The sequence below is a fragment of the Notothenia rossii genome (genome assembly GCF_949606895.1).
Source record: "Notothenia rossii genome assembly, chromosome: 7".
Classification (NCBI taxonomy): Eukaryota; Metazoa; Chordata; class Actinopteri; order Perciformes; family Nototheniidae; genus Notothenia; species Notothenia rossii.
Genome location: NC_136905.1, coordinates 59574851 through 59646939, shown reverse-complemented (window position 1 = coordinate 59646939; position 72089 = coordinate 59574851). Strand labels below are relative to the sequence as shown.

Sequence of the window (72089 nt, the reverse complement as noted above, 5' to 3'; positions counted from 1 at the left end):
AGTGTAAAACACATTCCCATTTATTAATGAGTTACTAACATTTCTATTACGGCTTAGCAGTACAGATAAATGTGGGCTCACTATTTGGCAAGCAACCGGTCACAGTTGCCCTGTTTATCTCAAATCTTATAAAAGCTTATTAATGATTTATAAAGTTTTCAAAACTTAATTAATAAATGAATGACAAACTATTCGTAAACCCTTTATAAGGGTAGTCTTATTGTAAAGTGGTACCAATTTTTCTCATGGCAGTTTGACTCTAGAGTCAAACCAGGGGGCTTTGCTTTTAATCTGTGTCTTTCCATTTGGTGTAGTATTTTATCCAATATTACATTTGGTTTATATATTAGTCACTTTCTTATGAAATGCCAGGTTTTAGGCCTTGGTTTGAACATTCAATTCTGAAAATAAAAAATCAACCATTTAATGATGATTAATGATTCCTTTTTCTTTAATCCTGACGTGACTAGTGTAGATAGTAATTAAGTAAGTCAATCTGTATAGGAACTGCTACCTCCGCGACCCGACCACGGATAAGCGGGAGAAGATGGATGGAATCTGTATAGGAAGACGAGTTAAGGGATGGAGGAGAAAAGGTTATATTATAATTACAGAGCCTGTCAATTTATGAATTGAGGAAATCAAAGTTAGTCTGTTAACCAAAGTGCAGCCATCTAATAATGTACTATCTGTTATTAAAGATCAGAGGAAAAGAACAGAATGAGAGGGGTACATCCGGAATAAAGAAGCAAAGACATTTTAGAGCGGTGAGAAAGAAAGGAAGAAAGAGAAGACACGTTTAGGTCAGGATTGATATCCGAAAGTGGTTGTCCAACAAGAAGGCTGGTAGTTCTGGCAGCAGCAAAGATATTGTGGAGGCCGAGCTTCCACAGAGGGATTTAGTTCAGAGCGAGTTAACTCCACCAGCCAGAGAAGATGTCCCGGCGGCGGCCAGAGCATCTTGTTCCAAAATAAGCACTAGAATGGCTCAACAGCCGCCTCCAGCTCCACCTTTTAATGCCACTGCGCCTGACGATCTTGGGACAGAGGGGCCAGCCCAGGTTATCCTGCAGTCCTACCCTGTCCGAATAATTAATGGCCAAAAAGGCACCTTTACCAAGAATTGGTTTAATGGAAGAAAGTGGCTGGAATATTCAGTTGTGGCTGATGCTGCATTTTGCTTTCCATGTAGAAAGTTTAACATAGGGTGTGGTGCTAATGCAGACAAAGCTTTCACACAAACCGGCTTCTGTAATTGGAAATGTGCAACTGATAGCACCAAAGATTTTTCAAGACATGCATCCAGCAAGGAACATTTGAAATGCAACGCTCTCTGGATCGAATATGGTGCTCGTAGTGCTACAGGATCTGAGGTCTCCATGCTTGTTAATGAGGGGCAACTGGCAAGAAATCGCCAATATTTAAGTGCGATCGTGGACATCATTGAGTTCCTTGTGTCACACCAGCAACCGCTCAGGGGGACGTTGGATGCTGTGGAGTCAAGAGAAGATGTGGAAAGTGGACTATTTTTGTCTATGATGGAATATACACTGAGGAAAGACCCGGCCTTAGCAAAGGCATTCAGCACTATTCCGAAAAATGCCACATACACATCACATGACATTCAAAACGAAATAATAGGGCTCATGAGTGAAATAGTGACCAGTGAAATAGTTGAAGAAATAGGAGACAGCTGGTACACTTTAAAGGTCTACAGGACCAAGGATCCAACAGGTTGTGAAAATGTGTCAATCGTGGTCCGTTATCTAAATAAGAACAATGATATTCGTGAGAGACTGCTGGTAATGGCCACTACGAAGCATTGTGATGCCCTAAGTCTGACAGACCTTGTAATTTCTGAGCTAAGAAAGGCAGGCTTAATAACAGACAAAATCCTCAGCCAGTGCTATGATGGTGCAAGTGTGATGTGAGGGAAAAGAGGAGGCGTACAGAAAATACTGCAGCAGAAAGTTGAGAGAGAGGTCCCATATGTGCATTGCTTCAATCACCAATTACATCTGGTGGTTATTCATGCCATGTCCTCAGAGAACACTCTGCAAGTCTTTTTTGATGAGTGTGACATGCTTTATGGGTGTCTGAAAAAACCAACCGTGTCCGCAGTGTACATAGGTCAACGCCTGAAAAGGTTATTGGACCAAAGGTGGACCGGTCACCTAGGTACCGTGTCAGTCATAGTCAACAGTTATGACGCTGTCGAGCAGTTCCTTGCAGAGATTGACAGCAGTGGCCTTCCCACCCAACTAAGAGTAGAGGCAGCAGGTCTCCTAAAAGCATTTCAAGAGCCCCACCTCAAATTTACTGCGGTTATGGTCCACAAAATCCTCGCCCTTCTGGACCCTCCTAACAAAGTCTTGCAGGATAAAAAGACAGACTTCTACACTGGAGTGAAGGTTGTTAAAAGTGTGTTGGATTGTGTGGAGCATCTCAGGAGTGACTCGGAGTTCCAAGCCAATTGGGCACAGTGTTCCACTGGCAGCTCAGCTGATGCATCAGAACCAGCAGCTCCTCCACTAATGAAGAGAGTCCGCCAAGTCCCTACACACATGAAGCAGTACGTGGTGGAGAGTACTATAGGTCAGCAGGACATAGGAAGTGAGACAGAGTGCAAGCGGCTCTTCTTCAGCACATTGGACAGTGTCATTGGGGAAATGAACAGGAGATTTTCTGAACGAAACAGCAGCTGGTCGAGGCGCTTTGTGCCCTTGACCCAGAAAATCCTCACTTTTTGGATGTGCAGAAGGTGACACCGCTGCTTGAGCTCACGAAAACCACTTTGGTGGAATCTGAGTTTGCTGTAGCTCAAAACTTTTTGCAGTCTGAAATGGCCCGCTCTACTGGGGATGTGTGGACCCCCACTTCCATCCTGCAGCGCTTCTCCAGGCCTCTTGCCGCTATGCCAACCGTGCTTACCGCACAGAAACATGGAGTGACTTTTGGGGCATCCTCGGCTACGTTTGAGAGCACCTTCTCAACGCTAACGAATGTCTTCAGTCAGCACAGACGAAGCATGCTGCACCCAAGAAAAGCCTGCATGATACAATTGGCGTGTGAGGCGGATCTCACAAAACAGTTTCGGGAAAAAGACTGGAAGGAGCGCTTATTCAGAAAGTTCAATAAGCAAACAAGGAGGCTGCAACTTTACTGAAATAAGGTAAGATACAATTCTGCAGATTTATCTTGTTAAAAAAATGTGTCAATTAATTACATTGCCAGTATTTTTCGTTGTTATCTGACGACCCCTACTTTACCTGTTGTGTGTGTATGTCCCTTTAACGTTCAGCACTGATTGAGGGCACCTGGCTGTCGGCACGGTCATGAGGAGTGAAAGGCCCGAGCCAGAGACTTGCTTGCTCTCTCTGTTGGAGGATCTGTTTTGGAGAGCAGCTACCTCACTTATGATTTTGTTTCCCTTCACCTTAGTTTGGCATTCAACACTTTGCACGACAACACCATGTTCACACACCCACACATACACTACTGATCTTACTGATTAACACATCCCATTGTGGTAGCTCTGTTTAGTTTAATGATAATAATAAATATATTTCCTTACATCGCGTCCGTTCCACGTTTTTGTTATGGCCAAGAGCCAGGCCGTGACAGTTGTGAAAAAAAAGTTGCCCCCTCTGATTTTTTAACAGCCCCCTCAGTCATTTCATCCTGGAGCCTTCCCTGCGCTGAAACCTTACAAGGACGAGTCTAATCACTACTAGACGACAACGCTACTCGGTAAGCTAACGTTTGCTAACTAGCAATGTGTTTAGGCTCACGCTCACTATACGACCAAAGTGTTTCAAGTATTTAATTAATTGTATCTACCACTATACTTATTAAAATATGTACGCTTTTGTTTGTGTATTTCAGAAGTTACGTCGACGCCTTAGACCATGTGTTTGGATGCTTGACCGAGCTACCGAGTGGTGGGGTGTGATAGTTCCATCTTTCACACCCACTCAGTGGGTGGAGAACTTCAGGATGTCTGAGGAAACCTACATCTACCTGTGCAACAAACTGCGGCCAGCGATGGAGAGACAGGACACAACATTCCGCGTGTATATACCTCTAAAGAAGAGAGTGGCCATCACTCTGTGGAAGCTTGCTACCGGCAACAGAAGTACAGAAGCATTGGATATATTTTCGGAGTGAGCAACACAACTGTGTGCTGATGTGTGCAAGACTTATGTACTGCTGCAGAGACATTGTTAGTACCGGAACTAATTCGTTCACCAGACCGGGATAAGTTTGCAGAAATGGCTGACTATACTCAGAGCAGGTGGGGGCTCCCACAGTGTGAAGGTGCTATTGATAGATCACACATACCCATCTTGGCACCAGAGGAATACCACAGCGACTATTTCAACCGTAAAGGCTGGCACTCTATCATCCTTCAAGGAGTAGATGGAAAGGGACATTTCTGGAATGTGTTTGCAGGAATGCCTGGGAGCTTGCATGACGCTCGGGTTTTGAGACTGTCCACATTGTGGGAGTTGGCCAGTCGTGGCAACTACTTTCCAGGTTGCACCAGGAACATTGGTGGGGTGAATGCTGGCTATTACATCCTGGGAGACAATGCCTATCCCTTGCAAAACTGGCTCTTAAAACCCTCCCCTGACACTGGACGGCTGACAGCAGAACATGTGCAATACAACAAGAGAATTTGCAGATCACGGGTAGTGGTTGAAAACGCTTTTGGTAGACTGAAGGGAAGGTGGCGTTGCCTCATGAAAAGAAATGGCTGTGATGTGAAACTTGTGAAATCTATGGTGCTGACATGCTGTGCTCTACATAACCTCTGCGAGAGTCATGGAGAGGCCTATGATGATGGGTGGGATGCACCACCAGCAGCAGCCGAGCCGTAGCAGTGGCACATGGTGCAGAGGAGGAGGGCACTGACGTACGAGAGGGTTTGATGCGCTACCTGAATAGCTAAATATTGATTGTATTGAACATAAATACATATTTTTTTTCACATACATTTGTTTGTCAAATGATTTAAACAAAACAATTTTTTATCAGAATTTACTATTTAGAAAATATTTGAATTTCAAGCACCAGTAAGTACTGCCCCATAATAAGAACATTTGAGAAAATATCAGATCATGAAAATAACATATTTCTAATAAATTAAGAAAATATTAAGAGCAAACTATAAACATAAATACAGAAGTGTAAAACACAGCAAAACTATATTCATAAATGCAAGTGGAAAATAAGTGTGGAAAATTGTAAACATGGATGGCGGCTAAAGTATCCACAGCATAAAATAATATATTAGAATATAACCTCAATCTTTCTTCTAGATATGTTAAAAGCTTGCTTGAATGGGTTAGGGGGAGCTTGTCCCTGCACAAGGGCCCGCCTAGTTGATCAGCACAAGCAATCATCTTCTCTGTATTTGTTATGATGGTTTATGTCTGAAAGTCACAGCCAAAAGGTTCAAGGTTTTTTATTTTGTCATACGAACATAGCTACAGTCTAGTTATGACGATGAAAATCTTAGGTCACTGGCTTCTCCAACAGTGCAACACAATAACACAGATACACAGAAATATAGTGCAAGTAAATAGTAAATAGTAAGCGTTGTGCACCACTCTCTTTGTATAGGTTTTTTATGTTGTTCTCTCTTCTCTTTAAAATATATAAGGAATGTGTTGTTTGAGTCTAGTACAACGAGGGTATTAAGATTGAGACATTTTTACTAAATGTATTATTTATCATGTATTATTCTTAATAGCATTACAAAATACATTTGTAATGTAATAATATTTTAGAGGAGGACCTCAAGCTAGCAAACTCAATTTCTTGCTTTAAATCTCTTAGTATTAACTTTTATCTTATGGGCTTTTTCCTAACTGATGGTGTTTGTTATTGCTTTATAAATGCATGTATGTTTATACCTTCTCAAAATCAAGATCATGTGAATCTGAATTTGATTCAGATGATGGTGTTTATTATATTTCTCACTGCAGAGGGACACCTAGATGATGCCATCTTTCTGTATGATCGCTGTTGGGTGCAATTATTTATCAACAAGAGATAAGATAAGTCAAAGAAGTACTTTATTGATCCCAATTTGGGAAGTGTTTTGTTGCAGCAGCATAAAAAAGGCAAGGCATTGTACAATACAAATAAAAACACAAAATGTTTGTATTGCAGCAGCATAAAAAGTCATGGCATTGTAAAAATAAAATAAACATTTTAAAGATAAGAAATAAAAAAGAAAGTACAACTGTTGCATTTACAAATGAACAATAACAAGACATAAACAATATAATAAAAACATATTCTCAGCCAGAGGTTATTTGTTTGTTTTATCAAAGAGGCTCGTCTTCCTGAGGAGACGGGCCACGCCGGCTGCCCATTCACCTAGCACCTGGTCAAGACTGCGCAGGAAGGCTAAATTAAATGTCTGTGCTTGAGCGGCCTCCTCCCTTCTCATGGTCGCATCGATCTCCCTCATCCGGGCAGCAGCCGCTAAGCTCAGGTCAAAGTGCCTATCCATCTGGGCTAGGTGCCGTTCGTGCTGGGCCATTTGCCGTTCCTGCTGGGCCAGTTTATGTTCATGGTGCCGTTCCTGCTGGGCCAGATCCTGTCCTCCTCGTTTTCTCTTGCCTGGGTGACAATAAGATGATTATAGCAATAACAATTTACAATAAGAATGGAAAACACAGGACAGGTACAGGTCACACAAGGATATACGAATACAATGTATAAACAGAACAACAGTAAGGGTGAACTAAAGGAAGTTCTGGCCCTAGATGTTTACAATGGTTGTGAAAGTGAATTACATTATGTCCAGCCGGTTGATAATGAATATAAATATATGTATATGATAGGATTTCACACACAATTGTACTAGCTGCTTACTAGCTAGTTACTTTACTTGTAACAGATCATTTCCACACAGTGGTATAGCTTATTTTACTTACTGACGATGGATGATCTAAAGTTTAAAAAAAGCCACAATTCCAGTCATTTTGCCATGCTTACTTCGTACCTAGAACCACATGCTGCTGTGTCGCGCTGGCATTCAACGTTGGGGTCTGTGGTCGAGTTGGTGTTGGTTCTTCTGTTGGTGGTCGAGTTGGTCGAGCTTGGGTCTGTTCTTCAGTTGATATTGAGGACGGAACACTGCCATCCCCCGTTGTTCGGGACTGTTCCTCCTCCCAATGTAATCATCTAGAGCAGCAACATGACTTGTTAATTCCACAAACTACTGCAGCACAATACTAAATAACAACTCTAGAAAAGGAGAACTGAACGTAAACAATGGCACATATGGTGTTAGCAAACAATAGCTCTAGCTAATGCTATCTGCCTTAGCTAGCTATGTAGCTTTTCGGGGCTCCATAAAAGCATGGGTTGTCGAACATAAATGTAAGGATAAAATAGACTTCTTTGTTAGAAGTGAGCTTTAGAATAGATAGGGACACAACGCTTTCAAGCAAATAACAGAACGTTAGCAAAAACTTACCATGCAGGGACTCAAGTAACGCAGTTGCAGAGTCCAGGCCTCCCTCCCTCCCAACGTTAGCAGGTCTATGCCGTAAATAGCGTCCAACAGGTCGAACAACTTCCAGTTTTTCCTACCTGCACCACTCGTGCCGTTGTTATCCTTGACTAGGCGATGTCACTCTTAGTTTTTCCCTACACTGCAGGAAAGTCCTCGAAAATCCGCGTTTGGACAATAGTGCAGCGACCTCCTGAAACACTTTTAAATCGCGAGTTGTTCCGTTGAGCTCCCGCTGGATTTTTTCGTCCGCAATCCGATGGAGGAACGTCGCCACTTTATCGACTGACCACGGCGTGCTTTTTATTGCCATTTTTGTAGCTCCTTTGTTTACAAAAATGCTGTTTATAAAAATGCTGCAAGCCTCGCTAGATATATGCGACGCTAGGGATTATCTCGCGCGCAACAATTGTGACGATTCTCTCTGACCAATCAGCAGTCGAGAGTGTTGACGTCACTAGTTTAGCATACTCAGCCCTGTTTGTTGGCCCGGAAAGAACCTCGATTTTATGGGGCCAGAAAATCTGGAAATAGTACCCGCCAGCCGGTACTACGCTAAGTGGAAACGCAACCAAAAACGGGCCCCGCACGGCTCGGCACGCCTAAAGCTAAAGTGTAGCGGAAATAAGAGTCATTCCTCTCCACAATTAAACACTTCACCATAATGTTGTCTGTATAGATTCCCCACTCGCCGCCCCAGTTGTAACTCCAGTAGAGGACGCAACCAGCGCGTGCGCATGTGAGTGTGATAAACCGCAGGAAGTGCTATCAAAGCGCTATGTGCAGGGGCATTATGATCGACGTGTTGTTGTTAGGAGACACACCGCACCTAGCATAAAAAATCTGATTAATGCTTTTTTCACAGATACTGGTGGATCTCTCCTGACAGCCGGTCAGTATCTCATGCAGCTCGCTGAACAGCGGGCGGAGCTTCAGGTGGTCATGCAGAGATGCGTGTCTAGGTCAGACTCAGCAGCTGATCTGATCTCTCTCTCTCTCGTACGGTTATACTTCACTCGCGTTTATGTCCAAATTGATCAGTTCCATCTCTCCTGATCGGCCTTTATAGAGAGCACCGATCAAACTATTAACCTGTTAATCCCTGAGTCTGTTTTTCAGGTCTCAGGTTCGAAAATGACATTCCCAGAACAAATGACCATATCTTCCCTTCTAAAAGGGTTAAATTAATAATCTTTTTTCTCAAAGTAATAATAAACCTGTGAGTTGGATGTAGAGAAGTCAGAATCAATATAGATGTTCTTTATTTTAAAGAAAATTCAGATTGAACATGGTAAAAAACTGTAAATTATAGTGTCCGTCCAAAAATTCTTTTTTACTTATAGTGAAAACTACCCTTGGATGAGGGTAAGGTAGACTAAAAGCTTTAATTCTTTTTTACTTATAGTGAAAACTACCCTTGGATGAGGGTAAGGTAGACTAAAAGCTTTAGGAATCCAAAGTACAACATATAATAAGTACCCTGTATCAAGATTGATGCAAAACAAGTTACATGTGACAATTTTAGAGGGGTTTAGCAAAAAAAACTCCACCTCTGAGGTGATTTGGGTGGAAATGGGGGTTTTACCGTTCTCTGGAACCCATTGGTCGATTTTGGGGATTGACATCTCTTTCTGACCATAAGAGCCAATAGAATTGAAGGGGAATTTCCCCACACACACGCTCTGACATCTGGAAACGGAAAAGCAGGTTTATTGCTTATTTATTATCAGAAATCACTTCAAAGGGACAAATACACATTGGATTAACCTATGGATTAACTTCATCAGCGTTTTTATCGTTTTAATGCAATTGAAGACCACTTTTGACCAGACAACGACACAGGTAAGCCATGTTAGCGTTTTTAGCTACCTAGTGCCACATGTTTTGATGTCTGTTTTTGTTTATAAAGTCGTGAGTTGTTATCATATAGTGATAATGTATGTACCCTTCGATTCTGTGTCATCTCACAATGCGAATCGATGTGTTGGATGTGCAGAAAGGATAAATAATAAGGTTTTATGAGTGAGTTTCGGTGCAGTAATCTGTTAGCATTTTTCGCTCGTTGCTAATTCAGCGGCTCAGCGTTAGCATTGTGTGTTTTTTTTTTTTTAATAAATAAAAATGATCAGTTAGATGAGTTTCTTCCCATTACATGGATATAAAACATTCATAGTTTATTAAATGTTAAGATGCCCTCAGACACTGTTTCCTGCAAGATGTTGAGGGAGGGCCCCAGTACCGGGGTCTCTCGGGCTTAACAGGTTAAGAGTGAATATCGGCCGATAATGATGAGCGGCAATCGATCAGAGCATCCCTAATTATTACCGGACATTTTGACCGACAGGTTTTGAATTTACAATTTTTTAATACATTTTACCAGCTAAAAAACGGTAATTACCGGCTAACGGAAACCCTGGTGCACACCTCCTCCCCGCAAGGGGACCTGCCGTTGGAGCTCGAGGCTCTGGTCACAGAACCATTTGAGCCTCTGGAGCTCTCCTCCCTGAAAGCAATGTCATGGAAGACAGCGTTGCTACCTTGACTTAGGCCAAAAGAGTGTCCGAGCTGAGCTCTCTGTCGGTGCACCCAAGTTGTCTTTTGATCCTGGGTGACCGTATCGGGGCGACACTCCTCCTTTGCTCCCAAGAGCCTAAGGAGTTCGTTCAGGTCAAGGGCTATTCAGTTAGGTGGCTTTAATCTTCCACCCCATATTGAGGCCAGGGAGGCTAAATTGCACCTCCTCTGCCTGGTGCGTGCGCTAGCATGTTATGTGGAGCACACGGCTGCCATTAGGCGCACTGAAAAGCTATTTGTGTGCTTTGGAAATGGTGTGCCACATGCCTATGGACAGGCAGGGAGAACCCTCCCCACACTCTACACGGGCTGTGGCTGTGTCAACAGCCTTATTCAGCGGCGTGAGTGTAGAAGATATATGCACGGCGGCATCTTGGTCCAAGCCAGGCCCCTTGATAAAGTTGTATCTCTTGGACATGTCTGGCTCCTTCTCGTCGTCTGTGCTTGCCAGGGCAACACATGACTGGTGAGAGGGGGGAGGGCTGTGGGTCAGTAGGTATTTTTTTCCATGCACACTCTACACAAGTTAAGCGTGTGTGAGTGTGTCTTATCCAAGCTGAGGCCCCGAATCCACGGTTACAACTGGATGGGAGGAAGTGAGGGTGCGGTGGATGTTAGCCAAAAGCCGGTCAGGGGCAGCGTGATGGGTCGATGTTGTTGGAAGACAGGGCGTTTATACATCGGGGCTCCACCCACTGTACCCATAGAGTCCAGTAAAGGGCGGAGCCTATGTGATATATAACGGGGGTTATGTATTGTAACCCTAGTTAAATAAGCACAGGCGGAGCCCTCTACCTGGGGGCCCTGTCTTTCCTATGCCACTCGCTAAAGAGGATGTAGGATGACGGTCGAGAGGCGTAGCCGCCTTCTATACTGTGGGCCTGCGCGTGCATTCAGGTAGACTCGCCCCAATTGGCCGGCTACTTTTATGCAACTCAGTCGGTGAATGCACGCATAGCCAGTACTTGAATTGGGCCGGTACTCACCGGTACGCAGTACCGGCACTTCTGATTTTTACCCATGTGGTACCGGCACTTCTTACTGAGTACCGGTAAGGTGCCGGTACTCAGTAAAATGCCGGTACTCAGCCGCCGGCAATATACGTATATATTGTAAACGCAACGCAGCGCAAATGTGGGTCTGACTCTGCCTCACAGAGGGTGACTGGCTGTCTACATGACGTGGCCTGCCGACATTGCCACTTTCATACAGATCATACTAATGCCCTCGATTGGTCTCTGTGTGTAATTCAAGCTCGGGAGGGTGTGTGTTGGTGTATGTGTGGCGCGAGCGAGCGAGAAAGCGCGCGCACCGGTTACGTGTATTGTTGTTAGCATCTGGTGCTAGCTAGCTGCGCTAACGGATATAAGGAGCTTTTTCAACAACAAGGTGGAGGGAGAGTCCTTTGCTGTCAGACTGAGAGGCTGATAACTACAGCTCTGGTGAGGTAAATTACTCTCTGAGTCTTTAGATAGTTAACTTAGTTTAAGTTATCTCAGTGGGTCTCAAACGGTTCGGTCACCATTTATGTAAACACATATTTACATTTGAGGGGGTAGTGATTAGTAAAATATGCATGAATAATACAAACAAAATGTTAACTAGGTGAAAAAAGGTAAGATAAACTTGTTGAGAGCTAAAACTAGTCTTTGCTGTTGCCTCAAAGAGGAGCAGGGGGGAGAGGAGGGAGACAGAAGAGGCTGATGCAGGAGCCCAGACACACTCACAACTATAAATGAATCAAAAACAAATAAATAAACAAGTTGCAATGTTTTTTCATATTGGATATTGTATGTTATTGGTTATGGCCATGTACTCATGATTTTATGATTATTTAAATGTATACATTTTTGTTTCATATGGGTGTAGTGTCTTTATTTCCCCCTCAAAATGCACCAGATTGATGCATTTAAGTCCAACATTTAAAAAATAATCTTACCGGGGGAGCATGCCCCCGGACCCCCCTATAGGATTTGAGGCCCCACTGTTCCCAAATAGATTTGCAATTTTTTTTAAATAGTAACCCATCTCCATATGTTTCTTTTTGGGTAGTAGATTTAAACTAGAGGGCTATCACTTTGTGCAGCAACGCTATTGACAAATAAATCCAGCAAAATGGCACAAAAAACTGGTAGTGGCCTCAGGGACGAGGAGTCATTTAACCAGCCAGTAGGAGTCAAGCTTTACTTTCTTTTATATCCATAAAGAAAAAGTAAATTTGTTTACAGTTATTTCATTGTGGATGTTGAGAGGTATCCATATATCTCTTCATTTTCCTCTCAAATTGCACCTGATTGATGCATCTAACTTCAATATTTAAAAAAATATGTTCCCGGGGGAGCATGCCCCCGGACCCCCCTAGACTAGAGGGTGTCAGGTCCACTCCCCACTTATAAAAATAGCACTTTACCACTGCACCCCCTCTAATCTCAGATGCACCCTGAGTCATTTTGTTTAAGTACAGTGAGCCTTTCTAAAATATACAGTAAAGAGACAAACCCACCAGCATTATAGGATATACTATGACTTTGTGCGAAATACTTGTTGCTGATTTAGAGTACTGGCACCTCTTTTATTCCAATTCAAACACTGCACATAGCATGATAGAGAGTAGTACCCATAGAGTCCAGTAGAGGGCTCCACCTGTGCTTATATAACTAGGGTTACAATACGTAACCCCCCGTTACCTGTTATTAAGGATTTTAAGGAATTCCTCTGAAGTGGCAAGAGTAAGGCAAGGCAAGGCAAGGCAAGTTTATTTATATAGCACCTTTTAACACAAGGCAATTCAAAGTGTTTTACAAAAAATGAAAGACATTAAGAAAATGGCATTTAAAATCAGTCAAATCAAGTAATCGAGTAATCATTTTCCATACCTAAATGTGGTGTCTGCGGGTTATCAGGGGATCTGAGGCTATCCTGGCCAGCATGACCTTGTCAGACTAGCATCAAAGGGCCATTCAGGTCAACAATTTTTTTATTTGAAATTAAGATTGAAATCCTCACTAAAAACACACTTTTCCTTTCTGGCCTTCTAGTCAGAGCGGAGTGTGACACCTGACTATTCCCTGTGTTTTTGCTTTTTATATTTCTGTAATTATTGTCTTTTATTGTGATTCTAGTAATGTGTTTTTATTACATGTACAGCACTTTGGCTCAACCAAAAATCGCTTTTAAATGTGCTATATAAATAAAACTTGATTTGATTTGATAAGATCATGACACCAATGGGTTAAGCAGCGAATCTCGTGTTTCAGGAATTGTCTCTCTGGTTATGCAAGATGTTATTGTTGCTTTAAGAAAATCATGGGACAATGTTTAATTGTCTTGCCCTAGAGAAAAATAAATGATATTTGCTATGAATGTTAGCTGTTCGTTCACTTATAGATAACATTGCTAGCTAACAAGCCCGAACGGCTTCTGCTCAGGCTATTCGGTCTCATTTGCATGCTAACGGTTGATTGGAATGAGGATTGGGAGACAAAGGTTCCTAGTTCCAATGACCGCAATATTTGTTTCCTAAGAAGATAACCTCCAGCTTTTACAATTTAGCCATTGAAAAAGTAATGCTCCAAGTGCGTGGAATGTAAGGTCGGACTATGATTGATTTATTTCTTGTTGCAACCAAAGCACATCTATGACTAAATAAGAAACTAAATACATCAGCTCTGTCCTTTACGCCTTGAATGGTACCCATTAACAAGCAAAAGTGGAGTTGGATATATCCTAAATGCAGAAGCACTACCCGCTTTAGACCATGAACTATAGATGTCCCTGAATAGTTCGAACATACTCAGCATTAAATGTTTACCTGCCCTTGTGAAAGTTCTGCTTTTGGGTCCAAAGATATAAGCATAAGTTGAGTTTTCTCCATGTGCTTGATGTGCTTTTTCCGGGGTGCTAGGGAAACGAAAAGACATCCGGCTTAAATAAAATGCATCTTTATTTCAGTCTCAAGACAACTTTAACATTTCACAGTAAGAAGTACATAAACTTGCACAAGAGCTCTTGCAAAACTAAAATGAATCTTGAGTGGCCCAGAAGTGTTGCAGAACAACATTTGAGCCTTCCTACTCTTTACTCTCTGCATGTGTTTGTGAATCCTGTTTGATGTATGTGTTGCAGAGAGAAAGAGATGGAGGGATAGGATAGCCAGAGGGATGCTGCTAGAGGGAGGTGCATGGTGAAAAAAAGACAAGATAAAGACGGAGTGAGCAAGGAAGAAAGGGAATCGTAGGATGGGATGTAAGGAGGTAATTAGGGTGGGAAGTAGGGGGCCAACAGGGAGCAACTTTACAATAGCCGTCGTATGCTTGTATACAACAGAAGGAATGTAGGGAGACTAAGGAAAGGCATCACTGGAACAAGTGTGCACAAAAGATAGATGAAACGGACAAAGGTGACGCAGGAACGAAAAATATGTAATGCAGGTATGAAATTGTGAGAGAAGCAGAGAAGAGAACAGAGAGAAGAGTGGGGAGAGGGAGAAAGGCATGATGGGAGCGCATGTTTAAAAGCCCCAGATACGATACGCTGACGACAAGGGAGTTGGCCTATTTTTAGCTTATAGAGGCAGTTTGTTCAGGCTCAAAGCAGGTACTTAAGAATTCAAATGGGCTAAATGCACTGCCAACTTTATTTTTCTAAATGTAAGGCACACCCAGTTAATAAAAACGACCAGTGTGTGTAGTGCAGTTTGCAGCATCAAAACACATAGACAAAAAAGGATTCTGGTGGAACAGGCCAACTCAAAACTAGAATACATATCTGATGCCAAAATCTTCTCTCTTCAAATTGACTAGCAAGCAATTCTGTTGTCTCTCTGTATATTATACACAGTCCCTAAGGGAGTACTACTTGTTTAGGCTATTCCGTTCTTCAAACTTGCGATGGTTGGTCTAGAAACCATCGTCCTCTGCAAAACAAGCAAAGCAAAGTAGTTTAAAGGTGTCCTATCATGCAAAATGCACTTTTGTGTGTCTTTTATACATAACTATGTGTCCCCGGTGTGCCAGGGAACTCACAAAGTGTCCGAAAATAAAACTCTCTCTCTTTCCTCCCTACCCACATCTCTAAAAACGGGGGTACAATGGAGCTGATCCAGATTTGCTACCGGTATTACGTAATATTGGAAATGTGGCCTGGCTTTACTTAATTCTCTGACAGGGCTGGAATAGAGGGATATGAGCGAGGTCTAAAATCATGATCTGTTTGGTATTTTGAGCAAAACACATCATAGATATGTTTTTTTATATTTTTTTATACATCTGATACCCATAATATATGACTAAAAATAGCATGATAGGAGATGTTTTAGATAACTAAAATTAGGACCAAAAATGTAAACTTTAGCCTGCGAATAAGAAGCAGTTACTTCTTAATGGTATAAAAGAGCAGCGACCCAGCCATGAGATCCATTAACGGCTGCCTGTTTTGTTGGAATCGATTTGAAACTAATACAAACTGAGAATACAGAAAATGTGAGTCCGCACGAGTCTGCTCTGCTGTGTTTTCCACAGTGAGTCAGGAATTGCGAATCTGAGTCTGCTGTTGACTCGTGCATGGCGACGAGTTTGCTGGATTTCTGAATCTGCTGCTATATGCAGTGCCGGTCCGACCCATTAAGCGTCATAAGCGGCCGCTTAGGGCCCCCCAGCCACTAAGGGCCAGTGGTGTAGTCTACGTGATACGCAGGTATACGCCGTATACCCACTAGAAAATGCCAGTGATTTCCGTATGCCCTCTTAAAAATGAGCGATGATACGTAACAACATCATTTTGCGACTTCGCTTTCACGCTTTCGCCCCCTTCTGTGTTAATACTTTTGGACGTCTGGGGCTTCCGTCGCCTTTGGCCTGTTGCTAAGCAACAGCAACACACTTTGTTCGGCTCTGACAAACCCCACGTTTCTCTAACGTTATCAGAATTTGATCCTTCCATCATTCAAGTTCGCGGAGCGCTAAACAGGAAGCAAACATGAAACGAAAACAGACGAAAATATTTTTATGTTTTCCGAAGTTTTCCCCTATTACCACTACAGAAGAAGAGCCAGGTCAGGCGGCTGTCCTAAAGGTGACAGAGAACGAGCCCGGCGTTACCGCAAATTTACCCGGTAAGTGGAATTAGCATGGTTATCATTAACGTAACAGTACCTGGAATGTAAGAACAGGCATCCTTGGTTAGAGTGGAGGGACAGAAAGTTAGGTAAATGTCAGCACACATGCAAAGGAAAGCTGATCTAAACAACAGAAATTCATAAAGTTAATGACTATGCAAATGAGAGTTAATTCATGGTCATGTTAAAAGTGCATTTAAAACATTTGCACCATTATATTACTATATGTTAGTTATCAGTAGTTGTCAAATAATTAGCTATTGAAAAAGTGGAAGATTTTTCTCCTTTTATCTGCTTTTCATGCATTTGTTAGCCATGATGTAAATATTGTAAGCAGTTTATTAAATACTTTTGAGTAAATCTTGGCTCTTTTCTGCAGATATTATTGGTAAAAACTTGTATTCTGCTAATTAGTCATGGTTTTGTTTATTTCCAGGTTGTGCTCTTTGCAGCGCTACAAAATCAACAGGTGTCCTCACAGAACAACGAGTGTCTATGTCTGAGGAGTGGGTGCACTTTAAGATCCAGTCCTCAGATTCAAGCAGATCAATATCTCTGGCCTCTTTGAGAAACAAGATTAGACGACATGAGAGGTCCAGAGCACACAAAATAGCCCAGGAGCTCACGGAGAAGGGTGGACAGGATTTAGTTGGAAATTTGGTGAGAGCTGTGTCAGAGACAGTGTTTGCAGTAGGCCATATTGAGATTTTGATAAAAATGTCGATTAATTGTTCAACCCTAGAAGATAAGTGGGCTTTTTCCATCATTGTTCATTCTTTTATTTTTTTATTGTTAATGTCTCTGGCAGTTAAAAGTCACATAAAAATGCTTATAATACATTGACATGTTGATAACACATAACCAGTCTCAAGACTAGTCTATGCATTACTAAGTGTGATGGTGTTCATGAGGTGTTGCTTCGAGACAGGATGAATACAATTATTACAGTATACCCACTACAAAAAAGTAGACTACACCACTGCTAAGGGCCCCCTAGCAATCTCAGTACACCGTCGCCGTGATAAGTATGTTTAATTCATTTTGTTAATATGCCTAGATTGCCTACTCTCAAAATCATGTATTATACGATTGAGTCAATCATATAATACATTAACCGTGCTTTACCTGAACCTCATCATGAGAGGACGGCAGGATTGTAATTTCCCGTGTTCAGTGAATGCAACAGAGGCAAGGCACCAGACCAACCAGAGAGTTGAATGGAAATAAACATCCGTCTAATTGGCTGACAGGTACCTATCCTGTGAGATGTGACAATGTTTAAAATAAACTGTCAGTCGGACTCAGAGTTTTTGAAGATGGACATAAGAACATTTGTTTTTAAAAAAGTCAACAATTCTCAAGTAGTGGCTCACACAACAACCCCAGAGCCACCACTTGAGCCAGGCAAACAAGGTATGTAAATGTCAGCAAAGCATAAATTACAGCTGCGTTGACGTTACTTTGAATCGCGGGGGTAAGCTAAACCGTTAGCAAGTAGCTATAGCTAGCCAGATATATTAAATAAACAGTTTGTCATACAATCTAAATGTTATGTTTTTTAGCGTTACCTGGTGATTTCAAAGAAAGCTCTCTGGAAAATGAAGCTAGAAGCTACCTTACAGTACACAGTTGATCTGGAGTCCTGTCAGTTAAAGTGTTTCATAGTTAGCTTAGCTAAGCATCAACCTAGCACTGAAATATATGGATGTTATGTGACAGTATTTCTGAGAAAAAGTCAGCTGAAATGGTGGCATAGTTGCCACCGCTTTACATGTCGACAGCATGTTTGAATGTATTTGCAGCAGTAAATGTGGCTGTTTGGCCACTGACGTTGCCATAACAACACCTGCATTTAAATGTGCAACCTCTTTTTGTGACAGATTTTTGCATGAAATTATAATTCTTCTGAATGATATTCCTATTGACAGTTTCTATGTGAACATTATGAGATGGACAGCCAGATATAATACATGAAAAACAGTTATGAAATACTATATGACAAAACAAGAATACAGTTTAAAAGGGGAGTGATTTGTAAAATATCCATAAAGAAAAATCTGTTTACAGTTCTGTTTCATATGGGTGTTGAGAGATGTATCCATAGATCTCTTAATTTTGCTCTCAAAGTGCACCAGATTGATGCTTTTACCTTCAATATTTAAAAAAAAATCTTCGGACCCCCCTAGAGGAGGTGAGGACTTCCCCAGAGGAGGTTAGGTCCACGGTGTTTACATGCTTATTTATACAGTATGTGTGCTTATACTAACATCATAAGACAAAAGTTGGTTCCGTGTTGTGTGAAGTGAGAACACGCTAGAGTGAGGGGGGCCCCCAAGCCAAAGCTCGCTTAGGGCCCCCAAAAGTCTAGGGCTCTGAGTCCGCACGAGTCTGTGTTTTGCACAGTGAGTCAGGATTTGCGTATCTGAGTCTGTGAAGTTCCGCTGACTAACTCGCAGGCTACTGGTCACTCTCGATCATTGACCTGGATCCACGGATCCCGCGATTTTGTCCACTACGTTTCTCTAAATTAAGTTTCAGTGTAGACTTCTAACAAAATTGTCATGTTGTGCAACAGTCTCCTGCGTGTAATAGCTGCATTTCCAATAAGGATCTTACTTGGCAAAACGTTTATTTTGAACATAGCACACAAAAAGAAACAAACAATGACAAATGATAGAACATTGCAAAACAGATAGAATATATAAAATGTCTTAATTATACAATTATTATTATTATGAAATTAAAACACAATTGTGCAAAATTAGCTTAAGTACAGGAACATATTAAAATAACTATATACATATAATGCAAAACACTTATTTTTTTAAATGCACACACAAAAAAATCAAGCATATTTTGCCAACAACAAGTGAAAGAACAATGCCAAATGTGCAAATCAGTTGGCATATAGGCTAAGAACATTATTTTTAAATTAACACAATTGTGTAAAATTAGCTTAGTACAGGAACATAATCAAATAACTATATTCATAATTTGCAAGTGCATCATTTAAGTGTGTCACTCATAAGTTGGCATTTAGAAAGACAGGCTCACGCACTTTGTTATTGGTTCAAGGGGTCAAGGGGGCTGGTCAACAAATCACCACTGCAACAACTTCACCCAGTATATCCACCCATGATACAATAACTATGAAAAATAAGAAATTAATTAAAATGAACATATACATATTTGGATCATGAAAACAGTGTGTATGTAGATCTAATAATATGCCCCCACCCCCCTATTTTCTCATGGACTGCATAATCATTGCAATATTGGTGTTTGTATGTGTTACATTTGTGTAAAGTGGTGTCTTTTGCTTTAATAAAACATTTTGATCACAAAAAAAGGGGTCATTTTGCGATTCTGAGTCTGCTGGATCTGCTGCTATACGGTTACGGCTCTGAATCCGCACGAGTCTGCTATGTTTTGCACAGTAAGCTAGGATTTGCGAATCTCTGAGTCTGCTGTTGAGTCGTTCATAATATAGCCGCGGGAGCCGGATGCTGGAGGAGGGGCTGCAACATGTTACTGTTAATCTCTCCCCACCTTTGGCCACACCCCCTAAGTTAAATGTCGTCCCGGGCGCGGCTACCCAGCTAGCGGGGAACGTTCTTACAACTTTGGCTAACATTACCAACAGGTTCTGATAAGGTTTTAAAGAAACGTTTTAATCTGATTTTCAAAGAACCTTTTTAGGATGTTTATTTTTTCAAATAATGTTCCTATAAGGTTTAAGGTTACTTCACTTTCACCTGAAGGATGCATACTTCCATCATCCCGGAACACAGGAAATAGCATTCGGATATTTCCTGGCTCCTCGCTTTTTTGTGTATAGAAGGCATGGAGCCACTACACAGAGGAGGGATGAGAGTGTGGTTTCCTCTGGACGACCTGCTATTTGCTGGCTCGCTCCAGGGAGAAAGTCGCTTTACAGACGTTACATCTCGTATCGCATCTGTCAAAGCCTGGGTTTCATAATGAATTTGAAGAAGAGCTGTCCTCTTCCCTCTCAGATATCCATTTACCTGGGAGTGGAATTAAACTCAGCCAGCAGAGCGCGGCTCTCGTGGCAGCGAGTGGAGGAACTGACAGCTCCCTCTCCGCCGTGTCACATCCCGCAGGCCCTCTAAGTGATACAGCTGCTCAGCATGACGTCAGATGGTCATGTGGGGATCCCCCTGGGACTCCCCCATAGGAGGAGTCTCCAGAGGTGGTTCATTCGCCCGCGCATCGACCCCGTGCGTCAGAGGTAAATGTGCTGGAGCTGTTCTCCAGTTTGGGAAGTATTCCAGCACTTCGCCCTGTTGCTGTACAATCAGACATGTGTTGATTTGCACAGACAACAGGCCACGGCAGCCTACCTCAATCGCCAGGGAGGAGTACGATCTGCGCAGCTTCTGAACGCAGCCAGGCAGCTGCTGTTCTGGGCGCACACACACGTTGCTCTCCATCAGAGAAATGTATATTCCCGGCTAATTGAACAGAGGGGCTCGCAGAATGCAGCAGCCGTTTTATGCGAGGAGTATGGAGACTCAGACCTGTGTCACGCACACTGGCGGGTCACTGGGATTTGGCTTTGGTGTTACGGGCACTAAAGCAAAGCCCCATTTGAACCTTTGGATCAGGTTCCCCTTAAACTGTTATTAGCCAAAGTAGGCTATTACTTTGGCTCTAATGGCAGCGAGAAGGGTGAGTGATTTATATGCTCTCTCTGTGGCTCCGTCGTGTCTCCGGATCCAAGAACATGGCAGTTCAGCTGTTTTACGCCCTAACCCGGCTTCATGCCTAAGGTCATCAAAACTCTTTTAGGTCAAGAGTGATCACCCTGGCTGGCTTATTCCCCCCTCCTCACAGGTCGGAGGAAGAAGCCACGTCTCATCTCCTCTGTCCTGTGCGTGCGCTGTCCTGCTATGTGGTGCGCATGACTTCCTTGCGCCGTTTTCAGCGCCTGTTTTTGCATTATAGAGAGCGCTCGTTAGGGCAGCCTCTATCTGCACAACGGCTGTCACACTGGCTGTGTGAAGCTTTGTCACATGCATATGTCTCCTCTGGGGTTGATCCCCCGGAGAACATCAGTGCGCACTCCACCAGAGGAATTTTCCTCCTCCACGGCTTTGCATGGAGGAACGTCAGTGGAAGACATTTGCACTGCTGCATATTGGTCTTCCCCCTGTTCATTTATTCAATTTTATTTGAGGGATGTCTCTCATTCCTCTCTGACACACCCTGTACTGAGTGTCCTGTCAGAGTGAGTGACGTCCGAGATCTCTCGGCACACGGAGAGCGGCCCTTTTTCCCTCTTATGAGAGGGATGTTTCCATTTTTTCCTCTGACACATTTTTGGTACGGAGTGTCTTGTCAGAGTGAGTGATATCAGGAATCCAGCTGTGCGCTCTCCTGCCTGTCTACACGCAGAGAGCTGCTGTTCCCCCTCTTTTTGTCACTGGGTAAAGTATGACCTTTGTCTCTACTTTTTCACAGCGGCAGGTATGTATTGTTCCCATCCTTCATCCACTCATGGAGAATATTCATGTTATGCTATATTCCAGGGACGGTGATGCGCCATTACGCATGGCGCAATAGGCATGGGTTGTTATTGAGCGGGTGTGTCTGTGCTTCTAGTACCGAGCAGACCCAGTGGGGCGCAGACTACATCATGCTTCGCCCTTAACCCAATAGCGATAGCCTTAGAGGGCGAAGCCATATACGAAATAGAACTGAAGTTACCTACTGTAACTCCAGCTTCTATGAGTATTGGCGTAGCCCTCTAAGTGCTGGGCCCCACTGGCTCCCCGCATAGCTGAAGAAAAGTTATTTTTTATGGGAGCAGATTGTCGGGCCTCCTTCCTATTTATACCGGAAGGGAGCCCGAGGGTGGTGCCCACCTTGCGGGCGGGCGTGGACTACAAGTGTTTTCAGTGTTGCGCGGGTGCGCAGGGGGGATTACCCAATAGCGATAGCCTTAGAGGGCTACGCCAATACTCATAGAAGCTGGAGTTACCTACTGTAAATTCAGTTAGTGTTTGTATGTGTTTGTTTCTACTGTGTGTGTCTCTCTCTCCCCCCACCTGCCTGCTGGTCTGCTCTACACGGCTGGGAGCAATCTCCAATCAACCACACCTCCAACCTGCTCATCAGCTACACTATGAAAGCCTGCAGCCTGCACTGCCGGATTCTTGCGGTGAACGGTTTGTTGCGTGCCGCTCTACCTTTTTGCCAGCATATTCTTTGACAACTTTGCCTGCTTTTGCCTCACACTCATTTTTGTGTCTCTCCCAGGAGAAATCCAAGGCCTTCCACACTCCCAAGACCAGCCAGGCCTCTCCACCCTGGAACAACTGTTTCCCACTGCTACCATAACCAACCTCCACTCCCAGCTCTCCTTTTCTAATAAACAAATGTTACTTTCACCAGCTGATTCCGAGTCATCCTTTTGCATGTGTTAATAATCAAATTCCAATAGTTAAGTAAACTATCAAAATCATCCTAATGACCACAGTGGTCAGTCCAGTTAACCAGGAATTTTGAGTTGAACAATTATAGGAATATTATGTCTTTATGATCTAATAATGTAACAATATTTTTGTAAATTGTTACCGCAGATCATTTGCATAATGTTTTAAACATAAAGCATGTTATCCTTCTCTAAAATAATCACATTCTGGCGACATAAAAAAAATCTAACTTGCAGCTGAAAACGTTTTAAGAACAGTAGGGCATAATGCTCTTACAATGTTATCAAAAACATTTAAAGTATTTTTTTAGAGACCGTTATCCTACCTTTCAGAAGAACATTCTGGGAAAAAAAATAAAAGCTTATGCTGAAAACGTTTTAAGAATAGTAGAGCATAATGTTGTAACAATGTTATCAAAAACCTTTTAGGAAGGTTATCACCAAACATTTTAAGAATGTTTTTAGAGAACGTTATCCTACCTTTCAGAAGAACACTCTGGGAACCAAACAAAAACATCCCGCTGAAAACGTTTTAAGAATAGTAGGGCATAATGTTCTAACAATGTTATCACCAAACATTTTAAGAATGTTTTCAAAGAACGTTATCTTACCTTTCAGAAGAACGTTCTGGGAACCAAAAGAAAACTTCCCGCTGAAAACATTCCTAGACCAATGAACGTAACATTCTCAGAATGTTTTTAGAACAAAATATTTCTAGCTGGGTATGGTCGTGCACATGACGAGTATGGATCTCTGGATCTGCTATGCTATTACGGTTAGGAGCCGTCCCCACGAGTCTGCAGGAAGTTTCACTGATCCGCGTCCCCTCCCCTGAGCCAAATGATAACTTCTGGAAGCTATCCTACTTGCTAAAGGCTAGGCACATGGACTAGGGTGCGTTGTAATGTGATTTTACATGTTATAAAGAGAGTAGGACTCGACCAAGCCCAGAGCTGAAGGCGGTGAGGGTCGGGATGCCAGACCTGAACCCTGAGCTGAGACAGAAGGTCCTTCCTGTCGGGGAGACGCCATGGTGGGCTGCAGCAGAGACTGCGCAGCAGTGGGAACCAAACTCTCCCCGGCCAGCGGGGGGCAACCAGAAGGAGCCTGTGCCCCTGAGTAAGGACCCTCTGAAGCATCTGTAATATCAGAGGCAGTGGCGGGAAGGCATACAGGAGACTGCCTGGCCAGTTGTGCGCCTGAGCATCCTGCCCCATCGGGCTGGTCACCTCTGTCCAGGAGAACCACAGGGGGCAGTGCCTTGACTCTTCCGAGGCAAAGAGGACCACCTTGGCCCTGCCGAAAATGCTCCAGATTGTCTCCACCACCTCTGGATGAAGCCTCCACTCCCCTGTTGGAGGTTTGTGCCGAGAGAGGAAATCTGCGACGTGATTCTGGTCTCCTGGTAGAAAGACTGCCCGCATACTGGCCAAGCGGGGAGACGCCCAAGACAAGAGGCTCTGTGATACCCGGGGCAGCTATGCGGACCTGGTGCCCCCCTGGTGGTTGATTTGGGCAACGGCGGACATGTTGTCCGAACGAACAAGCACATTCTGGTCCGCCTGTTGGGGTAAAAAGTGCATGAGTGCAAGATGTACAGCCTGAAGCTCTAGCACATTGATATGGTGTGCACCTTCCTGGGCAGACCACTGACCCTGAATAGTCCTGCCCTGCCACACTGCACCCCACCCTGAGAGACATCCATCTACAGTGACAGTCTCCCGGTGGAATGGGATGGCTTCCATGGGCATGCGCACCAGAAGATAGGCCCTGTCCCTCCAGCGGGACAGAGGGAGGAGGCACCGCTGAGACACCCTGACTCTCCTGTGCCTGTGCCACTTGGCGTCCAAGTGAAGGCTGTTCAGCCACATTTGCATGGGGTGAAGCGACAGCAGGCATAAGGGCGCAATGGCTGAGGCAGCCGTCAGTCTGCCGAAGAGCCGGAGTAACTGAATGTAAGGCACCATCTTGCCCAGCCTGAAGATGGGAAGAAGGTGGAAAATGCCGTCCACACAACGAGGTGTCAGGTGACCGAATCTAGGACCATCCCAGGTAAGTGACCTGTTCGGAAGGGTCCAGGCAACTCTTCCCGGCATTTACTGTTAGGCCCAACCGGGCTACGTGGGATAAAAGGTGGACTGTATCCTGGGCCACTTGAGGCCGGGACGGCGCGCAGACCAGCCAGTCGTCTAGATACGGTAGGACCTTCACGCCATGCGCCTGCAGGGGTGCGAGAGCTGCCACTACAATCCTGGTGAACACCCTTGGAGAGACGGAGAGATCAAAGGGAAGCACCCGGAACTGATAGTGTTGGCCCTGAAAGGCAAACCTCAAGAACTTCTGGTGGTGGGATGCAATTGGCACGTGGAAGCAGGCATCCCTCAAGTCCACGGTTGCGAACCACTCCCCCTGTGTGACAACACAAAGGGTGTCTGCTGTGGTCAGCATATGGAAGGGCAGCACCTTCAGGAATCTGTTGATTCCTCTGAGGTCCAAGACTGGACGAAATCCGCCGACTTTCTTGCTCACGAGAAAGTACGCCGAGTAGAACCCCCCGGACTGAAGCAGAGGGTCTACTGGCTCGATTGCGCCCTTGGCCAAGAGGACGGACAACTCTTGGGCCAGAGCTAAGGCCTTCCTATGCTAGGGGCCGGCATTGGAACTGCAATTCGTATCCCTTTTTAGGGTGGGAACCACCCAGGGGTCGGAAGTACAGACAGCCCAGAAGCTGAGCTGCTGCAGGGAAAATCAGCCGACGACCAGCCCCGGGAGTTCAGGCTCTAAAGCACAAGGCTGCCTAGAAGGCCGGCGACCGGGGGCAAGAAAGTCATAAGGAGGCGATTGATTTCGCCACTGGGAGCTCCGCAGACCACCACTGTAAGCCGGTGGCTGAGTGTGGCTGCTAGAGGGGCCCCTGGGCCTGCTGGGAGTGGGCACAGGCCTACGAAGACCTGAGAGCTGCTGCCTGGTCCGCCTAGCTTGGGCAGCACACTCCAGTGCCTCCAGGGCAGCTGACCCAAACAGCTCCCCTGGCTCGACTGGCACGCTCGACTGACTCTCCTACATGTCTCCGTTAGTGGTGACTGGGCCAGCCAAACCTGGCGACGAGTCTGTACCAATAAGGACATAACTCGTCCCAATTCCCTAGCCGATAGGGCAAAGGCCTGCAGTGATGCATCACTGAGGCCCAGCAAAGAAGGCTCAGCCGGAGTCTGCTGCAGGGAGGTGGAGACGGCTAGCATTAGATGGGAGAGGGAGTTCCCAATACGACCCATGCGTACCGCTGCGTTGTAGGCCTTACAGAGCAGTTCATCTGTGACCCTGCACTGAGGACGAGGGCACCTGGCATCAGGCCTTAGAGCCTCATCAGGAGCCAGAATCAGGGAGGCGATGGCAGGCTCAATGGGTGGCATGCCACCCAGCCCCACCCTCGCCAGATCCTGCATGGCAGCCAAGGTCCGGGCATCAGAGCTAGAGTGGTAGAGGGCCCTGGTGTCTCTCCAGCATGCATGGAGCTCCCTTAAGTACTCCTCTGAAGGAGGAACAGTGAGGGGGACAGGGGCAGGGCTACGCCTGAAGAAGGCGCTAGCCTGAGCCAAGTCGGCCTGCCGAACCGGAAGCTGCAAGTGTGCCAGGGCCACATGAATAATGGCCGCCATGGAGGCGTCCTCCACGCCATGCAGAGAACCCTGAGCAGAGAAGTGGGAAGCCTCCTCGTGAGTGAGCGGGGCCTCGTCCTCCACCTCTTCATCAAAGAGATATGGCATCCTCATGCATAGGTGCGGCAACCGAAGGAGGGATGGGCGGAAAGCTAGCAGCCCCTATACCAGCCCCTGGCTGAAGGGCCAAGAGGAGCGACTTCATCAGGTCCATGTCGGCAACTAACCGATCCACCTTAGAGGACAGCTTGTTTCTAGTCCTCCTATTGGGGTATGAACCCGTAGCCATCTGGAGGAAGATGTGACAAGGAGAGGTGTCCGGTGGTTATCCGTTAGCTGCACGCAGCCAGCTGTATGCAGAGAAATCTTTTAGATCAAACGTTCCAACCGAATGCTGTAGGCTACAAGAATGTAGCCACGGTACTCTCGCGCAGATCCTCTGACAACACCAGCAGATATAGCCGGTGTCACGTGGGACACAGGTGATTTTGATCTGATCTGCGGCCACTTCCGCCCCAGAAACTGTATTTAAGTCTCATCCTGGTCACTGACCTGCCAGTGTGCAACTCGATTTTGACAGAATAACAACTGGTGACTTCAAGAATTGTGTGAGTAACATTCTGTTTTTAGACTTCTCTGTTTCAGTGTGTACTCTGTATAAATGCTCTGTAGTTTATCTGACTGAAATTGTGATTTTAAATCTCAAAACCGCTACAGTATCTGTCAGGCAGAAACTTGGGACAACTAATTTGACTGAAACCTTAAAACTGGACTAACTGACTGCTAGGGTTAAACTTTGATTTAAACATTTGTAGAATACTAAGAGCTTTATTGAGTAGGTGTAACTGTATTAAGGGTTAAACTCATAACTTTATAACTTAGGGTTTAATGTAATTGGAAAACCAATGTGACACTGAAAATACAATAACAACTCAGGAGGGAGCCAGTCTAGATTTCCTTTTGAGGGCCACCAGCTGCAGAGAGTTAACTAATTAAAGGGGCGTGGCCCCACAGCTGTGAGAACTCAGCAATCAGGTGTCCATTTTAGGCAGCGTCAGCTTCACCGTCAGACAGACGAAGACTGACAAAGACATTAGAGTCGTGTTGGAGTCAAGAGGGAGGCAAAGAGGAGGCAAATCCTACTTTGATTGAGCTAAGTATCTCTAGTATTTTATTTGGTTTTTTAGCCCCTCATGCTATAATCATGTGTATTTCCACCAGGCGCCTTGGGGGACTTCTTGGAGGAATTAGATAATCTCCTTTCACACATCCCTGAAACTGGCCCTCCCACTGTACTTCTCGGAGACTTCAACCTCCAGACAGGGAAGATAGCTGAATTAACATCTCTTTTAACCGCCTTTGCTTTCTCACTGTCTCCATCCCCACCAACTCATAACGCTGGCAATGTCCTTGATCTCATATTCTCAAGGAACTGCACTACTTCTAACCTCACTGTAAACCCGCTTCAAACATCGATCACTTCTTCATTTCATTCTCTCTACCCCTTTCCAAACATAACAAACTAATCTCTTCTAACTCTGCACCTGTCCGCCGCAACCTCTGTTCCCTCTTCCCCTCTACCTTTGCCTCATCGGTGCTCTCAGCCCTCCCTTCCTCTGACTCGTTCCAAGTCCTGCCTCCAAACTCTGCTGCAAAACTATGCTGCAGAAACTCTCCTCTCTACTCTCTCATCCTCTCTGGACTCTCTCTGTCCTCTCACATCTTGGCAGGCTCGTCAGTCCCCTCCTGCTCCCTGGCTAAATGACGCACTGCGTGCTAAAAGAACCATCCTTCGGGCACTAGAGCGGAAATGGTGGAAATCCAAACACCATGACGACCTCCTAACCTATCAGGCTCTCCTCTCCTCTTTCTTTGCTTCGATCTCTCAGGCAAAAAGCATTTTCTTTCAAGATAAGATCCAATCTTCCTATTCCAATCCCAAAAAACTATTTTCCATCTTCTCCACCCTCTTGGACCCGTCCTACCACCTGTCCTCTGGACCCTATCCCTTCTAACCTCCTTCAAACTATCGCTCCTGATATTCTACCGTTCCTCACCCATTTCATCAACACTTCTCTAACTTCTGGTCACTTTCCAAACAGTCTCAATGAGGCAAGAGTAAACCCTCTCCTAAAGAAACCCACTCTCAACCTGTCTGATGTTATAAACTACAGGCCTGTCTCTCTCCTCCCGTTCCTGTCTAAAACACTTGAACGCGCTGTGTTTAAACAACTCTCCTGATATCTCCATCAGAACAACCTTCTGGATCCGCACCAGTCTGGTTTCAAGGCAGGTCACTCAACAGAAACTGCCCTCCTTGCTGTCTCTGAGGAACTGCACACGGCTAAAGCAGCCTCCCTCTCCTCTGACATCATCATTCTGGACCTGTCTGCTGCATTCAATACGGTGAATCATCAGATCCTCCTTCGCACTCTCCAAGAACTTGGAGTTTCAGGCTCTGCACTTTCCCTCCTCACCTCATACCTCAAAGACCGCACCTACAGGGTAACTTGGAGAGGGTCCGAGTCTGACCCTTGTCAATTAACTACAGGGGTCCCTCAGGGCTCTGTTCTTGGTCCCCTCCTCTTCTCCTTGTTCACAAACTCGCTCGGATCAGTCATTAGCCCGCATGGTTTTTCATACCACTGCTACGCTGACGACACCCAATTTAATTCTGTCCTTTCCCCGCTCAGAGACCCACGCATCTCTGCTTGTCTAGCTGACATCTCTCAGTGGATGTCTGCTCACCACCTCAAGCTCAATCTTGACAAGACTGAAATGCTTTTCCTTCCGGGAAAAGGTTGTCCCACTCTTGACCTAACAATCAACATTGGCCCCTCTGTTGTTTCCCCGACTCAGACTGCAAGGAATCTAGGTGTGACCCTAGATAACAAACTGTCCTTCACTGCAAACATCGGTGCTACAACCCGCTGCTGCAGATACACGCTTTACAACATCAGGAGGATACGTCCCCAGCTGACCCACAAAGCGACGCAGGTTCTGGTCCAGGCTTTCGTCATTTCACGCCTAGACTACTGCAACTCCCTCCTGGCTGGTCTACCTGCATGTGCCATCCGACCTTTGCAGCTCATCCAGAATGCAGCGGCTCGTTTGGTCTTCAACCTTCCTAAATTCTCCAACACCACGCCGCTCCTCCGCTCCCTTCACTGGCTTCCGGTAACTGCTAGAATCCATTTCAAGACACTGGTACTTGCGTACCGTGCTGCGAATGGATCTGGCCCTTCCTACATCCAGGACATCGTTAAACCGTACACCCCAGCCCGTGCACTCCGCTCTGCATCTGCCAAACAGTTCACTGCACCCGCACTGCGAGGGGGACCCAAGTTCCCATCAGCAAAAACACGTGGGTTTGCTATCCTGGCTCCAAAATGGTGGAATGAGCTCCCCATTGACATCAGGACAGCAGAAAGCCTACACATCCTCCGGCGCAGACTGAAAACTCATCTCTTTCGACTCCACTTTGAGCGAGCTATTAACAAAGCACTTGTAAAGGACTGGCTTATCTAAAGCCAGTTGAGTAGCACTTGAAATGTTTTAGCTCAATGAAACCTGATGTACTTATATGCAGGGGTGCACATAACTTTTTTACCCTGGTTCTCAAAGGAGCACCTGGAGATGTTGCTTGGTGCTCATCATTAAAATGAAATAAACCATAACTTTTGAGGGGGTCTTGACTTTATTTGACACACGGCACCAGTGGCGGCTGGTGGAAAATATTTTTGGTGGGGCTATGGAAATGGTGACAAAACCATGTGTGTGTGTGTGTCAGTCATACTTGCCAACCCTCCCGATTTTCGCGGGAGACTCCCGCATTTCTCCCGATTTCTGACAAAGCCAGATTTACTCACGACTGTTTCCACTCGGACTTTAATACAGCTACACCATTGTTTGGTTTCCATGGTAGCGCGTCTCTTTAGCAGCGCGCGCAACTCAAAGTCTGAGAGGGTGAGGAAGATGAAAACTGAACAAGAATCGACAACTCGACCCTCTGATCACTCCTTTCCTGTAAAATACAGGTCCGGCCCATATGCTCCATGGTGCCGCTTAACTACAATAAGCATGCAAATGTTAATCTATAGCTCCGGCGATCCACTAGTACCGGAGTCTACACCTGCAGACGCAGCCATCCCCTACTGTAGCGTCACCTTGGATATGAGTCTAAACAACTCACAGACAGACAGGCCAGGGCGCTGAAAGGGCGCCCTTTGAGCATCAGATCTGACGACGCTGATTGGCTAAAATTATGTTTCGGTGGCATAGTTTACAGATAGCAACAGTCAGCTTGTTGGTTGCAGCTGCTCTGGCTGAGGGCTCCTTTCTACCGCCCGGACGAGAGAGGGTAATGATACACGCTGCGGCCAGGCAGGAAACATGTGACTTATCAGTAACTTTAGACATCGTAAAACAATTTTAAACGAGATTTTATTGTAGATTATACATTTTACTGATACCAACTATATAATATTATATATATAATAATATTATATATATATAATATTATATAATACTATATATATTGTTCGTTAAAAATAAAAAATAAAAAAATAAAAAAATATTTTGGGGAAATATATTTTTGTATTTACTTTTAATTTTTAATGACAATCAAACATGTGGGAAGAGGGGGGGACGGCGCCCCTAGCGCCCCTATGGGCCGGCCGCCACTGCACGGCACTGAACACACATGCAGAGGTGAACACAATACAACATTAGCACCACCAGTAATCCTACAAGCTGTCATCACTACCCTCCTGACTGTTCTCCTCACTGTCTTCCTCTCTGTCAGACATGCTAGCTGATGATGTAGACCTACTACTTTCTCTCTGGTTGAGTCTGCGATTAGCTGCTTGCATCCACAAGTCAACAGCTGGTTTTGGGTCGAAAGTCTCTGTTGTCATCTTAGACAAGTGGATGTAAACAAATAAGTATATGTGAACATAACCAATAACCTACCATAGCCAATAACAAATGAATGTAACTTATTTTATATGTGTTGTTCATTCATATCTTATTTTACCTTAACATTTATTTATGTATGCAATTTTTTTTTTATCTCCAGTTTTAAAGGATATTTTTCGTTACTGTCCTATAGTATACATTGGAATGATTTAAAACCTGTTTATTCCAATAATTATAAAGGAGTGCCTTGGAAATATGTGTTTACATAAATTGTGACCAAACCGTCTGAACTTAGACTAAAGTGAACTATCTAAACACTCAGAGTCCTTTACCTCACTGAGCTGTAGTTATCAGCCTTACAGTCTGACTGGAGAGGACTCTCCCTCCACATTATTGTCGAAACATCTTCTTCGTACATCCATTAGAGCAGCTAGCACCAGATTCTAATAACAACAGCGCCGGTACCGGGTGGTGCGCCCTTCTCTCTCTCCCTTGCTCACTCGCACTTTGGCTGTGAGCTGCGGGCGCCAGATAAACCAACATCCCCCATTTTCATCACTTACAGCGCCCATCGTACAGGGCAAATGAAACGTGTAACCGTGGTAAAAAGGGTATTACATCACCTAATTATGAATATTGTTACATCAAGGCCGAAAATTAGGATGAGCCCCAACGGTCAAAAAAAATGTTTTCCCTCCCAGAACTACCAGCGCAGCGCCTCCCTAGATCAGGCGCCCAAGGCGAACATCTATAACGCCAGTGCTACGGGCCGGCCCTCAGTTAATATGCAACTCGCATATCTCTCTCTCTCTCTCTCTCTCTCTCTCTCTCTCTCTCTCTCTCTCTCTCTCTCTCTTCAATTCCATTCAAAGGGGCTTTATTGGCATGAAAGTTAAATTAAACAATGTTGCCAAAGCGTCACAGTACAAAATAATTAACAACATTAACATACATTTCAAATGTTTACATATTATTGATGATATATATATACAGTGATACAATTACATTTCAACACGTGTGTGTGTGTTTCTCTCTCTCTCTCTCTCTCTCAATGTTGGTACGCAAATGCGCCTTTTTTCAAATGACCCGGTGCTCTTTTTTTGGCGGAGGTTATGTGCAGCTCTGCTTACACTACTGTTACAACCCGGCTCGTGGGCTGTAACATAAAGCAGGGAGGTGAGACGAGAGGTAAGAATATACGTTTATTTGTTTAAACACAACAACTAAATGGACACCAGCAACAGGTCCCCGAAGCTGGCGCAGAGAGAGTGCCCAGAGGAGTGAGCGCGACGTATCCGGCTTGCTCCTCCTATATCCTTTGCAGCGTAGCTCACCCAGCAGGTGCGCCTCATCAGACAGCTGCAGCTGGAACCTGCAATCACACACAAAACACACACACAACCAGACGGCACCCCACGTGGTGTGGAGGGGTCGTCACACTACACACAGTCGTAATGAGCCGAGAGGCTGTTATTACGCACTGTGTGAATAGCACTGCACACACCTCCGCTCATTCCTCAGCAGGTTTGAGCGTGAACGCGCCTCAATGTCCAGTTTACAAGCCTTCTCCTAAACAGAGACAGGATGAGAGCCGGTGTGAGATGCAGAGTGTGGAAGCCCCCTCGCAGCCTTTTCGGACCGGGCCCCTCTTGGGTTGCTTCACGGGCAACGGCGGCGAGGGCTCTGACGTGGCTCGTCACCATGACAACCACAGCACATCTAGAGCATGTCGCGCACTCTCAGAGTATTACTCAGATTGGTGACGCGCGTGTTCGATTGGCAGATGGATAATAATAAGCAGCAAGGCTCACCGGTTAAGCCGGATGCCCCTAACCTGTCGGTTATAGGCAGCATGGCTCGAAGCCGGCTGTCTTTAAAACCTATTGGTCTTTAAGCAGCTCGGACAGCTCTCCTCCGGCGCGTCAAACCCCGCGGGGCGGTGACAGCCCTCTCCGTGATGCAGCTGTTAGGCATGATATCAGCTGGTCACGTGGTGATCCCCCTGGGTCTCCTTCACATTGAGGACATTTCCAGAGGTGGTTTATTCGCCTACGTATCAACCCCGTGCGTCAGGGGAGACGCATGGTGTACATTCATTTTGGTTGTTTATTCATTTATATTCTGTTTATTTCAATCATGAAGCTTTAAGATATTTGTTTAGTTGTGCAGATGTGTTTGTTTTGCTTGGGACTCATTTGATGAGGGACCGTCAGCCATCTTAAAAAGGGCCAGTTAAATGTTTTGATCAGCCACAGGGCACACGGGCAGCCGGTGAGTGTTTGGATTACATATTTGTTTATGGTGACAGACTTTTGTGGTGTATCCTTTATGTAATTTGTGTATAGACAAGTTTACGCGCCAAACCACGGGTAGCGCCATAACCCTACACAAATGCACTTCATTTCCGCCGGAAGTCTTTTGCACAGCGTCTGTCGGTGTAAACCGGTGTAAACAGTCAGACGGGCACTGGTGTAAACACAGCGATTTCGATGCTAACAGTGATGCTAGCTTGGGAACACGATTCTACTTCTTTGACTGGAGATGGCGTTACTCTCCCCCACCCGAATTCAGTGCAAAACTGGGAGGATAACATGACGACGTGGCCCAGCATAACGTACAGCAAAATTTGCTCCTACTTCGTTCAATCCATGGCAATACAGTTGCCAACAGTTGTCTGTTGTTTACATAATGCACAATTTACATGATCTCTTTATGCTGTGCAATATATCATATGTGCCTGTACTGTTTGAGTGAAAATAAAGTTTGATGTAATTTAATTTCATTATTGCACTGTTATTGCATTATTGCATTTCATATGTTCCTTAGAGTGCTACAATTTCTTTTAACACAGTTCATCATTCATATTAAGCTCATACTGTACATAAATAACACTGAATGAATTAATTGTTGAGAGGAAACTAAAGAAATGGCTTCAACAAGAAAGATCACATGTTTAATCCTAACAGGTATTACAAATTAAAATATAAAAGCAGCCCACACAATTACATCACTATGAAAATATTCATATATAATATTAAAAAATACAATGCATGCAGTATTTGTTGTGTTTATCTGTATTTAATGAACAACATGGCTGGGTGCTGGGTGCTGGTTTGTGGTCGTAGCACTCTCTATCTAACCACTCGTTCAGGTGCTTTCTCGAGTGATTGCAACCAACTACCGCACACGTAGTTCCCGAACCACTTTTCTTCATGTTGTAATTGTTATATCCTCTTTGTCTCTGCGATATCAGTGCTTTGTCGGCACAACGGAGCTAGCTAGCAAAACAAACCCAGTCCGCCAAAACGGAAGTGCATTGCATCGAAGGGAGGAGTTCAGGATGTAGAGCGGAAACGGCTCAATAACTTGTGTATTATGTGTTTTCTCTTAGGTTGATAACCTAACCTTGTATGGAGGAAGTTAACTTTGAATCTAACTTAGAATGGATTTGTGAGAAGAAAAGCTAACTTGTTATACCATGTGCTAACTTTTAATGGAGAAGAGCACATGAGTGGTCACGCCCCGTTGTGACAGTCGCAGATTGATCAAAGTGTTTCTTATAAACTGTAGTGGCAGGAGAAAAGGTTAAGGCTGGTACTTTAGATTCAAATGAAAATCTATGATGCATCCTCGCAACTACAGTCATTAAATGTCCACTTTTACGTAAGGTTTGAGGGTGTGGTTCTGCAAGCCTCTTTTGCAGATTCACCTGTCGCGGCGCGCCCAGAGGCTTTTTAGTGGGCGCGTCACCGGGATGCCAGGGGTGGTTCTCACGGGAGGAGGAAGCGTGTGTGTGGTGAATACGGATATTCAGCGGGATAGTTACGTTTTCTCTGCATGTATATATATGTTCAAATGCAATGGGGAAGTAACTGAAAGTACTGATTGTGGATATTGCATCGACCGACCCGGAAGCACGTCTCCTTTGAGAGGACGCTTACAGATAGAGAGAGAGATTCTCTCCGACAAAGGGTGAGATTCCTCCTTTGTGCCACGCTGGTCCTCGGGTTTCTTTTTTTTTTAGAACATAGCCTGAAAAGGCCTACAAACATTTCTGTTGTTGCCGCCGACGGGCGCAGGAGCAACAGCCTTTTTTTGTCAATGAATAATAGCCTGGATTAGGCAGTAAAGACACTTTTTGTGTATCGCAGAGCGGACTGTTTAATTTTGATTGTGTTGTTTGGCTGGAAAACTGTCAATATAATGGATCCATTCATGAAATCTGTCTCTGTTTATTTTGTGTAAGGAGCAGATTGTCCGTTTATCAGTTCTGTTTACCTTTATAATATTATTTCATTGAAGAACCCCTTGTGCGTTTATTTAACACAACTATTTTAGATAGTTGATCGCTACACCGTATTGTCCAACCCTTTCGGTGGGAGTAACACCGAACAGTGGGTTTGGATTTAACCTAGTGGAAAAATCTCCACGTCAGTGGGGGTGCCCCTGAGCAGAGTGACGTCACACACCGCAGTGTTCACAGACGCATCTCTCGCAGGCTGAGGAACGTGCATCCAGGGCCGTATCCAGGATTTCCTAAATACCGAGGTCCAAATATGTTAGGGGGGTTCGGGGGACACCCCCCGAGATTTGGGGGATTTTCATGATCTAGTTAGGTGCTTTTTAAGTCCTGTGGGGGGTCACACATTGGATAATATATTGATTTCAAACCATTTTTGAAAGTGTAATGCATAAGAATCAGTTGATTGTTACTATTAATGATCAGGACATGCAGAAGAGGCTAAAATGATCACAACACATCGTCAACATTCATTTTCCACGTCTCTCTCCTTTCCATAACCTGCACCCTCTCTTCCATCTTCTTGAGTCTCTCTGTCTTCTTCCTGTTCATTACTCTCTCTGTCCTCGAGTATTTCTCTTTGTTCAATCTCTCCCTCGTTGTTCACTTTTTGCTCCTCCTCACTTGTCGCTCCTCCCAGTGAATTCAAAGCAATTCAGCAATTTAGTTCATTTCACTTGTTTGTTTGCATTTTATGTTTTAATTTTTTTTTTTTAAATCTGTTTTGTTCTCAAAGGAGAAACAAATATGTAAGCAAATTGTGTTTTATACAATTGTATGTTATTATGAAATCATAACTGCAATAGATTTAGGCCTATGTTGTTTTACAAGTATGCCTATTGTAAATTAAGACTATTGTTATAGATATATAGATAGATATGACTATACCTGCAGTTCCTCCCTGACTTCCATCACTTTCTCTATCTCTCTCTCTCTCTCTTTCTCTCCGCCTGTCCTGTCTCTTCCTTACCAAAGCTGAACTTCGACTGACGTAGTCTTTTCATTATATCTAAGTCAGTGTAAAAAGAAAACAATACAATGTTATATCTCCATTGTTTTACTCAAATTGAAATGAAAGAAAAGCATTACAACGTTCGTTAAAAGGTAATCCTTCTGACATTGGATGAATGTAATTCACTTTAGCTCTCTAGCTAGTTTATTAACGCAATTTAAACCAAAGTATAGCAGCAATATACAGGACTGTCTCAGAAAATTAGAATATTGTGATAAAGTTCTTTATTTTCTGTAATGCAATTAAAAAAACAAAAATGTCATACATTCTGGATTCATTACAAATCAACTGAAATATTGCAAGCCTTTTATTATTTTAATATTGCTGATTATGGCATACAGCTTAAGAAAACTCAAATATCCTATCTCTAAATATTAGAATATCATGAAAAAGTATACTAGTAGGGTGTTCAACGAATCACTTGAATCGTCTAATTAACTCGAAACACCCGCAAGGGTTTCCTGAGCCTTGAAAAACACTCAGCTTGGTTCAGTAAACTAAATCACAAGTATGGGGAAGACTGCTGATCTGACTGCTGTCCAGAGGACCGTCATTGACACCCTCCATCAGGAGGGTAAGACACAAAAAGAAATTTCTCAAAGAGCAAGCTGTTCACAGAGTGCAGTTTCAAAGCACATCCACAAAAAGTCTGTTGGAAGGGGGAAATGTGGCAGGAAACGCTGCACAACCAAGAGAGTTGACCGCAGCCTTAACAGCATTGTGAAGAAGAGTCGCTTCCAGAATTTGGGGGAGCTTCAAAGACAGTGGACTGAAGCTGGAGTCCAGGTATCAAAAGTCACTGTTCACAGACGTGTCCGGGAAATGGGCTACAATAGCCGTATTCCCATGGTCAAGCCACTTCTGAACTCAAGACAACGGAAGAGGCGTCTGACTTGGGCTAAGGAAAAGAAGCACTGGACAGTTGCACAGTGGTCCAAAGTCCTCTTTTCAGACGAAAGCAAGTTTTGTATTTCATTTGGAAGTCAAGGCGCCAGAGTCTGGAGAAAGGCTGGAGAGGAGCAAAATCCAAGTTGCTTGAAATCCAGTGTGAAGTTCCCACAGTCAGCGATGGTTTGGGGAGCCATGTCAGCTGCTGGTGTTGGTCCACTGTGTTTCATCAAGCCCAGAGTAAATGCAGCTGTGTACCAAGAGATTTTAGAGCACAACATGCTTCCGTCTGCTGAAAAGCTCTATGGAGATGAGGAATTCATTTTCCAGCATGATCTGGCACCTGCCCACAGTGCCAAAACCACCAGTAACTGGTGTACTGACCATGGCATTACTGTCCTCGATTGGCCTGCAAATTCCCCTGACCTGAACCCCATAGAGAATATGTGGGGTATTGTGAAGAAGAAGCTGAAAGACACCAGACCCAACAATGCTAATGAGCTAAAGGCCGCTATTGAAGCATCCTGGGCATCCATAACACCTCAGCAATGCCACAGGCTGATTGCCTCCATGCCACGCCGCATTGATGCAGTAATCCGTGCAAAAGGATTCCCAACCAAGTACTGAGTGCATTAATGGACATTTTCAAATGTTTGATTGTGTTTTGCTGTTATGAATCTTTTTTTTTTACTTGGTCTGAGGAACTATTCTAATTTTTTGAGATAGGATTTTTGATTTTTTGATTTTTTGATTTTCTTAAGCTGTATGCCATAATCAGCAATATTAAAATAATAAAAGGCTTGCAATATTTCAGTTGATTTGTAATGAATCCAGAATGTATGACATTTTTGTTTTTTTAATTGCATTACAGAAAATAAAGAACTTTATCACAATATTCTAATTTTCTGAGACAGTCCTGTAAGTTAGTGTGCATATTGTCGGACGTCCACTGACTAACGTAGAGCGTTCACACAGGATCTGCTGGTCATATGATGTCCTGATGAACAGAAACACAAGCAGCCGCTGGACTCAGATCTCTAGATACTTCATCACTCCTTCGCTGCTCCGCCCGGTACAAGTCCGGGCTGCTCGGCTGCGGTGGTTTGTTGGTTGATACATGTCGTCTTCTTCTGTTTGCTTTAATCGAGGCTACGCAGTTATGCAGCGCCCCCATCGGCAGTAAATGGAAGTACTACAAAGAACCCCATTCAGTGCAATTATTTCACAAGTTTTGTATACACAGCTCGTAAAAATATAAAAAAATATTACCGAGGTCCGGACCTCGGTGACCTCAATGGTAGATACGGCCATGCGTGCATGTCGCAGGCAGTGGGGGAACAGTGGCTGCCTCACATGTCTCTCCATATAAACATGCTGGAATTACTCTCCGTATGGAAAGTAATCCAGCACTTCGCCCTGTTGCTGTACAATCGACATGTGTTGATTCGAACAGACAACAAAGCAGCAATCGAGAGTGATAACTTTGGATGGCTTCTTTCCTCCTCCTCACACATCAGAGGAAGAAGCCACTTCTCTTCTCCTCTGTCCCGTGCGCGCGCTGTCATGCTATATTGAACGCACGGCTGCTTTACGCAGCTCCCAGTTTGTGCATTACAGAGAGCGCTCAATAGGGCAGCCTCTGTCTGCACAACGCCACACTGGCTGTGTGAGGCTGTGTCACAGGCGTATATGTCTCCTCTGGGGTGAATCTCCCTGAGAACATCAAAGCACACAGCACCAGAGGATTTTCCTCCTCTACGGCGTTGCACGGAGGAATGACAGTGGAAGACATTTGCACTGCTGCATCTTGGTCTTCCCCCTGTTCTTTTATTCGTTTGTATTTGAGGAATGTCTCCCATTCCTCTCTGACACACTCAGTACTGAGTGTCCTGTCAGAGTAATATCAGGGACTCAACTGCGTGCCCTCTCTCCTGCCTGTCGGCACTCAGAGAGCTGCCTTTTTCCCCCTCTTTGATCGTTGTAACAAGTAGGACTTTGGTCTATAATTTTTATAACGACAGGTAGCCTATTTAGCCTACCTTCTTTCCCTTTATGGAGAATATTCCCTGGGAATGTGATGCTCCATTACGCATGGCGAAATGGACATGGGTTATTAATTAAGTAGGTGTGTTTTTGTGCTTCTGGTAACGGACAGACCACTGGGGCGTAGACTACATCCTGCTTCGCCCTTAACCCAATAGCGATAGCCTTAGAGGGCGAAGCCTTATACGATATAGAACTGTGGTTACGTACTGTAACCCAGCTTATATGAGTATAGGCGCAGCCCTCGAAGATTCGGGCCCCACTGGCTCCGTGAATAGCTGAAGAAAAGCTGTTTGTGTGGGAGCAGATTGTAGGGACTACTTCTTATTTATACGGAAGTGAGTCCGTAGGTGAGGACCACGTCATAGGTGGGCGTGGATTAAGTCTGTCAGTGCTGCACACGTGCAGTGGGATTACCCAATAGCGAGTCTTAGAGGGCTGCGCCTATACTCATAGAAGCTGGGTTACAGTACGTAACCCCAGTTCTGTTCTCCCTGTCATGTTTTCCTCCTTGTATATTGTCTGGTCCTTCTCCCTGTGTTTTCCTCCCCGTCGTTAGTTTCCCTGGTGTGTCTAATTGTCTGATTGTGTTCACCTGTACCCCTTGTGTGTCTCCTGTGCTCATCATCACCAGCCTCGCCCCTGATTCTTTTCACATGTGTCTTGTTATCCTGTGTTTAAATTCCCCTGTCTCCCAGTGTTCAGTGTGAGTTCGTCTTGTCTCTTGCCATGTTCAGGTCTATGCTCTCTTTGTGCTTTTGTAAAGTTTTGTTCCTCACTACGTGAGCGCTTTTATTTTGTTCTCAATTTTTTGTCATCTCAGCTAGAGATTCGATAGTGACCATTTTTTGTTCATCTTGCTGTTTTTGGAAAATAAAGTATCGTACCAATACTTTACCTCTGTCTCCCGGGTTGTGCAATTGGGTCCTACATCCTGAGTGTCTGAGTTCATAACAACATCCTACAACAACAATAACATAAAGTGTACTATTGTTGTTGCTACCGAAGAGCCGATACTGCAAAAAAAGCTGTTAGTTAATCTCTCTTGTATGCATGCACACAGTGACACCATATATAAAAGGGACAAAAATGGTCCAGCAATCTTTCAATGGTCTTAAACTTGTGAGAATGAACATGTGAAACATAGGAGAAAGGAAGAAAACAATGGCCTGACAACTATTAAATGTTAAACAAGAAGGAGCTCTGCAGAAAGTAGAAGGAGATAGCTGTAAATTGTTGGCGTCAACTGAGTCGATGGCTAAGGCTTACAAAAGTGTGTGTGTGTATGCTGTTTTTATTAGATCAATGTTGGGAGGATTTTTTTTTTAGAGGCAAGAAGGAAAAAAAAAGATAGACAACACTAAGTGCTTCCATATTGCTTTTTCATATAGCAGGTCATGGATAATTTGAGGCAGAGAGCAGGAGGGACAAGTGGAGGACAACAAATATGTGTATTTTTAGAACTCTTAAAAGCTAATTAAGAGAAATGTTTTACAACTCAAAAGACACAAATTGAGGTCCCTCTGAAGAAGTTTTCAAATGTTGAATTAGCAAAAATACTGACAACACAAGTGAGGCTCCTCATTTAATCAAGCATTGCCCCATTTGAGACTTCATGACTTCGATTTTACATAATAAAGATAAGGGTGGAACTGCTGATTAATACGCCAATTAGGGCCAAATACTCTACAGAAACAGCCAACTGTTTTTTCACAGAACAAATCAAATCCAAAATGGATAAAGGTGGTGTTGTAGGAGCAGTGTTTCTCGACTTAAAGAAGGCCTTTGACACTGTTAATCTAAAAAAACTCATATCTAAGCTATCCAGCATTAACTACTCCACACTTAGGGCTGTAACAATACACTAATCTCACGATACGATACACGATATTGAGCTCACGATACAATATATATCACGATATTCAGCCAATGATACGATTCAATACGATTCGATATAATTCGATACACTTACATCATTTTCTGAAAGATTTTAAAGGGACAGTGTGATTTTGGTGACATCTTGTGAGTGTTCCATTGACTTGGATTGAATTAATTCAACTGAAAACTGAAAGCATCAATTATACAATATATGGCTCTGACTAGACAGAGAGTCTACAGCTTGCAAATGCTGGAAAAAATGACTCAAAAGATGTGGTGAGAACATTTGTTTCATTTATTGAAACAGTGCCAACTGTAGTTTACAAGCCTTTGAAACGTAAGTACATAAAGTGCAGTATCACAATGGACAATGGAGAATTAAAAGGTGCAGCAGGTGGCCTGTTCTGAACAGATTCTTTTACAGCATTTTTAGCTTAACACAGAATATGAGGTAGCCAATAATTCAAGTCACTAAGAACAACATTTAATGTAAAATGTACCTGCCAATAATTCAAGTCCAAAGGAGTAACATTTAAGCCAAAAACACTAAACAGAAAGGCTCCTCTCTACCTAACTGCATCTACATTCTCTTCATATTTTTGTTCAGGAATATAATCTGATCAACGTGGTCTGGGAGAAGTGCACTTCTCTGAGCAGTGACGATGGCCCATTCCCAAACCGCCCCCTACACCCTACCCCTCCGTTTGCGCGTTCACGCAGAGGGTCCGCCTACGAGTGTGGAGCGGTGTGGAGGGGGAGTATGGCGTTATATTTGTGCCTCTATCCTGAGCACGCAATGAAACATGTTGAGCATAGAAAATGCTATTGAGCGCGCACTTGAACACTTTTGAGCACAGAGAAATATATTTTCTCTCATAAAACTCCTGCTCCGTGCGCAGGCAGACCGCTGCACGCGCTCTCTCTCCCTCGCTCGCTCGACCGCTCCAGCCTGTGCGCGCTCAACTTTGCCTGCGCGCTCGCTCAAATTGTCACAGCGTTACAAATGTGCCACAAAACCAACCAATCGGAGAACTCGAGAAGGTCAATTCTGATTGGCTGGCCGTCTCCAATCATATCTGAGATGAGAGAAGAGAGGGATTTTCATCTTCGGTTGCCATCAGGCTGTTGGCGTTCCTATTGTCCTTGACATTTACAGGACATGACAGACTCGAACGAAGAGATTACTACGCCACAGTGTCAGGTGAGTTATACATTTCTGGTTTTCTGATATCACGTTATTGTTTGTAATACCTTTGACGAAACCTTTTATCCGATCGTTTCAGATAAGGGTGAGTTTGCTAGCCGGCAACATAGCTATATGTTGTTTATATAAAAAATAAAAAGATGACTGATTATAGTAGATTTGCTCTTGTAATTATTGACTCATATTTCAGAAATGCTTTTTATTTTTCTGCATTATAGGGCTGTAGGATTAACATTAGCCTATATGTCTTCTTATCTTGAGACATCGGCTGTTGTGTGAGTAACTAAAGTTTGACTCATCCTTCTCTAGCAATCCCAGCTTGCCACAACATCCGACAATGTCGAATGAACAGCAACAAAATGTCACAGCAAGGCCACATTTAAGTCGTTTTTGATTTGGTTGTCTCCTGGGACCCAGCCCATTGAAAATGTCCTCTGTAGTGGACATTTTGTTAACACGCATCTCCTTTTACTCTTTTGAGCTACTCTATCAATCCCTGATGTACTGTACAGAGGACATCCTGGTCTTTCCAGTGATGTGTCATTGGTTAAAATTGCATGCTGGGAAGTCCCTCTTTCTTTTCATCCAAAATGGCTGGCATACCAAAAACAAAATGTTATAGAAGCAGGAGAAGTCAATTATTGTTGAATAATTGTAATTTTTACCATGAAAATCATATATATTCTTGTTTATTAACATGTGAGGAACTATATAATTAGTTCTGAAAGCAATTAAATAATTCAAGTTTTCAAATAACAGCCCTTTTATAAATGTCCATTCTAGTGGACGTCAGGACCATCTTCATGGACTTAATGACTCAATATTGTTGCAGGAGACGGAACTGAAGCAGACTTTTTCTGTACCAGATAGTTCAGGGAGATTAAGATTTTGAGCTCTCAGATGATGAGAGAGAGAGGCTTCATATTAATCTGCTGAAAGTGTTGCTTTGTGGTCATTGAAAATAAGAGTTGGATGTTGAAATATAAAGCCTCTGGTGCACAAATACTGAGAATTGACTTTACAGTGAACTAGGAGGCATCGTGTTGCAGTTAAACTTGTGAAATGAAACATATTTGCATATTTATAGGTTCTGACATTTTTAAGGAGGGAGGAGTAGATGTAATTTTAAGGAGATAATTTAACTTGTTTTGTGGATAAACTTTATCAAACTAATTATTATTTGATATTATATAAGGGGTAAATGTAACGTTATTACTAGCTTCCACATCTCATAGCTCGTTATCAGTCACCTATATGACTAACAACGAGTCCCTCTTCTTAACTAATCTGAGCTCTGTCTGTCCAACAGGACATATTGAGACAGCAGTTGATGGAAAGACTTCTCACCAAACTGCAATCAGCCTTGAACCAGCAACCACTAAATGTGGATTATTTGGAGTTCCTGACTCGCCATGAGCTGATTATGTTTGAATCGTTCCATGAGCAGATAGGAGGTGTATCAGAGATTACAGAAGCAATACGAAACCTACATCATGTTGTCCGGTTGGAAATTAACGCAAGGTCTATGCCCATTGTAGAACAGGAAACAGAAGTTGGTCCAGGTTCTGGTCAACCCAAAATTGTGATAGAGAGAGAAAAACTAACACATTTGCTGAACACACATCTGCCAGTCTCCTGCATTGCAAAATGCCTCTGCGTTTCAAGAAGAACGATTTACAGGAGAATGCAAGAATTTGGCTTGTCTATAAGAGGATCATACAGCACAATGACTGACCAAGAACTTGACAACGTAATTTTAGGTATTAAAAGTCAGATGCCAAATGCTGGTTATCGAATGGTTCAAGGCCATTTGGTTTCAATGGGCCTCCGTGTTCAGTGGTGGAGAATGATGGCCTCTATGCATCGTGTTGATGCTGCTGGGATCTTCAGACGGATCACAGAACTAGGGTGTGTTGTGCGAAGAAGTTATTCCGTGCGAGGCCCTCTCTCCCTGGTCCACATTGACACAAATCATAAACTGATAAGGTAGAGTAAAATATCCTGTTTATGCAATTACCTACACAGTGAATGTTGGGAGTATATAATAAGAACAACCTTAGTTATATAGTAACCTTTTTCCCTTTTGAACAGGTACAATATTGTGGACTTTGGTGGAGTGGATGGCTACTCAAGGAAGGTAATTAATGTGTTGTTGCTTATTATTGTTAAAGAAATGCAGCTTAAAGTACAAAGCCTCTTGTGACCAGCAGTTATACTTCTGAAATAACACTTATTTGCATATTTATAGATTATGTTATACACATCTTAAAACATGTCTAGGGGGGGAATCATCAATTTTATTAGCTTGATGCAGATTGTTTTGATTGTATAATTAGAGCTTAAAATCTATATTGTAAGAAGATCTCAACATCCACACGACGACATAGCTGACCTATGCATGGAATCATAATCTGCTGCTTAAGACATGTAGTTCTTATCGTTAGTTTGATCAAAAAGTGTATATTTTTTCTCCTGCTCCTTGGAATAATTATTGAGCTAGAAGGTAATGATTCCTGTTTAGATCCAATTATTATTATCCAATCTGGTTATACTTTTTTAATACAAAGCATCTTAAGGGAGCAATAATGTATTGCCTTAAAGAAAATATATCTGAGGAAGCTGTAATAAATCAAGCTGCATTTTAGTATGTAAAATATACCAAGTTGATATTTTTGAAAATTACCTATATAATAATTGAAATACCAAATCCTGTTGATGGTTCTGTTGAAATGAAATGAAACTATGTGTAACGATTTAGGACGTGCCGATCTTTCTTTTATGGTATAATACAACACTAAAAGCTCTAAGGCTAGCCATAGCTGAAAGCAGATGTAAATGATTTCATCTGGTTTCTATGCAGATCATGTACTTGGATGCTGCAACAAATAACAGAGCATCAACTGCATACTCATTCTTCCTGAGATCAACCCAGCTTCATGGCTTACCATCAAGGTATTTTGCCCTGACAAAACAAAAAGTGGATGTTTTTTTACACAAATATACTAGTTACAATATCTTTCATTTCATCTACTGAAGTTAAAGTAAACCTTGTTAAATTAATTATTCAATTATTTATTATTAAAATGTATTTTGATCTTAGGGTAAGGGCGGATCAGGGAGTCGAAAATGTGGACATCGCACAATACATGTTTGCCACACGGGGCACAGGAAGAGCCAGCTTTATCTCTGGAAAGAGTGTCCACAATCAGAGGTTAGTTGTGTTTTTATGTCTTGAAATGTTGACTGTATAATTATTAGTAACTGTAGCAGTTTGGTTGTTCAATGAAAGCACAAATAGCTGTATAAATCCAAGTAAATCAATTAAAATGCAATTCTAGGATAGAGCAACTTTGGCGTGACGTCTGGGTTGCAGTCAGCAGCAAGTACCATGATGTTCTTCACTCTCTGGAGGAAGATGGTCTGCTTGATATCTCTGATGTGGTTCACCTCTTTGGTGTGCACTACATCTTTGTCCCTCGACTTCGAGCAGACCTTGACGCCTTTATCCAAGGATGGAATAATCATCCTCTAAGGACAGAGGGAGGTCTCACTCCTGAACAGCTGTGGTGTATGGGACATCTACAAGATCTAGACGAAGGGGAGAGACTTGAGGTAACAGTTATAGAGTTCCCATTAAATATATTTTAAAAAACAATTGAGTTGCAGGCAGATATATCTAGTTTTGAGACATAATAGACATCAATGCCAATTGGACAATGGAGCATGAAAGCCAAAATTATTTTTTTTATATTTATTTCTAAACAACATGGTTAAAAGGTCTGAATCAATGTGAGCTTCTGTCTTCAATTGTGCATAGATATGCTGTAATTCAATTTTTTCCATCTACAAACCTTACAGTTCTGTTGCATTGAGTGATGAGAGGCATATCTGACAGATGTATAACATTATTGGAAACAGCAACCTGTTCAATAACTAGTATTTCTAGAATAATACAACTTTGAGTAAACAAAATCACCTTTATGTAACATGTTTATTTTTAAAAATCACACGTTACATAAGTGTATGAAAATACATCATGTACTAAACGTATTTTAATTGTTTTCCTGGATCCTTAGGAACTTCAAGACCCAGGCATCAACTGGGAGAGTACCATACTGCAAGAAGACTCAAACGGGGCAGTTGTGGTTCCTGAAGTTGTGTGCCCCCTGGATGACGAAGACCTAGAAGAACTTCAGAGAACTGTTGATCCTCTGGAACATTCTCAGTCACATGGCCGTGACTTGTACACACGATTATTGCACAGTGTGTAAAATGACAATTGAACGTGAACTCTTAAACTGACACATTAGCTGATTACAACAACCTTGTTTAACAGATATCTGTTGAGAATACACAGAGCCCAACCATTGGTCATTATTTGCCTTTCTGCTTGTCTGATGTTTTGTTAAAAAACTTTGTAACAATGTATGCTTTCCCAACTAATAAAAGCATGACTTCATCAAACATTAACAAATATATTTAAACATATATACACTCAGCTCTTGCCTTAGTTTGAGTAGAGCTAGTTGTTTTAAACTCTGTGGAATCCACCACCATATCTCACTGCTTCACCCATGATTCTTCTAAAGTCAGTGTAAGTGCTGAGATGCTTTACTGGAAAAGTCACAGTTTTAGTGCACGCACTCACAATTGGCTAACAAATTAAGTGATCTCCTAGCCGCTCCCTGCAGTCATGGTCAAATTTGCATGTTATTTTGAAATGTCTCTTTTCATCAGGGAGGATGGGGATGTGGGCCTGCCCTGTCATCCACTGGAGCACGTGTGGCAATGCAAGAGGCTCCTTGTCACCAGCTGCACTGTCTGTCTCCCCATCTGTGACGGATGTATATTTTAAATAACACAAATTAAGAAAAGCAAATATCCAAGAACATTTATTAGGTATGTGCTCAGTACATTCAAATCAGTAAAGCATTCATTCATATGTGTACTGCATTCTACAGTATATCATACCTGACATTTCAACTTCCTGCAAGAAATCTTGCAGGAAGTTGATCACCTTCCTCTCAGTTCTCTCCTTAGACGTCCCTTTTTCGCTAAAACGTGGCTGGCAGTTCATCATGATGAAATCTGCATCAGGCTATAAAGAGAGTGAATGCAGATTTAGTTTAATATCTTGCAAGTGTTCAAACCAAAGCTATTAAGGCAATACAGAATGAAAAGTACAATACAAAAGAAGAATAGAGTCTAAAAATAAATAAATAGTGGCAGTTAAAATTCTTACTTTGGTGATCTTCCCCGGAACAAATAAGGAGTGACAAGCTTCAGGGTTTCTAGCCATCTGATCCACCAGGCCATACAGCTCCATGCCCTTTCTGAGTTGCTGCAGCATTGGAATCAGTCTTGTTGTGGAATGTAAGACAATTGCTCTTTGAAGAAAAGCAGAAAGAAATTACACACTGGTTTGAAAAATAAACATTGTAAAATTAATATTGTAAAACTCTTACCGAATGATGCTGTGTTTATTGTCCAGTTTGAGCTGGCTTGTATATCCACAGCTGACAATTTCATCAGCCCACAACATCAGAGACTGCTCATCTGCAGAATCTTCGACCTGAGAATGTGCAACATTGAAATAAAGGACAGATTTACAATAGGTGTTAAAACATATATCTAATTCATATCTAACAATGCTCAACAGAGTACTCACCTTGCTGATGAGAAGACCGGATTCTATATCAGAAACATCCTCCTTTGAAAGTGAATGAATGTCCACCTCTCCTGTGCAGAGGAAGTTGTAGCACCACGCTCTCAGAAAGGCAGGAGGTGGGCCACCTTGTGCGATGCTTACTGACATTATTTCACCAATAGTTCTGTGTGCAAGGTAGAGAAAGTCTTTGTAAAAAAACTCCTTACATAAATGACAATGTGTACAAAAACAGTATGTTACCAACCTGAAGTTGTCATTATCAAGGTCTGTCAAAGAGTACTTAGGATTTTTCCCCTGGCTCCCAGTTCCTTCAAAGAATCTGTTTTCAATACCTGAAACCATGTCTTACAGAAAAAAAGCAAATAAGCAATGATCCTTTGGTTTTGTTTAATATCAAAACAAAACAGTTAAATGAACTTACCAGTCAAAAACTCTTTCCTTATTGCTCCAGTGTCAATGCCTGCCTCTCCTATGTAGACCACCTTAAGAGCACTGGCAGGAGATGCAGCTTTTTTTCGTTTCCACTGGAGAATGCCCCTGTCTGGAAGGCCGTCTCTGTCCACACAGTTTGAACTCTGTTGTGTTGTCAACTTGGTGTTCAAGTAAGCGCAATACATCTTCCGTGCTTAAGGAAGAGGACAGAGAAAATATAAGACTATCCCAATTTTCCAAACATTTTGTATACATTATTGCCATATAACTGTCCTATTATTATGCTGAACAATATTTGGGAAAGAAAGGGCTATCAAATGGCGTAATTAGAAAAGAGTGCACCATTTGCTATGTTTTGAATAGCCTGTTAAAATAATTTGAGAGCTAGCTTTTGGGGGAGACATTAAAGCATGTGGATTGCATGATGGTGCACATTATTTATTCTGTATTTGATATAAACTCATGCAAAGGTCATCTTAATAAAACGTACCTTTTTGGTTTGCATACTGGAGGTTGAGCAGCTGTACTTGGACTATTGTTCTCTGATGCAGGAGTCCCTGTACATTCAAAGCTGCACAAACAATATGCAGTTTAAAACACTGAATATGTAGACATTCTACAGGTGGTACATCTATCAAATATAATGTTTATGATACAAAGAGCAGAATAAGACAGATCACCTCTCTCCACATAGACTAGCATGGACTGTGATTTCATCGTCTGGGAATTCTTTGGTGCAAATTGGACACACCACCTAAAGTTTGAAAGAAATATGCTCCATGTTACAAACAGCTGAAACACTAAACTAAACTGATTGTGCAGTTTAGTTGTGTGCTGTTCTACTGTACCTTGCAAGCGTTCTCCACGATACACAATTCATCAGAGGACTGCAGATTAACAAAAAAGTCATTTATTTCAATAAACAATTTATATTTTCCTCGTCTTTTTCTAAAGGCAATTTACCAAATACAAAAATAATTTGCTCTCACCTCATCAACAGTCTCATCAGAGGACATGTTTCCACTGCATGTCCTAATGTGTACTGCAAGCATCTGCAAAGGCATCACTTCATGACATTGGAAACATGTCTTCTTTGGCATTTTTGCAAAGCAGTGCGAGTCAGGAGGCAGTGGAGCGGTGTCCAATGTCTCCTGAAGTGGTACTATGTAAAAAGTGGCTTTGCCACCTGCTGACATAGCTCGCAGAGCTTTGACAGAATACCCCTCTGCTTCTGGTGGAATGACAGTGAGCTTTCGTCTCCCAATGCCACCTTAATTGAGAGAAAGAGAGAGAACATGTTTTGTCATTCTGCCACCTCTAATGCTTACAACAAGTAATCAATACCTCAGAAGGGTTCATGCACACCAACAAGTAATACAGTAATATGAAAACTCAACAAAACAAAATCCCACAAACCTGTAGCCTTATGCAAGAGCCATCCTCCACATAGACCCTCCATTTTTGGAAATGTGTCAGCCAGGAGCCTTCAAATCTTGAGAGAGAGAGAGAGAAAAACATTGCTGGTGACAATACGCTGAAGTACAATAATTGACTTTAATGATAAGTCAAACAAATGAACTGACAAACGATACCTCTGTGTGATCACCATCTTCAGGAAGAGTCAGTGTTTGTCTTCCCATGCCTGCCTGGAGGAGTTCAAGCTCCTCAGTTGGCAACAGTGTGTGGGCGATATTTTTTGGCAACAGATAAAAATGTAAAGCAGTTGTTTTACTTGTTGTCTTAACAAGATGCTTGGTGGCAGTCAAACACCTCTTTTTACCACGACGGAAGTTTGGTTTGAAATATCCTGGAAAAGATCTGTGGAATAAATTATATGTTTTATATTTATTTATAACAATCAAGTGTTGCACAAAAAATCTAAATAGTACATGTTAGCTATATATATTTTCCAATGCTATTACAAACCAAGTCTCGTTCAAGTCCAAGTTCATATTTTAATTTAATCATGTCAGCAATGTGACTACTGGACTTAAGAAAACAACATTGATTTTTTGAATTTTTTTAAGCAAAACGAAAATATAATGATGTGGCTGAAATACAAACCTTGCCATCTCTTGCGGCACTGTCACTGGCCCTAAATCAATTCAGGATGTAACATTAACATGATCATATTTTCAGTTAAACTAGAACCGCCAGGGGTCAAGGTACAATGTTCTTTTATTTATGATACTAGAACACAGGGTTACGAGTGCGTTTTTATCGCAGAGTGATGAAACGTATACCAATAGAATCTGTGGACTCTCAGCGTTCATATGACATCTAGTATGTGCAGATTGCATGAAAGATCGCTACCGTGAGTTATGTGCAAAGTCTCTCTCTCTCTCTCTCTCTCTCTCTCTCTCTCTCTCTCTCTCTCTCTCTCTCTCTCTCTCTCTCTCTCTCTCTCTCTCTCTCTCTCTCTCTCTCTCTCTCTCTCTCTCTCTCTCTCTCTCTCTCTCTCTCTCTCTCTCTCTCTCTCTCTCTCTCTCTATGCAAGGAAACAACAGGCGTTGCTTCGCACAAGATCAATGGCGTGAAAATCACTGAATGTTCTATAAGGTAAATATTACCGGCTGGCGCAGATGGGTATAAATGGCAATTTATATTGACAATATTTGTCTAATACTAGCGCTAATATTAGGCTACGGTTTGTTAGCTGTTTGCTTAAACTATCCGGCTAGCAAACTCGCCCTTATCTGAAACGATCGGATAAAAGGTTTCGTCAAAGGTATTACAAACAATAACGTGATATCAGAAAACTAGAAATGTATAACTCACCTGACACTGTGGCGTAGTAATCTCTTCGTTCGAGTCTGTCATGTCCTGTAAATGTCAACGATAATAGGAACGCCAACAGCCTGATGGCAACCGAAAATGAAAATCCCTCTGGAGACGGCCAGCCAATCAGAATTGACCTTCTCGAGTTCTCCGATTGGTTGGTTTTGTGGCACATTTGTAACGCTGTAACAATTTGAGCGAGCGCGCAGGCAAAGTTGAGCGCGCACAGGCTGGAGAGGTCGAGCGAGCGAGGGAGAGAGAGCGCGTGCAGCGGTCTGCCTGCGCACGGAGCAGGAGTTTTATGAGAGAAAATATATATAATATATTTCTCTGTGTTCAAGTGCGCGCTCAATAGCATTTTCTATGCTCAACATGTTTCATTGCGTGCTCAGGATAGAGGCACAAATATAACGCCATAGGGGAGTGGGCTATCAAGCCCTCAAACAGCGAGTCTGCTGCGGTGCTGACTTGAGACCGGTCTCTACCTGACCGGAGTCGCGCTGTGTGTGTCCGCTGCTGTCAAGCTGTTAACAAGTAGTTCCAGCAAACATCCACTGATAAACTGCGATGTTAACAACCTCATATGTTTTAACTTAGGATCATACCTGTGTTTAGTCTAGAAAAAGGTAAATGTGTGCATTTTATTGTAAAGTTGTGTATATTTACAGACCGTTGCAAAAACTAAGAAGCTTATAAACATCAGGTTTAAAACTAAAAGAGCTTTGAAACACAATGAAAGGTGTTAGGAGTTTTATTTGAGTTATTCATTTAAACTTTTTGTCTAAGAGATGTTGATTTGAAACCGTTGTTACATACAGTTACGGCATTTCCTGTTTCTGCCGGAGAGAGGGGAGGCCGTCCCAAAACTTGCTGCTGTATTTAATCCCTCCATCTGACAGGAGGGAGCCTCGTTGAGCTGCGAGTGTGGCTACAGACGGAGTTCACTCCGTCGAGGGAGTGGTTTGGGATTGGGCCGATATCTCCGGCGGTAGAGAAGACCCTCTCCAGTGTGGTTAATGTTTGCCGCCATTCTCCTGAACCGCTTCGCACTCACTGCGAGAAGAAGACACCGGCGTCTGTGTATCTAGAAATGCTCTACAGCGACACTAGCGGCTCGGCTGGCTGACGTAACCGCTCTTCATGCAAAGCGAACGGGGGGGAATGGGCAGCGAGCAGAGTGCCAGGCGGAACACGGGGGATTTGAATGGGAGTTAATGTATCGATACCCGCGGCTGAAATATCGATACTTTCTCGGGAAACAAAATATCGATATATATCGCAGGATCGATTAAATTGCACAGCCCTATCCACACTAACACTTAAAATGGATAGAATCATATTTGTTCAACCGTTCTCAGTATGTCAGAGTACAGAATAATCAATCATCTAACCTCCAGCTGTCCACAGGTGTCCCACAAGGGTCAATTCTGGGTCCATTGTTATTTTCATTGTATATAAACGACTTACCATTGATATGTCCTGACACAAACATCCAAATGCATGCTGATAATGATAATAATAATAATAATAATACATGTGACTTGTATAGCGCTTTTCTAGAAACTCAAAGACGCTTTGACAGAGAATACCGATTATACTGTAATTTATGTTCACGGAGGCAGTCTGACACAAGTGGCTAATGAACTGACGAACAAGATGGTTCATGTACCAGCTTGCTTGGCGCAATGCTGTCTGCAACTAAATGTCAGTAAAACTGTATATATGTTCTTCACCAAAACCAAGTCCTCCTGCGTTGAGCCAGATGTGTTTGTGTCCGGGGAGAGGCTACAGATGGTCTCACAGTACAAATACCTGGCGGTCTTAATTGATTCAAGACTCAATTGTAAGGCTCAGGTGAAAAAGATCTGCAAGGGTCAAATTCAGTTTGTCAAATTTGAGACTTCATGTCAACAGAGGCGGCTCTGATGTGCACGCACTCTACGGTTCTACCTCACATCACATACTGATTAACAACCTGGTCACATGCCTGTACAACCACTCTTAAACCCCTGGAATCACTATACAAACAAACACTTAAAATAGTAGATAAGAAATCAGTTCATTCTCATCATTGCCCAATACTCACAAAATACAACTTGTTGAGCTGGGAAAATGTAATGGAGGTATGCAAATGCTTGCCTCATGTACAAAATAATACACGGCCTTACCTCCGCTCCGCTAAGACATTTTATCACCATACGCAGACCTGTAACTACAACAAGAGCTGTAACAAGAGGAGATTGCGTTGTTCCATTAAGGAAGAGTTCATTCAGCCAATCTTCTTTTTCTTTTAAAGCTGCACAACAGTGGAACTCAATCCCAGTAAAGATTAGAGAACAAAACACCTGCAGTTTATTTAAATCTAACTTAAAAACATGGTTAGTGGAAAATTAGCTCTGTCAAGACTGACACAATCTGCTCTGTTTGTACACATGTGCCTTGACCTAATCTGCCTGCTTTGTGAATATGTATTTTAGTTTAGTTTTTATGTGATGTATGATGTTATTTTTATATATGCTTTTATCATAATATAAGCATGTATTTTTAATGTTGTGTTACGGATTGTATTTACCTGTCATTTGAAGTGAATTCTTAGGATGACTTTCAACATCTGTCCAGGGATTGCAGATGAAAAATAGCCTGTTGGTTAACTCTGGCGCATTTACAGAAATGTCAATCAATGTGTACTGTCCCTGTCAAATAAATAAAAAAATAATGTGTGCAAGTGGGAAATGTTTTTATGAATTAAATCTGATTGAAATTGTAATTTTGCTGCATTTCCAATCAAAGACCCCCTTTGAGTGTCTCAGTACTCCCAAAAAAACACTGATGTTGTGGGGTTGGAACAGTTGATTAAATAAAAGTCAAGGTTAAGGGCAAGATTAAAAGTAATAAACAAAAGATTCATAACAAAAACAGGCTACTCAGATAGAATACGGATATGCTGTCCAACAAAATTATGTTTTAAGTAGAGACTTCAAAAACATGCTTTCATAAAAATCTGGCACTTGCTAAAAGACCAAAATATGTCTTTGCTTAATTCAGTGAGGAGCACATTAGACACATAAAAGCTACCAAAGCCACATGGCCTGACTGAGATGACATTTTAAAGGCCCCTTGTCAATGGTCATGTTGGCAAATAAATGTAAGCTTACAATTTGCTATGAGCTTTTGTTGGGCTAACCTCTTTGATACTTACTCCAAAATAGAACATGGAAATATCCGTTTCAGTGTAACCGTGTCGTGACAGATTGCACAAGAACAATCAGCTGGCATGTACACAGCTAACCATAGACAGAAACAGGAAAATAGTATGTACTTTAAAAGGCTCATGGGGGGTAACGTCAGCAAACTTTAAATAAACATGCTATGCAAAGCAGCATTCACATGATAATAGATTTGCCCTTTGCTAAGCCCAAGGGAGGACGCCAATGGAAGGCACAGTTCAGGTATAAAGATTATGCCCCCTGTTCACCAGTTACATTACAATGTAACGTTTCAACAGCTGCTCGAGGTGCACAATAGGACTGAAAAGACACAATTCTCTCAGTAACAAGTCAGTGTACCATCTTTTTAGTTGGCAGAAGCTGTGTCAGTTTGTTCCTTTGTCCCTTCTCTTGAGCCCAATTACTCAGAAACTATCAGTTGCAGTTCCCTACCTGTCCAACAGATTCCCTCAGACTTACTGGACTCCCTAATTGATCTTCTCACAACCCTCATCATTCACTCGCTGCATATACCAGTCCACTTCCTTTGTTCCTTTGCCACTCACTTTATGACGCATATATCTAGTCTTCAGTTTCTGATTTGTTCCTGTGTTTCCCATTTCATCTTTTAGAATAAATCATGCTTGTTCCTCACCCGCCTGCCTGCCACACATTAGATTTGTTCGGGCCTATTTGCTGGTGAAAAGCTTTGTCCCAAAAAATCATTGAACTTTCTCTATCTGCCTTGTGCTGTCCATTTTCATAACTCTCTCAAGGTATTACGTTTTAATATTGATCACAAAATGCGCTGATGAAACTTGCACAAGTGAAAGTTGAATGGTGTAAACCTCCAACATTTTTGGTTATCCAAAGACAACTGAAAGTACTTCAATAAAGCTTCTCATTTCCCAATATTAAGATGGAAATAAAAATAACTGGCTAATGAAGGCTCTTGATGAAAAAACATATCCGTTTCCTTAACTCTCTTTGACACAAATGGCCTTTAAAGACATAATGAAAATGCAAAAAACAGTTATCACTGCAATCAACATTTTATACGTCCTTAAAATGGGTCAATTCCATCCAGATATTAAGGCTTATCCAACATTTATTTCACACTTTTCCCCTTTAATTTCTTTCTTTTACTTTTAACTGTCTACCATTAATTCTCTATATCTCAAAATGACAAATAGACAAGCTTTATAGGCTGATTTACTTAACAAAAAGACAGAAAATTATAGAACAGTTGTTGTTAAGACACACATTTATAGTCGTTGGGTTAATGGAACATTTAAAAGAAGAAAAAAATATCTACACTATTTATGATCAGTCAGAAGCCAGAATGTAACTTTCTGTCAAGTTGTAAAAGATGAGAAATAAGGCAAAAATGAGAATAAGACACACATTTCTCCTGAAATTGGTGATATTTTTATATCAGGATGCAATCTATATTAAAAAACTACAAACCCTGAAATCAGTTTCACAGCCCAATAGAGGTGACAGATAAAATACCTTCTCCAGTTTTGTGTTTAAGTGTGCATGTCTGTATAATGTCAGTACAATGACTGAGAATAAATTCAATGAATTGACAAAAATAAGAATATGGATGAAAAAAGACATGAAGATATTATTTTACCAAACCTCCCTTCTCCTGCGCACAACAAAGTGTTGCATGCTTATGAGAAATGTACCACTTACAGATGTAGCGATTCATTTCAGACAGTTTGAAACGCGAGGGCCGTGATTGGTACGTGATCTGCCCTCGCTCAAGGGAAAACCTCCAGCTTGACTTGAGACCGCCCCCGTGATAGATAAATGTAATTATAATGAAGCCAGCTGCAATGGATCATTGATCCACCAGGGGGTGCAGTGGGGTTCCACACTGGAGCTCATGTGAAATAAAGTCAGATACAGTATGCTGGATGTACAGCGGAACTTTGTTAAGATCCATATGTCACGGATATCATACTACTGTGCTAAATAAGAGACATGTAATCATTTACAAAACATCACCATGTTGTTATTTAACAAAATAATTTTGTTATTCGAAAAAAACGAACGGGAGGAAATGCAGCCCGGCTCTCGATTTTTAATCCTGATTTAATCATCATCTTCACCACGATCATTTATGTTTATGTTCGCCGAATTGACATGAAATCACTGACACATATGAATATACTGTATTCAACTTCATTAAAACGTTATTAACGTGCCTAAACTCAGTAATTCACCAAAAATATGTATATTTTAATGGAGTTTCGTCGGTCGATCAGGATCCCAAAGTGTAGCGGAGGGATCCTCATCTGGATGAAGGGTGTTATTTTCCCCATAAAGAACAAGTCGCTGCAAATTATCCCGCTTATTACATGGCCACATTCTCAACAAAGTAACGACATGACTCCCAATATTAATTGAAATGCTTTTATGGATTTAGAAAATGTTTTTATTGATTTAAAAAATAGTTGTATGTATTGATTTAAATTGACATGCATCCGCTAAGAAAAATAGTCCGTTGTTACAGTTTTTTAAACAGTCTGAATGAAACGGCAGCTCTCAGCTGTGTATTTACACAACTAATGGCACATCAACCACAGCTCTCTCCCCCCCTCCCCCCCTGATCTTTCTTCTCCAGCAGCTAAATTAACAGTAGGTTACTCTGAGTGACCATAGACCAGTGGTCGCCAACCAGTCGATCGCGATCGACCGGTCGATCGCGAGTGTGGTGCGGGTAGATCGCGGACCGTTAAAAAAAAAAGTAACAAAAGAAAGAAAAATCAAATTAAAATAATAATGTTTGAAAAATACGTTTTTAGATGTAAACCTATCATCCACCACCCCGTTAGCAGGTGCCACTTGATTGACGTATATTTGAGACACCTCAATAATATAATACATTAACCGTGCTTTACGTGAACCTCATCATGACACAAGAGAGGACGGCAGGACTGCAATTTCCCGTGTTCAGTGAATGCAACAGAGGCAAGTCACCAGACCAATCAGAGAGTTGAATGGAAATACACGTGTGCTCATGGGCGCGGGAAGGGGGGTGCTGAGGGCGCTGCAGCACCCCCTAGCGGCAGGCAGGGGGTGCGGAGCTCCCCTGTCTGAATTATTATTTGACGGTTATTGCTGCTCCCGCTGTGCATAATCTGTGTAATATGTAGCCAATAAATTCCACATTGTTGGTAAAATAATATTTTGGCCTGCCCCGAATGTTTTTTCTGTAGCCCCAGACAATTCTACCTCAATAATATAATACATTAACCGTGCTTTACGTGAACCTCATCAAGACACTAGAAAGGACGGCAGGACTGTAATTTCCCGTATTCAGTGAATGCAACAGAGGCAAGACACCAGACCAATCAGAGAGTTGCATGGAAATAAAAGTGTGCTTGTGTCATTCAAGCTCGAGGCTCTGTGTGTGCGGAAATAGCGCATTTAGTGTGTGTGAGAGAGGGGGAGAGAGAGAGGGACCGGTGCCAGCAGCATGGACCGTGTTGTTAGCATCTGGTTAGCTAGCTGCACTAACGGACATCCGGAGCTGTTTGTTCCACAACAAGCTGGAGGAGAGCTCTCCTCTCAGACTGAGAGGCTCAGGTGAGCTAAAGGACTCTCTGAGTGTTTAGATAGTTAACTTTAGTCTAAGTTATCTCAGTGGGTCTCAAACGGTTTGGTCAAAAATTATTCAAAAGATTATTTCCGCGGCACACCTTCATATGATCATTATAGTTATAAAAAAAATAAGAGAATAAAGGAAAAACAGTTATGAAATACTATATGGCAGTAAAACAAGAATACAGTTTGAAAGGGGAGTGATTTGTAAAATATCCATAAAGAAAAAGAACATCTGATTACAGTTGTGTTTCATCTTGTTGTTGAGAGATGTATCCATAGATCTCTTAATGTTGCTCTCAAAGTGCACCAGATTGATGCTTTTAACTTCAATATTTTAAAAAAATCTTCCCGGGGGAGCATCCCCCCGGACCCCCCTAGAGGAGGTGAGGTCCGCTCCCCACTCGTAAAAAATAGCACTTTACCCCTGCTGCCTATATGCCGTGAGCTGATTATCGAGCCTTCATTGTAACAGTCGCGGGTGTACTGTGTGTTTGCGTGTGGGGAGTTTTTTTGTGCGTGCTTGATAGTGCACGTAATAGTGTTCACTGGAGTCCAGCACATCAGCACCCCCACTCAAAATACCTTCCCGCGCCTCTGCGTGTGCTTGTGTCATTCAAGCTCGGCTCTGTGTGTGTGTGGCAATAGCGCATTTAGTGTGATATAGAGAGAGAGAGGGACCGGTGCTAGCGGGGACCGTGATGTTAGCATCTCGTTAGTTAGCTGCACTAACGGACATAAGGAGCTGTTTCCACAGCAAGCTGGAGGAGAGTCCTCCCTGAGGGGCTCAGGTGAGCTCAAGGACTCTTGAGTGTTTAGAACGGTTTTGTCACAAATTATTTAAAAGATTACTTCCGCGGCACACCTTCATTCGATCATTATAGTTATACAAACAATAAGAGAATACATGAAAAACAGGTATGAAATACTATATACTGTAGCAGTAAAACAATAATACAGTTTAAAAGGGGAGTGATTTGTAAAATATCCATAAAGAAAAAAAAAAATCTGTTTACAGTTCTGTTTCATATGGGTGCTGAGAGAGGTATCCATAGATCTCTTCATGTTGCTCTCAAAGTGCACCAGATTGATGCTTTCAACTTCAATATTTAAAAAAAAATCTTCCCGGGGGAGCACCCCCCCAGACCCCCCTAGAGGAGGTGAGGACCTAGAGGAGGTGAGGACCCCCCTAGAGGAGGTGAGGTCCGCCCCCCACTCATAAACAAATAGCACTTTACCCCTACCTATATGCCGTGAGCTAATCATGGAGCCTTCATTGTAACAGTCATTCAGATGCAATTAGCCTATATAAAAGGCCTTAAATTGGAAGCACTGTCTGTGCCGTCTTTTTCACTAAACTCTGCAATAGGTAGATCTCGCCTTTCAACTAGACCGAGGTCGGTGATCTTGGGCTTAAAAAGGTTGGTGACCACTGCCATAGACTGTATGTGACAAGCTTACAGTTAGTGACGTAACAACACCATAAAAGCTGGTGGGTTGAAAGCAATACGGGAGGTAAAAATAACTACAATAATTGTGACTTATTTATTGTGGCTTTTATGTTTTTAGGTATCACATTTTATGTAATTCAGGCTTATAGTTCACCCTTCTCTAAAAGCCTTCAACAATGAAAATATTCATTGTAATTTAATAAATCCTTCCAACACACATTGTAAAAAATAGCCTACTGTAAGTTAAGAAATCATTTCAATATGTACATCTTCTGATGTAACAACAATAACATTATAAATAGTAACATAGCTGAACATGGTATTGCACATTTAGCTTTGAGTGTTACTGATCTGAGATGTTTTTATTACATGAATTAAGGTGACTGAGGCTTTTTAACATACAGGGATGCAAACTCATCAGGTATGAAAAAGGTGACAAGGATCCGAGCCCCCGGCTCCCCCACCCCACGGAATGACAGAGGATTTTAGCAGTCAGAACAACTAAAGCAGCAGTGTTAATAATAACAGAAACGCCAAAGAGTCACATAATATAAATATATAAAAGCATTTATTTTAAATTGTGGAGCAGTCAGTTTATAATTTTGGCAGCACTGTTGAGCATTTTGAAAATGTATTTTCATGCCTCTGTGCAAGGCTTAAGTCTTATCTTTATAGCCACATGGTGTAAAGTAACTAAGTTCATAAACTCAACAAGTACTATACTTGGGCACAATTTTGAGATACTTGTACTTTATTTAAGTATTTCAATGTTTTGCTACTTTGTTCTTCTACTCCACTACAGTTCAGAGGTACATGGTGTACTTTGACTCCACTTCATGTATTTAATACCTTTAGTTACTTCACAGATCTGGATTAATTAAGTGAAATATAATCAAGTGTTAAATCAGACTTTAGTTCCACCTGGAGTAAATCCACAAGCTACCCTGCAGTATACAAAGTTATTCAAACTAGCTGCACCTTTAGCAGCTTTGAGAACACTTTCATGATCAATCATTATAAAACATATCATATCTATTATTCTGAAATGGACCAATCAGCACAATGACTACTTTTACTGTCGCTACTTTCACTATATTTTGATGATAATACTTTTCTACTTTTACTTGAGGAACATTTTGAATGCAGGACTTTTACTGTAACAGAGTATTCCTACACTCTGGGACTATTACTTTTAGTCAAGTACAAGATCTGAGTACTTCTACTTTTACTCAAGTACAAGACCTGAGTACTTCTACTTTTACTCTAGTACAAGATCTGTGTGCTTCTACTTTTACTCAAGTACAAGAGCTGAGTGCTTCTACTTTTACTCAAGTACAAGATTTGAGTACTTCTACTTTTACTCTAGTACAAGATCTGTGTGCTTCTACTTTTACTCAAGTACAAGATTTGAGTACTTCTACTTTTACTCTAGTACAAGATCTGTGTGCTTCTACTTTTACTCAAGTACAAGATCTGAGTACTTCTACTTTTACTCAAGTACAAGACCTGAGTACTTCTACTTTTACTCAAGTACAAGATCTGAGTACTTCTACTTTTACTCAAGTACAATATATATACTTATACCACCTCTGTTTATAGCCTATGAAAAAAACTATTAGAAATAGAAGGCTAAAGCTAACGTTAGCAGATAGTGACAATGTATGCTAGCTAGCTAGCTCAACGATTCCTTAAATAATATTGCCACAGAAAAACTTTTCAGTTCACATCACGCTCTGCCGCTCCGACAGGGAACTCTGCTCTGAACACCTGAACAGCCCGTTCTAACAGCTGTTCACCAGCGGTCCAGTCTGTGCCACAGTGACTCCGGACGCACAGTTAATATTAACGAATGCACCCGTAGGTAATGTAGCTGCTGAAGCTAGACCATCATCTCGGAGCAGCAGAGCCTTATTATACATCCATGAGCAGAGCCGACAGGCAGGAAGATTCGAGCAAACAGCTCGTACTTCATTATAATATATATAAAAAGAACACCATGCGTGTCATGATGGCACATAACAGCTCACGGCCGCAGATTACTCCGGGTCCCAGCCCCCCCCATACCCCAAAAATATTTGTATTGCAGATCTACATGAATCACACAAACGACTTATTTTGGATTCAAAACGGCGAATTTCGCCGAAAGGTGACAAGTTTGCATCACTGAACAAAGACAGAGCACAACTGAAACATAACATCTGAAACGATCTAACAACATAATACAATTGTGGGGATGCTTGGGATGTGAGGGACACGGCTTAGAACGGGCGTGTCGCCTGGCAGGACGGGAGAGTGTGTGCACCAGTCTGCCTTGATCTATGAATTTATGTCCGTGACACTCACTGCTGCCCACAGCTGTTTTATAGAAGGAAAACCTCCTTCACTTCATGAAAGTGTTTTAACCACACACACCTCTACGCACACATGACGGGTGTTATTTTCCCCATAAGGAACAAGTCGCTGCAAATTATCCCGCTTATTACACGGCCAAATTCTCAACAAAGTAACGACATGACTCCCAATATTAATTGAAATGCTTTTATGGATTTAGAAAATGTCTTTTATTGATTTAAAAAATAGTTGTATGTATTGATTTAAAAAATAGTTGTATGTATTGATTTAAATTGACATGCATCCGCTAAGAAAAATAGTCCGTTGTTACAGTTTTTTAAACAGTCTGAATGAAACGGCAGCTCTCTGACGGCAGGTTACTCTGAGTGACAAGCTTACAGTTAGACACAACACTGTCATTGCAAGTGACCCTCAGTTAGTTGACTTTTATGTTCAACTGCTAAATTGGTTACTGATAAAAAAGGGCTTCTACTGTACCTAATTACCTTAACACTAGAACCGCCAGAGGTTTTTGTATAGGCCTACCTAAATCCGTCAAATCCCGCTATTAGAATGCAATTTTTAACAACATAGGGTGCTACATAACACACTTTCAGGAAAAGTCAGGGACTGGGAGACTTTAATATTTTATTGAAAAAAAGTTACATTGCACACACACAACACACATCACACAAATTGACCCGATTGGCGGTTCTAGTATTAAATAAACTCACTAATTAATGAAACCAGTTCAATACGCATTATTCTTATTCTTATCATTCTTTATGAGCGCAGAAATAGTCTTAAAATCAGATCTGTTTTTTAAATGAAATCTGACGGCAGGCAGTTAGCTCTGATCACCTATGACAAATGCGCCGCACCTAATCGCTGGCCATTCAGCCACAGACACTGTTCGAAATGGGGGGGAGCTAGGAGGAGCTTGGCTCCCCCGAAGAGGGAGGGAGCTCCCCTGAAGGCTGACTTTGAGATAAATAGGGGGAGCCCAAAACAATCGTGCTTATTTGTGTCACACAGATTAGAAATGTTGAGTTTCTGTAAATAACAGTTCTTGAAATAAATAATAGTTATTGTTCATTAGTTTCTGAATATTTGTTTTATATTTGTGAATATGTCTGGGTGTTGCCATCTGTACGTGGCGGCGCTGCATTCTTACTTACGTTGCTATGGTTATGGCGGTGATGCCGGCGCGGTATTTGAAATGTTCATATTGATATTTTTTTTACTCTGGCTTTGTAATAAAAAATATGGCAAAACGAAAATAGCCAAGCGTCACAGCTTTTGGATTCACAAGCAAAGAAGCGAAGGAGTCTAAAAATGACAACGTGAACGGAAAACAACTTTTAGTTGGCCGGCTGTAAGCGGCGTTAGGGTCGAGCTTGACAGCTCCACACCGAGGGAGAGGCCTGCCGATGCGGAGCCTGAAGAGGCTTCAACAACGGCCACATCCGCCGGCATAGTGACACCGTCTGTATTAGTAGAAGATTGTTTTTATAGCAATTGATCGCATCCGCGCTGCTGCGCCAGTCAACAGAGCGTGCGTGTGACATATTTAGTAGCAGGATGTGCTCTGAAAAATAGGGCTCCCCGAAAGCAAATGGGTAATTCGAAAACTGACAGAGCTCCCTCTATACAAATCAAACTGTAGACGGTGTGAAAGCACCTATTGTTTTAAATAATGGTCGGAATGTGACCTGTGAGCCTTCTGAATTACCGTGGGACAGCACATTCTAAACAAACATTTTCAATCAATAAAGTAACATCTTATCTTATCTTAATAATATCTTCATATTAATAATAATAATACATCATACAGTATGTGTCCGAAAGGGAGCAGGAGGAAGCAAACACAAAAATATACTGCATATTAAAGCAAACGATTGTAAAGGTTAAAGTATGAGCATAACAAATAAAGAAGTGTAATGTAAACATTTACATTATAATTATGATTATTTAATGTATAAAGACTATATATCCTTGAATTACAAGATTAGATATACTTTAGTTGATCTAAAATATTGATGTGTTCAAATGCTCTTCAAAACACAACTGAAAGTCCATGAAACTTGTCTTTCTGTATTTGTGAATGAAGCGCCATCTCCTGGTTAAAACCTGAAATTGAAAATCTGGCAACGCCCTCTTGGAAAATAGTGGGAGGGCTTAACATTCCTCTATACTGGTCTTTGGCAGGCCGTAGGCAGGAAGCTGTAAGCTGGAGTCCGAAATTCAGTGCTCCATCTGTAAAGCCCCCTTACACAAGTGGCAAAGTAATGTAGTCTGACTACTATCTGGTACTTTTAGATAACCTAAATATCAAATGCAATGCGAATAAATACATTAAATATACATATGAATTAGATGTGTTTTACACAGGAGCAATTTGGGGTGAAGTGTCTTGCCCAGGAACACAGCGACATGATGAATATAGTGGGGATTGAACCACTGCTCTGATCCGAAGATCTCCGCACTAAGCCACTGAATCACAGTCTCACTTTGTATAGGTTCACCTACTGAATTACAAAAAAGAAAGAATGAACCTTAGAAAGTGAAAACAATTAAGTAGATTCAAGCAGTAGGCGTATAGACTCACACTTAAAGGTCTCCTATTATACAATATTTAGGCATAGGTCTCAGATATATGAAAAACATTTCTATGAAGTATTTTGCTCAAAATACCAAACAGATCATGCATTTTTAGCCATGCCTCATATCCCTCAATTTCAGCCAAGTTATTGTAGTGCTGTATCTGGGTCCGTAGCTTTAAATGTAACCCGAGCTGCTGCTGGCCACACCCCTTTGGAGCATCCACATGCAAGCGGTGAGCTCTGTGAAGAGAAGAGTGTCTATCAGTAGAAACCATAGACTGTATATATAAATGGACGTAGGGTGCGTGACGTCACCCATAGGATTCTGCAGAGTTGCCGAGAAGCCCTTAGTAGGCGGAGTCGGCCACTAACGGCTTGACAGTGACGTCAGAGTTCAACTCCCGCCTTCTCCAGCCTGCTCCAAATAAGGGCAAAGAGGCGGAGGCGGGACCTGCTGCCACCGAGCTGAAAGTTCCAGAGCTAGCTGAAGCTACCAAGCTAAGCTAACATGCTGTGGAAATATATATTTATGCTGTATTTATTGTGTGAACTCTGGAGGATACTAGTATAGGTTTTTTCGCGGCTTTGTTTCCTTCCCAGTAGGCTGTGGTTGGACCTCTGGGTAGAGGAGGGAAGTCTGGGTCCTACGGCTCATGGTGTTGCTGGCCCAGGCCCCTTCTTCTTTTTTGTTTGTTTTACACTATCCTCCAGACTTGGTTCCTCTCTCTGCCGGTGGGCATGCATGTGAGTTACGGCTGTGCTACAAATAAATGCCCGTCGTTAACTGAATTCTTTGTTTGGCGTGGTTGTTTTTATGTTACGGGCCTTCCCACGAGCCACTACCGCTTGGTAGAGGGACGGGACGTAACATATGGGGGCTCGTCCAAAGCCTGTCTCGGGCAGGTGCCGGTGTTCTTTCTAGAACGGCCCTTGACAGTAGGCTTGGGCGGTATGACGGTATTACGGTATACCAGGGTATTTAAAAAATCCCGTCGGTATGATTTTCAATACCGTGACGTCACAGACTGTGCGCCAAATCACAGATGCGTTTCATTCTATTACACTGACACGGAGTTTTGACAGGGACGACATTGGTTGTAATGCACAGCACGCGCCAGCAGAGGGCAGGGAAGGGCAGTCCGTCTTTCCCGCTCTCAGAGCTCAGCACAGAGCTGAGCTGAGCAAGATGGCGGCAGCATTTGCCGGCCCCGAACTTGGAGAACTAGTAAAAAAGAAAAATGCCTCTGCGCCTGTTTGGGACTATTTTGGGTTTACTCCCAATGACTTCGCCAGTGACTTCATCCAGCACAACGAGAGACAGAGGCACTTCTTTGGGAATGTTTAAGACGGGGTGAGTGAGTGTTGACATTTTTGAATCCTATGCAACTGGTTGATGGTTTTGTAGTCGAGGTCGGACGGTTTTAAAAACGAAAGCATTTACGTGCTAAACATTCACGTGAGAAATCCAATGAATCAAATGGAAATAAGGTTAACACATGCACGGAACAATATTGCCAAACTAGTTAGTGAATATAGCAAACTTTTTTCAATAAGTCAAGTATTTACTCCCGGAAAATCTTCATGTATGATGATATATTGTTAACTTAGCTCACAATGGAAACAACATCGGACATCTTCAAATGCGTCCTGTATCCGATCTCGAAATGTGCCATTTGCACAATGTGTCATGTATGCAGCCCTTGTTTTGCACTTGCGCGCACGTCGCGGCACTTTGCGAGCGTCGACCGGCTCGGGCTGCATTTTACACCGAACATATAATATACCGTTCGAAACATCTATTTGCCGCCGTTCGAACGCCACCTCACTCAAGTCGACCCAAGTCATACCATCATATACCGTATACCACGGTATGATGTCAGCAAGGTGTGACGGTATGAAAAAAATGATACCGCCCAAGCCTACTTGACAGCATATATATTTTGCTTGTGTGTGCAGTGTAGGGTGGCTAGAGTGATAGCCTAGCTCAGGGATCACCAACTAAATTTGTCCAAGGGCCAAAATGTATCCGATAGACACTTTCGCGGGCCAGCAATTTTGGAAAATAATCAGAATACAGTTACAGTTACGTGTCTTAAAAATGTATTCAGATTACTTTTAGAATACTTTTGGAATACTTTCTTTTTCCATAACAGATGGGTATGTTTTGGTGCACAGGAGACACTTATTTTACAGTTTTAATGGCTTATCAAGAACTCAAACACATCATCTTGGTGTCATTATGGACAGCTCTCTCATCTGCACCCCACATAAAAAACATCACCCGGACTGCATTCTTTGTACTGTCTTAAAATCTTTCCTTGGAATATGTTATGAATTGTAAGGTGTCCTTGGGTGCTTTGAAAGGCGCCCCTAAATAGAATGAATTATCAATATTATTATTATCTGAAAGGATGTAATAACTTTTAAAACTTTTTCCAGTCACTTGCACCATGCATTCAGCAGCAGCAGGCCATTCACTTTGATTTGATCCCGTTATGAAATGTCATAATTTCGACAATAAATAAATGCTACATAAACGTTATCTTGCACATTTTATCTAACCATCTCCGTTTCTAACTTTCAATATATTTAAAAAGAGATCTTTCTCTCATCTGCGTGCGGGGGCGGGGCCTCACAGACACCATCTCTCTCTCGCTCACAGACATGCTGCAGCGCTGTGCAGTGTGCACACAGTTCTGCCGGTAATGAATGTTACATTTTGTGAGGAAACTTTTCCACCAATAATTCCAATAAGTATTCCAAAATGTATTCACTTCAGGTTTACGAAAGTAACTGTAATCGGATTACTCGTTTTTCAAATGTAACGCCAGCTGAATACAGTTAGCCTACTTGATTTTTTTATTCTGATTACGTAACGCCGTTACATATATTCCGTTACAACCCAACCCTGCTTCTAGGCTACTGTCCCGCAGCCCCTGCCTCTCTGTTGGACTCTGTCGCAGCGGGGCTGCTGCTGTGGTGCCGAGCGCATTAACCAGACTCTTCTCTCTCTACAACGAATGATCACTTCTTCTTCAAGGCAGGGAAGGTTTCGCAGTACGCAGACTACTGACCCGCAGCTGCTGCCTCTCTGTTGGACTCCGGTACTGCACCTTACTCACGAGACATTGTAAAAAAAAAGGGTGGGGGGCGAACGCAGTAACCACTCCGCTAACGCCACAGTCACCCCCGTCGTGCGGGTCGGATGAGAATGTCTGGCGGGCCGCATGTGGCCTGCGGGCCGCCAGTTGGTGGTCACTGGCCAAGCTTGTTTCAGTTTGTTTTTTGTTTTTTTCTTTGGAGTGAGTTTAGGGTGGATTTTTGCGCTATGCAGTTTGAGCTAGAGGGGTTTGCTAGTGGTCCGACTCGGGAGAAGTTGGAAGCCTGTAGTAAAGCCCAGCTGGAGATAATTGCAGGCAGATTTAACGTTGCAATTAGCAACCAGCACAAGAAGCAGGTCATCAAGGAACAGCTGTTGGCGGCACTTATAGAGAAGGAAGTGTTACCGGAGGAAACGGGTGCTACCTATTTATCTAAAGACGAGGAAACCGAGGTAGCTCCGACAATGAGCGAGCTTCAGCTGGAGCTACGTAAATTAAGGATTAGAGAGAAGGAGATTGATAACAAGCTAAGAGAGAAGGAGATCGACTGCAATCTCGAAATCAGGAAACTAGAGGAGGAGTCGAATCGAATGCTTCGTTTGAAGGAGCTGGAGTTATCGGCAGTGTCACACATAACTCAGCAGTTGGGATCAGGACATCCTCATGAGTTTGATGTGGGTAAATAAACCCAATTTATTCCAGTGTTCAATGAGAGGGACGTGGATAATCTTTTTATTATTTTCGAACGGGTGGCAACAACCTTGAAGTGGCCTAGGGATGTGTGGACTGTGATGCTGCAGTGCGTTCTAACGGGGAAAGCTCAGGAGGTATACGCTGCATTGTCTAACGAGGTCAGCCGGGATTATGGGCAGGTGAAAGCAGCAATTCTGCGTGCCTATGAGCTCGTGCCAGAGGCGTATCGTCAGAGGTTTCGCAGTTTTAGAAAAAGGGATTCTCAGGCTTATGTGGAGTTCGCTCATTAGAAAGAGGGACTATTTGATTTGTTGTGCTCGTCGACAGGGGTAAGATCTCTAGAGGACATGAGAACATTGATGCTCATGGAGGACTTTAAAAACTGTTTGCCTGACTGAGTAGCCACATACATAAATGAGCAAAAACCTGTGAAACTGTCTGACGCTGCTGTCCTGGCTGACGAGTATGTCCTCACTCACAAGTCTGTCTTTGGTGAGAGGGATAGCGCGTAGGCCCAGTTTTTTAACAATAAGGTCAGGGAAAGCTCCGATAATGTGCAATTACAGGGCAGCATGTCGAGAACTGTGGAGGAAAATGCGAGGGAGGTGAATTGGGGAACCAGAGATAGCCCCGTGTGTTATTTCTGTAAGACAAGAGGTCATAGTGTGGCGAATTGCTATGCGTTGCGGGATGAGAAGAAGCCTGTAAAGACGGTCGCCTGTGTCAATACTTCTCAACCGGGTCCTCCTAAATCAGAACTTGAAATGTTTGTTCCGTTTCTTATGCAGGGAGTGGTGTCTTCGCTTGGGAAGAACAACAGGGTTCTGGTTACCATTTTGAGGGATACAGCAGCATCACAATCTTTTATCGTGAGTGGTGTGTTGTCGGAGGAGTCTGCTGTTAATTCCGGTGTTCTTGTGAGGGGGTTTGGGATGCAATATGTGCATTATATTCACCTGGAGTCAGATGTAGTTACAGGGCCGGTGATTGTCGGCGTTCGGTCATGTTTTCCTATCGAGGGAGTAGATCTGATATTGGGGAATGATTTAGCCGGTGGCAGTGTGCTCGTTAAGCCGGGGGTGAATGCGGTTGCAGTCACCCGCGTAAGGTCCAAGTGGGAGTTGGACGGACCGATCAGGGACCCTCCATCATGGCGTGAGGGTGGGAAAACAGGTACGATAAGCCCCGGGGCTGTTCGTAAACCTATCTTTGCCGGTGTGGTGGAGCTATCCAGTCCTGAAAGTAACCCCCCCATCACCTCGGTGGCCCAGATCGCTGCGGAGACTCAGGCGAATGTTGAGTCTCATTTGGCACACTTGCCTGACGCGCAGCGGGCAGATGTACTGGAGCTGATCGTCAGGTGGAGCGCTCTGTGTCGTACCGCTCCGGGAGATTCGGTCACCACCAGCGGGTGTGTTCCACCATCGAAAGGGAAGCACTGGCTAGGGTTCTGGCTTTAATCCACTTTAAGCTTTGTGTGGATTGAGTGGTAAAGCACGCCTGTCGACTTAGTCGATTGTTGTGATTTTTTTTTTTTTTTCTTTAAAAAATAAAATCACTAACTCATGGTGGGGCTGTTACGTGCTGGGTGTGTTTTTCTCTGTCTCTCTGCTGTGCAGGTACACCTGGTCCGCCCCTGGCTCCGCCTTCCCCAGGTGTCCTGATGACATTCAGCTGGGGATGACTTAAAAAGGAGAAGATGAAGGAGAGGAAGGACTCCTTTCCCATCCTGAAACCGAGGGATTACGACCGTGGCTTTCCTCTCACCTCCTGTGGAAATATATATTTATGCTGTATTTATTGTGTGAACTCTGGAGGATACTAGTATAGGTTTTTTCGCGGCTTTGTTTCCTTCCCAGTAGGCTGTGGTTGGACCTCTGGGTAGAGGAGGGTAGTCTGGGTGCTACGGCTCATGGTGTTGCTGGCCCAGGCCCCTTCTTCTTTTTTGTTTGTTTTACACTATCCTCCAGACTTGGTTCCTCTCTCTGCCGGTGGGCATGCATGTGAGTTACGGCTGTGCTACAAATAAATGCCTGTTGTTAACTGAATTCTGTGTTTGGCGTGGTTGTTTTTATGTTACGGGCCTTCCCACGAGCCACTACCGCTTGGTAGAGGGACGGGACGTAACAATGCAATTGTGCTAAATTCAAAACTGGAATCAAGCAAATATTAATATGTTTGCATGACATTAGTTATTTATATTTTGATATCACTTAATTATACGTTTAATACATTTAAGTCAAGCTAAGGTACATGTGATGGTAGCTAGTTAGTGCTCTTACCTGTGAGGCCTCCTCCGAACAGCATAATAACCAGACTGTATCATTAAAACTAAGTACCAGTTCTAGATCCTTGACTTTAGACAAACAATTCAAAAGACAACCTGTATTTAAAGACCAATCTTTATTTGAATGGGCCTCTTAACCTGATATATTAGTTATACAGTAATAGTATTGACAATCTAAAACAACTGAGCAACTCAACAGTCAACTTTATGTTTCTTATTGTCTAAAGCATTTGTTATTTTCATTTTCCCTCTCTCATATTCAGTGTGGACGGATTGAGACAGCAGGGAGAAACCTCCGTGTGATGGACGTCCTGTCTGTTGGTTTGGAGAGGACTGAGGGTCTTTCCTCTGCGAGGGGGACCAGGCCTGATGGAGGAGCCCATGCTGGGCAAAGCTGATACCAACTGCACAGGCCTAGTCTGTCACTTTATTTGACTAAATGTGTTTACTTATACATTTAATACGTTTACACCTTCTGTCCATATGTGCGTTTAATTTAAAACATTTGATTAACTTTTGGTTCACATTTCAATAAATTGTATTTGTATTTGCACTCCTTTTGTCCATTATTCTTACTGAAAATGTTAGATTACACATTCACATCTGACTGAAGATTTGCCCCATTTATTTGTAACGTTGCAAACTCTGCGGTACAAGGCACAAGTGATGTGAAGCTCATAAAGCGAGGCAAATAGAAATAATCAGCTGATGGAGTGTAGATGTGGAAATAGGTGCATTCGATCAGCTGACTGTTTTTACAATAAAAGTAGTTTCTTAGTGTACTGGTCTTAAAATCTCATAACATCAGCTTTTAATGTTCCTCTTGGGTGTTCTTCTTGACCCTCAGAGAAGGAGAAAATGTTGTGTCTTTCAGGCATGTCCTTTCCTAACAAAAATTACAGGAAACATAACACATATTATTGCAGAACAAGTCTGTTATTTATGAAAGCGGTGTGTTTGTGTGTTTCAGGGCTGTAGATATAATTATTTTGTAATTGTAATGTAGTGCAACTGTAGAAGCTCGCTCTGTTGTCTCACTGAAAGAATAACTTTTACCACGTTTTTTACAGACAATATTGAGAGATAAATAGTAGCAGTTCTCACTATGTGTTAAATATCTTTGCCTTCAATACATTAAATTAGAAAGCTGACAAAATCTCATTGCTTGTTAACATCTAAATGTAACTTGTTGCATGGAAAAGACCCTCAACTTCACTGATGTGTAGGTGATCTAGTATTGTTTAATGGAATGTATATCAGTGTATTCAAGTCAATACTTCATTCATTTAAACCAATATCTTTATTGATTCTTTGTACAGTATGAAAAAAAGGGTCTTTGTACCTGAGCT

General features: G+C 42.7%; 1 protein-coding gene and 2 long non-coding RNA genes across 5 annotated transcripts; 1 reads left to right on the top strand and 2 right to left on the bottom strand.

Annotated features, from left to right (window-relative positions):
• Positions 1 to 32442: 32442 nt before the first annotated feature.
• On the bottom strand, positions 32443 to 52756 carry LOC307046075. The gene is made up of 3 exons (XR_013810068.1): positions 52273 to 52756; positions 36442 to 36562; positions 32443 to 36186 (listed from the first exon to the last, which is right to left on the bottom strand). It is a non-coding gene; the product is annotated as an uncharacterized lncRNA (long non-coding RNA).
• LOC307046074 lies at positions 44685 to 46790 on the top strand. Its single transcript, XR_013810067.1, has 4 exons — positions 44685 to 44715; positions 45439 to 45530; positions 45679 to 46190; positions 46655 to 46790. It is a non-coding gene; the product is annotated as an uncharacterized lncRNA (long non-coding RNA).
• Positions 46551 to 51161, bottom strand: LOC307046073 (uncharacterized protein). 3 transcript variants are annotated; one of them, XM_079692222.1, is made up of 14 exons: positions 50271 to 51161; positions 50095 to 50170; positions 49668 to 49948; positions 49527 to 49565; positions 49359 to 49432; positions 49169 to 49249; positions 48668 to 48871; positions 48491 to 48590; positions 48247 to 48409; positions 48044 to 48150; positions 47821 to 47965; positions 47596 to 47676; positions 47550 to 47561; positions 46551 to 47411 (listed from the first exon to the last, which is right to left on the bottom strand). In XM_079692222.1, exons 3-14 carry the CDS (start codon positions 49682 to 49684, stop codon positions 47343 to 47345), a joined length of 1092 nt encoding a protein of 363 aa, XP_079548348.1. In that variant the 5' UTR covers positions 49685 to 49948; positions 50095 to 50170; positions 50271 to 51161; the 3' UTR covers positions 46551 to 47342. The 3 variants fall into 3 exon arrangements, with proteins under 3 accessions (XP_079548348.1, XP_079548347.1, XP_079548346.1); XM_079692221.1 differs by having other exon boundaries at positions 47550 to 47676; positions 50271 to 50496; positions 50743 to 51161; XM_079692220.1 differs by having other exon boundaries at positions 47550 to 47676; positions 50095 to 51161.
• Positions 52757 to 72089: the final 19333 nt, after the last annotated feature.

Bases quoted from the DNA above. Each gene is read 5' to 3' on its own strand.
- LOC307046073 (XM_079692220.1), bottom strand. The intron at 48,151-48,246 runs GTGAGTACTCTG...GCACATTCTCAG, and splicing joins CCGGTCTTCTCATCAGCAAG to GTCGAAGATTCTGCAGATGA. The intron at 47,412-47,549 runs GTATGATATACT...CATCCGTCACAG, and splicing joins GCAGGAAGTTGAAATGTCAG to ATGGGGAGACAGACAGTGCA.